Source organism: Thamnophis sirtalis, unplaced genomic scaffold (assembly GCF_051295495.1).
Source record: "Thamnophis sirtalis isolate CommonGarterSnake01/CBP01778 unplaced genomic scaffold, rThaSir2_p1.2 scaffold_10, whole genome shotgun sequence".
NCBI classification, from domain to species: domain Eukaryota; kingdom Metazoa; phylum Chordata; class Lepidosauria; order Squamata; family Natricidae; genus Thamnophis; species Thamnophis sirtalis.
In genome coordinates this window covers 5,466,294-5,537,481 of record NW_028261390.1, presented here as the reverse complement: position 1 = coordinate 5,537,481, position 71,188 = coordinate 5,466,294, and the positions used below count along the sequence as shown (strand labels likewise).

General features: G+C 45.0%; 1 protein-coding gene across 1 annotated transcript; it reads left to right on the top strand.

The window, feature by feature from the left end:
* The first annotated feature begins 31,108 nt into the window (after positions 1-31,108).
* Positions 31,109-54,811, top strand: SUCLG1 (succinate-CoA ligase GDP/ADP-forming subunit alpha). Its single transcript, XM_087723959.1, has 9 exons — positions 31,109-31,248; positions 35,534-35,637; positions 36,785-36,901; positions 39,262-39,474; positions 43,238-43,295; positions 44,827-44,910; positions 49,153-49,304; positions 51,938-52,126; positions 54,465-54,811. The coding sequence occupies exons 1-9, from the start codon at positions 31,197-31,199 to the stop codon at positions 54,489-54,491; spliced, it is 996 nt and encodes a 331-aa protein (XP_087580085.1). The 5' UTR covers positions 31,109-31,196; the 3' UTR covers positions 54,492-54,811.
* The last annotated feature ends 16,377 nt before the right edge of the window (positions 54,812-71,188 follow it).

Sequence of the window (71,188 nt, the reverse complement as noted above, 5' to 3'; positions counted from 1 at the left end):
TTGGCGAAGGAGGGAAAGAAGAAGCCCAGTCCAAAATTGGCACCGGCGCTTTGCACACTCGGCTGCCGGGCGCGCTGGCTGCCTTTCCCCGCCGGCTGGCTGGTTGGCGAAGAGGGAAGAGGGGCTGAGCCGAGCGGAGGGGCGGAGAAAGGCAGATCGCGGGAGGCAGGGAGGGAGGGGAGGAAGGAGACTGGGAGAGAGAAAGGGAGAGAGAAAGAGAGAGGCAGGGAGGTGAGGAAGGAGACGGGGAGAGAGGGGGAGAAAGAGGGAGGGAAGGAAGGAGACAGGGAGAGAGAAAGAGAGAAAGAGGGAGGGAAGGAGGGAAGGAAGGAGACAGGGAGAAAGAGAGAGAAAGAGGGAGGGAAGGAAGGAGACAGGGAGAGAGAGAGAAAGAGGAAGGGCAGGAGAAAGGGAGAGAGAGAAAGAGGGAGGGAAGGAAGGAGACAGGGATAAAGTGAGATAAAGAGGGATGGAAGGAAGGAGACAGGGAGAAAGAGAGAGAAAGAGGGAGGGAGGGAGACAGGGAGAAAGTGAGAGAAAGAGGGATGGAAGGAAGGAGACAGGGAGAGAGAGAGAAAGAGGAAGGGAAGGAGACAGGGAGAGAGATAAAGAGGGAGGGAAGGAAGGAGACAGAAAGAAAGAGAGAGAAAGAGGGATGGAAGGAAGGAGACAGGGAGAAAGAGAGAGAAAGAGGGATGGAAGGAAGGAGACAGGGGGAGAGAGACAGAAGGAGGGAAGGAGGGAAGGAGACAGGGAGAGAGAGAGAAAGAGGGAGGGAAGGAAGGAGACAGGGAGAACGAGAGAGAAAAGAGGTAGGGAGGGAGGGAAGGAAGGAGACAGGGAGAAAGTGAGAGAAAGAGGGATGGAAGGAAGGAGACGGGGAGAGAGAGAGAAAGAGGAAGGGAAGGAGACAGGGAGAGAGAGAGAAAGAGGAAGGGAAGGAGACAGGGAGAGAGAGAGAGAAAGGGGGATGGAAGGAAGGAGACAGGGGGAGAGAGACAGAAAGAGGGAAGGAGGGAAGGAGACAGGGAGAGAGAGAGAAAGAGGGATGGAAGGAAGGAGACAGGGAGAAAGAGAGAGAAAAGAGGTAGGGAGGGAAGGAAGGAAGGAAGGAGACAGGGAGAAAGTGAGAGAAAGAGGGATGGAAGGAAGGAGACAGGGAGAAAGAGAAAGAAAGAGGGAGGGAAGGAAGGAGACAGGGGGAGGGGGAGCGTCCTATAGGCTGGAGTTGCTGGGTGGGAAGGCAGCTCTCTCTTCCCTTGCTCTTCCCTCTCACCTTGTGGCCGTTCTCGAGCCTTGACCTGCCTCCCCTCCCCCCTAAAAAACCTCCCTCGGAGCCTCCCCCCCTCCACCTTCTCCAGACTGCAACTTCAAGAGCCCCCTTCTAAAGTCAGCCGAGAGGGGGAGGAAGAGAAATGATTAACCGGGACCGTGTGCCCATCTCGCCACCCTCCTCCACCCCCTCCCCCAGGAAAGTGGCAGTGGATCGGGTGGAATCGCACCCAAGATCCCTGCTCTTTCCGGGATGCTTCCTTGAGGATCGGGTCCTTCCGTGGTTTGCACCAATCCCGAGGCTTCCTTGGCCGCTTGGAGAAATGGCTTGGCTATCCGGATGTGCTGGTGATCAGTAGAATCTGATCAATCCATTTGATCGGATGGGATCGCACATGGGATCCCTGCTCCTTCGAGGATGCTTCCTTGAGGATCCAGTCCTTCCCCAGTTTGTATCTCTCTGGAGGCTTCCTTTGCTGCTGGGAGAAATAAATGGCTTTTGTAAACCTTTGGATAGCCAGATGCACTGAATCCAATCAATCTATTATTTCTATTAGTTGATTAAAGGCAGTCCTTGACTTACCACTACAATTGAGCGTAAACTTTACGGTGCTAAGCGAGACAGTTAAGTTGAGTTTTGACCCATTTTATATGAGCTTTCTAGTTGGGCAATGAAACATGTGTGGAATAACAACCAGGGTCAGAGACAACCGAGAAGGTCACAGTCCTCCTTCTTCCACAAGCATCCCTCTCCCTTCTAGCACTGATGATGTTACCTAGTTGGGTAATGAAACGTCTGCTAGAAAACCAAGTTCAGAGAGCACTAGTGACCCCCACAGTTGTCATTCTCCTCCTTCTCCTCCTTCTCCTCCTTCTCCTCCTTCTCCTCCTTCTCCTCCTTCTCCTCCTTCTCCTCCTCCTCCTCTTCCTCCTCCTCCTCCTCCTCTTCCGCCTCCTCCTCCTCCTCCTCCTCCAACCCCTAGCACTGATGGTATCACTTCATTGGGTAATGAAACATCTGCAAGAAAACACCCACATTCAAAGATCAGCAAAGACCGCACAGAAAGACATTCTGTATGGAAGGAAATTAGCCTTCATTTCCCCAAATCTTCCTCCTTTTCAAAATCTCCCACTGGGAGTTAATAATTGCAATCACTTTCCTAACGTGCAGGTTTTAAATTATATTTACTTCTCGCTCTCGGGGACAAAAAAAAAAGTATATGTTCCAGTAAATTAGGAAGCAATCTCCTTGCTAAAAATGTTCCAGTGCACTAGAAATCATTAGAAATTGCTTGATTCCAACCAACCTTAGCATTGTTTAAAAGTTGCCAAGACTTCCAAGAGGGTGTGAAGTTTAGCAGTTCAGTAATTATGAGGGACGCAGGGGCTCAGTGGCTGAGACGCTGAGCTTCTCGATCAGAAAGGTCGGCAGTTTGACGGTTCGAATCCCTAGCGCTGCGTCACGGAGTGAGCTCCCGTGACTTGTCCCAGCTTCTGCCAACCTAGCAGTTCGAAAGCAGGTAAAAATGCAAGTAGAAAAATAGGCACCACCTTTGGTGGGAAGGGAACAGTATTCCGTGCGCCTTTGGCGTTGAGTCATGCCGGCCACATGACCACGGAGACGTCTTCGGACAGCGCTGGCTCTTCGGCTTTGAAACAGAGATGAGCACCGCCCCCTAGAGTTGGGAACGACTAGCACATATGTACGAGGGGAACCTTTCCCTTTAACTGTATTATTTCCCAAAGCCAAAGCATTGAATTTATGGCTGAGATTCAATAGCAAAGAAAGGGGAACGTTCAAACATTTTCAAAATTTGGTTATAAATCAGTACATATACACCGCAAATTAATCGAAGAGTGGGTGATTGACAAACAGGATGTTATTAGGAAATGTCTTTCTCATTTAATACTGCAGAGCATTGAATGCAAAAGATTTACATGATATGGAGAGAAACGAGAGAGTTTCCGCACATATTGTTTTTTTGTTCTGAATGTACGTGTGCATTTTAGGATGAAAGTTGTGAGTCCTTGGTGCTCTCTGAACTTGGTTGTTTTCTTGCAGGCATTTCATTACCCAACCAAGTTACATCATCCGTGCCAGAAGGAAATGGAGGTTGCACTGATGGTATTATCTAGTTGGGTAATGAAATGTCTACAAGAAAACAACCAAGTTTAGAGAGCACCAAGGACCGCACAGTTCAATTCTGAGCTACAAATGTTCTCTTCTCCAAGATTAAAATTCAAATGTTTCCTTCCTTCTTTCCCTCCTTCTTTCCCTCCTTCCTTCCTTCCGCCTCCCTCCCTCCCCTCCCTTCCTCTCTCGCTTCCTCGCGGTCTCCCTCTCCCTCCCTCTTCCTCCTCCCTCCCTCCCTTCCTTCTTCCCTCCCTCCATCACTTCCTTCCTCTCCTCCTCCCTCCCTCCATCACTTCCTTCCTCTCCTGCTTCCTCTCTTTCTCCTTCTCCCCCCTCTTCCTCCTTCCTCCCTCCCTCCTTTCCTTCCTTCTTCCCTCCGTCCCTCCCTCTCTCGCTTCATCTCTTTCTCCCTCTCCTCCCTCTTCCTCTTCCCTTCCTTCCTTCTTCCCTCCCTTCCTTCCTCTCTTGCTACCTCGCTTTCTCCCTCTCCTCCCTCTTCCTCCTCCCTTCCTCCTTTCCTCCCTCCCTCCCTTCTTCCCTCCCTTCCTTCCTCTCTTGCTTCCTCGCTTTCTCCCTCTCCTCCCTCTTCCTCCTCCCTTCCTCCTTTCCTCCCTCCCTCCCTCCCTTCTTCCCTCCCTTCCTTCCTCTCTTGTTTCCTTGCTTTCTCCCTCTCCTCCCTCTTCCTCCTTCCTTCCTTCCTTCCTTTTTTCTCCTCAAAACCGCGACCAAAATTTCTGTGGCTAAGCAGGACCGTTGTTAAAGAAAGTTTTGCCCCACTTCACAACTTTTCTTGTTCAGAGTTGCTAAGTGAACCACTGCAGTGGACGTGGCCCCGGGACATTACAACCATCATAAAAAACATGAACCAGTGGCCAAGTGCCTGAATTTTGATCCCGTGACTATGGGGGATGCTGCAACGGTCGTTAAGTGTGAAAAATGATTGTAATTCGTTTTTTCACTGCCGTCGGAAGTTTGAATGGTCACTAAGAGAGTGGTTTTAAGTCAAGGATAATCTTTTTTAAAGTTTTTTTTATTTTTTTATAACAAATAATCACATGTATACTGTTACATAACCAACATTATTTTACATTATTAAATATTTACATCGATTCGGCTTATCATCAACCCCCAAGAACAATTCTTGGCTCTCCATACACCATATTTGTGCCCTATCCATCACTTTCTCCTCCCTCCCTCTCTCCTCCTCCTCCTCCCTACCTCCTTTCTTCCCTCTGTCATCCCTCCCTTCTCTACTTCCCCTTCCTCTCTCCTCCTCCTCTCTCCCCTTTCCACTCCTCCTTTCTCTCCTCCTCTTCCCCTCTCTCCTATCCCTCTCTTCTTCCCTTTACCTCTTCCACATTCTTCATCTTATTTACTTGGTGCATTTCAGCCTCTGAGCAAAGTCAAGGATAATCTTGACTTGCTTGGCAAATTTATCTTGTCGTGCTCAGCTCTTCCTATCTCTTTCCTCGGTATCGTGATGAAACGGAAGGTTAAAAATAACCGAAGCTCATCAGCGAAGATGACTTCGTAAGCATGTCTGGATGAGCCACCTACAAAGATAAAGTTGCACCCGCCAACCACTAATGGATCACAGGGCATTTCAAGCCAAGGCAGCTGAAGCAGTTTAGAAATTATTGGGTTATCAGCCGACGGATCTCGCTTTGATCAGGAAGGGGGAGGAAGATCTCTGGGGAGACGGAAGGCTATTTTGATCCGAATACCTTCACATTTGTGGAGACGCGCATCCAGGAAACATTTAGGCAAGCACTTAACGGTGAGAGGAGAAAGGCTATAAAGCGATATTGTATAAAGTCGTTTGCGGCGGGAAGAGGGGAAGAAAAAAGAGACGGGGAAAGAGAGAGAGAAACGGAGAGAGCGAAAGAGGGATAAAGAAAAGTCCTGTGTATATTTTACGTGACAGCCACAGTCTGTCTGACTGAATCTAAATCGAGTCGTCATCTTTAACAGGATTGACAGAGTTGGAAGGGACCTTGTAGGTCATCTAGTCCAACCCCCCAACCCAAACAGGAGACCCTACACCACGGAGGAGGAGGGCCTTCTCTGTGGCTGCTCCGGCCCTCTGGAATGAGCTCCCCGTGGAGATCCAGGCCCTCACCACCCTTCAGGCTTTCCGCAAAGCCGTTAAAACGTGGCTGTTCCGACAGGCCTGGGGCTGACGAGTTCCCGTCCCCACTCGAATTGTGCGGCTGTTGACTGTTTTTAAATTCTTTCTGTAGTTTGCTTGTTTGTTTTTTCCTCTTGTCTGTATTCCCTCCTCTTGGTTTGTTAGCCGCCCTGAATCCCTCCGGGAATAGGGCGGCATATAAGTGCAATCAAATCAAATCAAATCAAATTTCTGACAAGTGGCAGTTCAATCTCTTCTTGAAAGCCTCCAGTAATGAAGCTCCCACAACTTTTGAAGGCAACTTCTGTCCCATGGGTGGATTGTTCTCACAGAACAATCCCTCCTTATTTCCAGGTTGACTTTCTCCTTGATCAGTTTCCATCCATTATTCCTTGTCTGACCTTCATGGAAAACAGCTTGACCCCCTCCTCTTTATGGCAGTTCTAAGTTGCTTCTCTCCTTGATTAGTTTCCACCCATTGCTTCTTGTCCTGACCTCAGGTGCTTTGGAGAATAGCTTGACTCCCTCTTCTTTGTGGCAACCCCTGAGATATTGGGACACTGCTATCACGTTTCCCCTAGTCTTTCTTTTCATTAAACTAGACCTACCCAGTTCCTGCAACCGTTCCTCATATGTTTTAGTCTCCAGTCCCCTAATTCTCTTTGTTGCTCTTCTCTGCACTCTTTCTAGAGTCTCCACATCTTTTCTACATCGTGGCGACCAAAACTGGATGGCGTATTCCAAGTGTGGCCTTACCAAGGCATTAAAAAGTGGTCTTAACACTTCACCTGATCTTGATTCTCTCCCTCTGTTGATGCAGCCTAGAACTGTGTTGGCTTTTTTTAAAAAAAAGTATAAGTCTGCCTAATTTAGGTCTGGCTGACATTTTCAACTGAGAAGATAAAGTAGGGTCAGTGTATTATTTAGACAGGAAATCAGCAGGAAATCGCAGGGTTTTTTCGAGAATACAAGTTGGAATGAATTCGGAAATCTGTTGCACAAAATAAATGTTTCTCAACTTTACACGAAAGGAGAAGTTGTCCATAGTTCATGATTGCTGCGTACAGCTGGTCCTCGACTTTACGGCCCTTCAATGGAGCCCCAAATTTACGTTGCTAAGTGAGACATTCGTTCAGTGAGTTTTGCTCCCTTTTTGCGTACTTTCTCGCCTCAGTTGTCAAGTGGCTCGCTGCAGTGGTACGGTTGTTAAGTGAACACGGCTTCCTCATTGACTTTGCATGGGGCTGGATTTAGATGAAAAGAGGCCCTAGGCTATTCCACTTAGGAGGCCCTTTCACCTTCCATTTTTAAGTTTGTAAATTACATGACAGACAATAAAATACATCATCACTGTGATATATATCAATATATATCAATATATATAGCTGGCCTCCCGACGGAGGGCGGCTCTACTCTGCGGCAAAGGCAGCGAGGCCAGCCACCCCCACTGCTGCGCTCAGCTGACCGGCTCGGCCCCCTCACCCTCACCTGCCTGGCCGCTGGTGGGCTCCGCGTTGACAGGGCGGCTACTGGGAGCGGCCGCGCCTCTCGCCCAGCCGCCGGTGCCGGGAACGTGGGCGGGCTCCCCAACTGCTGCGGCGCTGGAACGATCTTAACCAATACATTTTTATGTTTGTTTATTAGTCATATGCGTAGAATTTCTCCTTATTTTCGGTTCAGTGTTTTAGTGTTCACTGTTTTTAGAATAGTGTAATTTTAATTTTGCTAACAATTTGAATGTAGGCCCCTCTTGAGCTTGAGTCCCTAGGGTGAAGCCTAGTTAGCCGATAGGAAAATCCGGCCCTGTTGGCAGGTCGCAAAAGGAGACTGCAACCGTCATCAATATGAATCCATGGCCTAGGGTCTGAATTTTGAACATGTGACCACGGGGATGCTGGAATGGTCGTAAGTGTGAAACATGGTCATTAAAAGTCACTCTTTTCAGGGATGTTGTGACTTTGGTCACTCGATGAACTGTTATTTCACAAACTGCAATATTTTAGATTTACATTTGCACGGCTAGTCAACGCATCATTATAGCGGCGTGTCTGACATTTCTATGCATTACTCAATCTTTGTTGTGCTACTGTTTTTTCTCATTTATTTGATTTTACTGCAGTATTGCAGTTTTTTTTCATATAAATTTTTATTTTTATCAGACAACACACACACACAATAAAAAAAGACCAAAAAAAAAAGCATCATCACATACAGCATGTCGTTTGGTTACAAGTGTTTTTACATCCATATTCTCGAATAACATTTACCATCACAGATTTTTCATCTAGTATAACTAAATACCTCACTTTCATTCTATAGTATATGTTCAATTACAATTATTATTATTTTTTTCCAATGAATCATAATCCCCTTACATTCTTGATTGTCTATTTGGTAACAGTATACCTTTATATAATCCCCATGTGAAAGAAAAGAAAAATTACCAACCATTTATATTTGTATATCACTATTTTCAATTATGCATAATTCCACCAATCAACTATCGGGTATGCTTATGTTCATTATTATCCTTGTACATCATACATTCAAACAGAAATCTTACTCCTTCATTTTTCAACAAAATATTCTAAATGGTCACTACATATATATACCAATTTTTAATTATTCCCTTATTAGAATTATTTATCAACAACAAGATATTATTGTAATATATTCTTAGGGTTATACATTATATCACCAATCCTCTATCAAGTATACATAAAATCATTGTTATCCTTATCCTTTTTAAAACAAAAAATTCTAAAGTATTCAATTCATAGATGTATTAGTTTTTCATTGTATGCAGTATTGCAGGTTTTTTTAATAAACCACACACACACACACACACACACACATCCTTTACAATCAATATCTTCTAAAATTAATATCCTTTATGAAGAATTCAAAATAAGTCAAACAGCTGTAGAGAAGGAAATGGAGTCTTAAGAACAGAGACGGAGAAAATTGGAGGCATGTAGCTTCAGGCTAAAGAGCGGGATCTGAAAATCTGAAATGATTGTGTACAAAAGATCAAGTTTGCTCCCTCTTCATTCCAGACTGGAGCAGAAAGCATCAGGGGCTTCAGTTACAGGAAGGCCTGTTCAATATTACGAAAGAAGAGGCGGAAGAGGGAGGAGGAGGAGGAGAGGGGAGGAGAAGAAGTGGAAGAGGGAGGAGGAGAAGGAAGAAGAAGAAGAGGAGGAGGAGGAGAGGAGGAGGAGGGGGGAGAAGAAGTGGAGGAGGAGAGGAGGAAGAAGAAGTGGAAGAGGGAGGAGGAGGAGGAGGAAGAAGAGGGAGGAGGAGGAGGAGAGGAGGAGGAGGGGGGAGGAGAAGAAGTGGAGGGGAGAGGAGGAAGAAGAAGTGGAAGAGGGAGGAGGAGGAGGAGGAAGAAGAAGAGGAGGAGGAGGAGAGGAGGAGGAGGGGGGAGGAGAAGAAGTGGAGGAGGAGAGGAGGAAGAAAAAGTGGAAGAGGGAGGAGGAGGAGGAAGAAGAAGAAGAGGAGGAGGAGAGGAGGAGGGAGGGGGGAGGAGAAGAAGTGGAGGGGGAGAGGAGGAAGAAGAAGTGGAAGAGGGAGGAGGAGAAGGAAGAAGAAGAGGAGGAGGAGGAGAGGAGGAGAGGAGGAGGAAGAAGAAGGGAGGAGGAGGATGGGAGGAGGAGGAGGAGGAGGAGGAAGAGGAGGAGGATGGGAGGAGGATGGGAGGAGGAGGAGGAGGAAGAGGAGGAGGGAGAGGAGGAAGAAGAGGAGGAGGGGAAGAGGAAGAGAAGAAGAGGAGGAGGAGAAGGAGGGGAGGAGGAGAAGGAAGAAGAAGAGGAGGAGGAGGAAGAGGAGGAGAGGAGGAGAAGAAAAAGAGGAGGGGGAGGAGAAGAGGAGGAGAAGGAAGAAGAAGAAGAGGGGGAGGAGGGGGAGGAGGAGGAGGACTTTAAGACTTGTGTGCTTCAAATGCCAGAGTCTCTGAGCCAACATTTTGGTTGCTAACCAAGAGCATTGTTAAGTGAGTTTCACCACATTTTACAAGCTGGCCATGCCCACCCAGTGACATGGCCGGCAAGCCACTCCCACAGAGCAGGCCACACCCACAGAAGAGGTTCTTAAAATTTTTTGAAACCCACCACTGGCTCAGGGGTAACCTCAGTTTCACACCATCCCAAACCTCCTCATCCTCTGGTTGACCCTTCCGCAAGGTGAGAATCCAAGGAATGCTTCGAGAGCAAGCATGTCCCTCATTCCAACATCATGTGCGAATAACACTTTTGGCAAGAAGGAAAAGTAAACGACAAGGACTCCTTTCATTCTTCAATTAGGATTGGAAGCAGGATGAATGAGAGAATCCAATTCTCACAACCATTTTTGTGTGTGTGTGTGTGTTTGTGTGTTTGTGTGTGTGTGTCTACAATTTGTTACCCAAGGAGGACCTCTCAGAACTTGTCTGAATGCCCTTCCTTGCAAAAGAGCTTGCTGCTTAAAAATAATTCTCTCCTGGGAAAGTTACTCTTACTCAGTCTGTCTGCATCAGCGGGGGTTCCACTTGCCAAAGCATTTGCAAAGGATGCTATTATCCTCACAGATTCCCCTTGGGGAGATCTCCCAAAATCAAGGGGAGCTTGCACTTAGTAGAGTCCTTTGTGGGTCCTCGTGAAGCTACCTTATCCTCATATCTGCTACGCCTTTCCTCTGGCTTATAGTAGCAACGGCAATAGCCCTTAGACTTATATACCACTTCACAGTGCTTTTACAGCCCTCTCTCTGAGCAGTTTACAGAGTCAGCCTCTTGCCCCCCCCAACAATCTGGGTCCTCATTTTACCCACCTCCGAAGGATGGAAGGCTGAGTCAACCTTGAGCCGGTCAGGATTGAACTGCTGGCAGTCGGCAGAATTAACTTGCAATACTGCATTCTAACCAGTGGTGGGTTCCTAACCAGTTTACTACCGGTCCGATAAGAGGGCGTTTTGCAGGGGAAAAAGGGAGAAGAAAGAAGGGAAGGAGAAAAGCAAAAAGAAGAGCGATAGGGAGAAGAAGAAGAAGAGGGAGAAGGGGAAGGAGAAAAGGAGAATGAGAAGGAAAAGGCGAAAAATAGAGAGAAGGAGAGGGAAAAGGACAAAGAGAAGTGGGAGAAGGGGAAGGAGAAAAGGAGAATGAGAAGGGAAAGGGGAAAAGATGGAGAGAAGGAGAGGAAAAAGAACAAAGAGAAGAAGAGGGAGAAGGGGAAGGAGAAAAGAAGAAGGTGAAAGGAGAAGGGGAAGGAAAAAAGATGGAGAGAAGGAGATAAAAAAAGGACAAAGAGAAGAAGGGGGAGAAGGGGAAGGAGAAAAGGAGAACAAGAAGGAAAAGGGGAAGGAGAAAAATGGAGAGGAAAAAGGAGAAAAAGAAGGAGGGGAAGGAGAAGTCTTTTAATACAATAAGGCACAGCTGTTTAATGTTTTTCACCGCCTACATTTGATCTTCAAGTGTTAACATTAGTGACCAGAATTTAAAAGGGCAGCCAAGGCCAATTTTTTGTGGGTTCAGTTAGAAACCTCCCCCCCTTTTAAATCTACAGTATTCCATTAAGTGAATGCAGCTCAGATAATTATGCCCCAGGCATTTAATGACAACATTCAACATTTTTTCCACTTCTCCCGCATTAAACCTTATAATTTGTTGGAATCTGTTGGAGAGGCTCTGAAGGGGCACATTCTAGACTATGGGGGATCACAAGAGATCCTTGGATAGCCTCGACCAACCCTGAGTCATTCTTAGAAGTCAAGCACCAAGAACTTTTATAGAACAGTAAGATACCGACATGCGCAGAGATGGACAGACTGACTCTTGAGCTCAAAGATGAGGGTGAGACATCATATCACGAAATCTGGGTTAGAAATTAAGAAGACGAAGAGGAGGAGGAGAAGGAGAAGAGGAGGAGGAGGAGGGGAGGAGGAAGAATTAAGAAATTAAGAACAAATCAAGGACCCATCACAAGGAAGCACTGGTGCAAAATTCGGAAATGGTTGGAAGGAATTACTGAGCGAAAAATAGAAACCAGAAGCATTCTTATTAGGACTACTAGATCAAAAAATGGATAAACAGTCTCAAGACATAATCATACACATACTCACTGTAGCCAGGATTGCTTTCGCACAAAACTGGGGGGAAAAAATCAATACACCCTCAGATGAAACTACAATCAGGAAAATACCCGAATGCACAGAAATGGATAAAATGACATTAGAGTTAAAAGAAAGAGAAGAATCGTGTTTCTATAAAGCATGGAATAAAATGTATGAGTGGCTACAAATCAGAAGCCAAAACAGAAAATAGATCTTCAGGCTGATGTTTTCGGCTTAAACCATAGTCAGAGCTGCCGTCTTTCTATAAATCTTGGTTTGTGTGTGTGTGGAGTGCTGGCTTTGTTTCAGTAAGTGGAGTGTTTGGTTGTGTGGTTGTATCATGATTGGAAGATTGGTGCTGATTGGTGCTGGCTGTGTGTCTGTTGTTGTTTCATGTTGTAATGGCCTGGATGGTGGGTGGGGCTTGTTTGTTGACTAGGGCTGGTTTCCAGATGTCACTGGAAACAGAAATGCACTAGGTCCAATGTTTTTAATGTTTAACTAATAAAAAAGTTTATAATAATAATAATAATTAAAAAAAGAACTGTTATAGAAGCTGGTGTGTAACCCTTTTGAGCAATTATTCGTAGTCCTCGACTTATGACCGCAAGCGAGCCCAACATTTACGTTGCTTAGGGAGGCATTTTCCACCATTTTACGACCTTTCTTGCCACAGTTGCTAAGTGAATCACTGAGGCTGTTATATTAGTAACATGGCCGTTAAGTGAATCTGGCTTCCCCCCTCGACTCTGCTTACCAGAAGGTCGCAAAAGGGGATCACGTGACTCTCGGGATACTGCAAAACCGTCATAAATATGAGTCAGGGGCCAAGCGTCTGAATTTTGATCATGTGACCTTGGGGTTGCTGCAAAGAGTCATAAGTGTGAAAGTTGGCCATTAGTCACTTTTTCCAGTGCTGCTATAACTTCAAACGGTCATTAAATGAAGTGTTATAAATCAAGGACTATCTGTATTATTATTCCATTAAATCCCGACTGGTTATAAGTCACTTTTTCCCAGCGCCATTTTAACTTCAAACCGTCACAAAACGAATAATACAGGTAGTCGTTTTTTCCCAGCCCCGTTTTCACTTCAAACTGTCACTACAATACAAGTAGTCCTCGATTTACAACTTGCAACGGTCACTAAACAAAGAGTCTCCAGTCGAGGGCTACCTGTGGTATCGTTCCGTTCGATCCCGACTGGATTTTTCCCCCCGTTAAGTTTTGCTTCTTTGCGGAACCTTAATACGCACAAATGCTCTTCAAATGCCACTCGGATATAGGTTCCCTTCCCATTATATGGAGAGCCGAGGTGGCGCAGTGGTTAAATGCAGCACTGCAGGCTACTTCAGCTGACTGCAGTTCTGCAGTTCGGCTGTTCAAATCTCACCGGCTCAGGGTTGACTCAGCCTTCCATCCTTCCGAGGTGGGTAAAATGAGGACCCAGATTGTTGGGGGCAATATGCTGACTCTGTAAACCGCTTAGAGAGGGCTGAAAGCCCTATGAAGCGGTATATAAGTCTAACTGCTATTGCTATTGCTATTGCTATATCTAAAGTGAAAAGGAATTATCCCGAAACGGGATATTTGTGTCATCAGGAGAAAAAAAAAAAATCTGTTTTTGTCTTCGGAAAAAGAGAAAAAAACCAAAAACCCTTTCAAACTTCTCTGCAAGAGAAACATATTTTTGGTGTGTTTTTCATTAAAAGCATCTCAGGGTCTCCAAGCCGAAGCATTTAATGATGATGCTCACTGCAAAAAGTCAGATTTTTTCAGCCAGAGAAATCGTCCTGAGGTCAAAACGGGGGAATCAATAAGGAAATAATTCTGTTTATTTAGTCCCTTTTTTGTTTTGTTTATCAGCAAAAGGTTGTGTGTGTGTGGGGGGGGCGTAGTTCCCACCCCCCCTTTCTCCTGCGACATTCGCTATGGGGATTTTTATTGAAGGCATCGCGGAATTCTTTGCTATTTTTTCATGTTGTTTGAATTAGGAAAGCTGGCAAAGAGGCAGATTATGAATTGCAAATGAAATAAAACGCCGCGTGAAGGGCAGACGGCTGTTCTCTGGCTTGTGTAAGATGCAGACCCTTTGTATCCGTTGAGTATGTAATACGTAGCTTAACAAAAAACCAAAACCCCCAAAACCAGACAGAGATTCCAATATAGTGTTGTGGCTGCCATCTTGACTTTTTTAGATACCCGGCCGAGCCCTCTGTTTTGAGTTTCACAGGGAGTCCTCGAGTTACGGCCACAATTCAGCCCCCCCCAATTTTCTGTTGGCTAACCACAATTCAGCTGTTAGACAGGAGTTTTGGCCCGTTTCACGTCCTTTTCTCGCCACCGTTGTTATGGGAATTGTTCACCGCGGTTATTAAATTAGTAATACGGTTCTTAAGTGAACCTGGTTTCTCCATTGACTTTGCTCGTTGGAAGGTCGTAAAAAAGGATCACAGGGCCCCCTGGGGCATTGCAACCGTCATAAATACTGTTGCCAAGCGTTCAAATTTTGATCCCGTGACCAGGAAATGCCTCATAAGTGTGGGAAATGTTCACGTCACATGTTTCAGTACTGTTGTAACTTCGATGGGTCGCTAAATGAACGGTTGTAAGGTGAGAACTACTGTTGTGGTCTGTCGGTCACCGGCCCTTCCAGTAGCTGAATCAGAAGAGGAAGAGGAGGAGGAGGCATGGGATTCAGGGTCAGCATCAAGGCAGCCTGAGAGCTCCGAGGTAGAAGAAGGAATAGAGATGGCAGAGAGAGAGGGGGGGAGGGAGGGAGGGAGGGAGGGAGAGAGGGAGGGAGAGAGAGAGAGAGAGGCGGAGTCTGAGCCATCCGTCAGCCCCCAGGTCTGGGTGTAGCTGATGAGGAAGAGGAGGAACAGTTGTCCAGTGCCTAATGTGCAGGTGTGCAGAAGGCAGAGGAGAGGAGAGCAGTGGAAATCCATGGGCCGGTCCTGGGGAAGAATGACCCACTGCTGCTAGCAAAGCAGCCCAAAATTTCTGCTGTGCAGAAGGCAGAGGAGAGGAGAGCAGTGGAAATCTATGGGCCAGTCCTTGGGACGAAAGCAAAGCCCCAACCTAGATCTGGGGATAAAAGGCTGGAGGTGGAGAGGAATAGATGTGGCAGACAATTATTCATCTTCCTGCCGGACCAATTTGTTAGCCTGCGGTGAGAGAGAAACTTTTTGCGCTCCTAATAAAGGAATAATTGATTTAACTACAGAGAATTGGTCGCGTCTGGGGAGCTGGGTCAGAACATCTACTCGTACATTTAAACAGCCGCCAAGCACTTGGACCATGGATTCAATCAATTTTGTTTTTAAATTGACAGGATAGTCCTCAACATATCACTGGCTACTTTAGTGACCGTGTAAAGTTCCAGCACATCCTTCCAAAGCTACCTGGTTATAACCTGGTTATAAGTAAAGAAACTAAAGTCGTGGCTCAGTGGCTTAGACGCTGAGCTTGTCAATCAGAAAGGTTGACAGTTGAGTGGTTTGAATCCCTAGCATAATGGAGTGAGCTCCCGTTACTTGTCCCAGCTTCTGCCAACCTAGCAGTTCGAAAGCACGTTGAAAATGCAGGTAGAAAAAATAGGAGCCACCTTTGGTGGGAAGGTAACAGCGTTCCGTGCACTTTCGGCGTTGAGTCATGCCGGCCACATGACCACGGAGATGTCTTCGGACAGCGCTGGCTCTTCAGCTTTGAAAGGGAGATGAGCACCGCCCCCTAGAGTCGGGAACGACTAGCACATATGTCTTTGCCTTAAGTAAAGAAACTTTACTGCTATCTTTGCTACTTTACTTCTACAAATAATTCTAGATTCAATGAAAGCCAAACACGCTGCATATTAAATAGTGTCCTTACCACCAGATCTCCAAGGTGGAGATAACCATCGTAAATATTTTTTTTTAATTATCGCTACCGCTGCTGGTGTTATTGTGGCAGGATGAATGCTAATGATGTATATATTCCTTTTGAGGGTTTAGAACCGGCTGCTCAGCAGGGAACCGATTTAGAAAACCCAATATTTGGGTAGCATTAGCGAAGCAGGCAATTTCCACCCTCCAGACCCGTGGAAAAGGGAATTGCCAGTCACATAATCCCATTAGACGAATGTTTGCTGTGACCACACTTGGAATACTATATATACTTCGAGTTTCCATGCCTGTGGAAAACAAGACTGTAACGCTGTAAAAAAAGGAGAAAAAAATAAGCAGAATATATGAGGTTCTCCCTTATCATTGCTACACAACCCACATATAGATAGATAGGTAGGTAGGTAGGTAGGTAGGTAGGTAGGTAGGTAGATAGATAGATAGATAGATAGATAGATAGATAGATAGATAGATAGATAGATAGATAGATAGATAGATAGATAGATAGATACATACATACATACATACATACATACATACATACATACATACCTTGTTTCCCCAAAAATAAAACTCACTTTTTGACTCATGCAGTGTACAGGTCCTCAGTAGAAGGCAAGTTGGTACCAATTATTTTTTTCCCCTGCAGTTCTAATTATCCGCTGAAGTCTGTGTCGGTCTTGTTGGGTTGCAGAACAGAACCAGACAGTTATGGAGGTGCAGATGACAGAAGGAGGTGGAGGAGGAAGGAGAGGAGGAGGAGGAGGAGGAGGAAGAGGAGGAGGAGGAAGACTGTAACACGCTCTACATGGGGCTGCCCTTGAAGAGTGTTCGAAGACTCCAGCTGGTCCAGAACGCAGCCACGCGAGCGATCGTGGGTGCACCCAGGTACACCCACGTCACACCTATCCTCCGCGAGCTGCACTGGTTACCCATTAGTCTCCGGATCCGCTTCAAGGCGCTGGTCGTTACCTATAAAGCCCTTCATGGCATCGGACCTGGGTACCTGAGAGACCGCCTCCTGCCGATCACCTCCCATAGACCGATTAGATCACACAGGTTAGGTCTCCTCTGGATCCCATCTGCCAGCCAATGTCGGCTGGCCACTCCCCGGGGGAGAGCCTTCTCTGTCGCAGCTCCAGCCCTCTGGAACGATCTCCCCGTGGAGATCCGGACCCTTACTACCCTCCCGGCCTTCCGCAAAGCCGTTAAGTCTTGGCTGCTCCAGCAGGCCAGGGGGGCTCTCGAAATATCCAGCCCCTCGGAAATTGTGACTGTTGTATATTTTAACATGTTTTGTGTATTATCCCCCTCCCTTGTTTTATTGTAAGCCGCCCGGAGTCCTTCAGGAGTGGGCGGCATACAAAATCAATAAACTAAACTAAAACTAAGAAGAGGAGGAGGAGGAGAAGAGGAGAAGGAGAAGGAGAGGGAGGAGGAGGAGAAGAGGAAGAGGAGGAGAAGGAAGAAGAGGAGGAGGAGGAGGAGGAGAAGGAGGAGGGGGGACGAGGGGGAGGAATAATCTAGAGTGTTCCAGATTGGTAGCCAAATGGCTAGAAACAAGATCATAAACAAATGGGGAAGGAGGCATGGATGTACATTTTTTTCAATTTCAACGTCAATATCTGTTGTTCCTGCTGTTGTTCCTCACCTCTTTCACAAAGTAGCATAACGATGACTTGAGCAAAGTCATGGAGGGCAAGATACATCATTATGGATTAGTCCTGGAGTCTCCCCTTGCTGGAGACGTTAACGGTGCTCAAGAAAGACTCAATTAACATCCCTAAGAGATGTTGCCCTCCCAATGAATGCGAGCAGAAAGCCCAATCAAAAGAAAGCCTATCGATTCCCAAAGTGCTCTAAGACAGCACAATATGTCATCATTATTACTCCAGCAAATCGGAGGAGGTCTTTTTTTTTTTAATAATGCACTTCCATGGGCACAAGGAAACGGAATATATTGGCGTTTTAAAGAAGTGGGATGGGAAACGAAGGGATGCTTTTCAACTTTCGGGTGGGGGAGAAAACTCTTGAGGAAACCATGGGTAGCCAACCAAACTAATGGATGGACAAAACCATGGATAGGAAAACTAACCATCAACCAATTAACTCAAAGTTCTCACTCAAGGCATTGCTTAAGGCATGACCAGGCTTAATAGCAATAGCAATAGCAGTTAGACTTATATACCGCTTCATAGGGCTTTCAGCCCTCTCTAAGTGGTTTACAGAGTCAGCATATGGCCCCCACAGTCTGGGTCCTCATTTTACCCACCTCAGAAGGATGGAAGGCTGAGTCAACCCTGAGCCGGTGAGATTTGAACCGCTGAACTGCTGATCTAGCAGTAGCCTGCAGTGCTGCATTTAACCTCTGCGCCACCTTGGCTCTTCGGGGGTACTCTCGTGAGGATGGACATAAACCATGTTATTGAAGAAATTTAGTACCTGTTGTGGCCTGCCAGTGGAGCTGACAGCAGATTCGGACAGTGAGGAGGTTGGGGAGGAACCTGGGCCAGTCCTGGAGTCTGGAGAAGGCTCGGATGAGGGGTCTGTGTCGGAGACAGAGAGAGGGGCCAGGGCCGTATGCCAGTTATCAGCTGTCTTCAGAGTCAGACATCAGTGAGGCAGACGAACAGCAGGAGCCTGTTCCCAATGTGCGCAAGGGGAGAGTTGCCAGACAAAGGGAACAGCTAAAGAACAGGGGTCACTGTGGAAGTAAGGCCACAGATGGATGATGAATGGCCCCTCCCAATGGAAATAAAAGAGGAGCGAAAGGGGAGTGGAGTTTGTAGGAGACAATTAGTTTGCTTCATTGGTTCCTGACTCTCCGAGACTCCTTGCCAAGTTCTGCAGATATCGGCCTGGCAGCTCTCCAAGGCAGATAAGGTCTGTGACTATAAATCCTCCCTTGAAAGACTTTATAGGTAGCTCTATTCATAAGCAAATTCCCTGAAGCAAGGTCTGAACAAGGGTAGGCTTAGCCCTCAGCCACAATAGGAATTGCCCAACAAGTTCCTTCATTGCACCAGTAGTCCAAACTTCAACCAAACGTAGCTCAGACAAACTTCTAGGATTTTTACATGGCCCCATAGGAGTCTGACAACAGCCAATAGAATACATGTTCTTGCACAGGAACAGGAAGCTCAAGTGCAAACATTTATGCCCAAGAGAAAGTATAAATACCCCCCACTCTCAACTCCATGTGGTCAGCTACCCAGGATCACACGTGCTTGGTGGTTCTGCTTCATAAATAACTGGAGTCTCTTTCCAATCAGCCTCCAGCCTCCATTGGATGGATATTTCTCCCTACATTACTTATGTGAAGACCCTGATCCCAACAAAACCCCTTTTATGAATGAATGTGAATTCCTCTCATTCCCATTCAGCAAAGGCCTGGCAAAAAAGTCTTTCAAAAGTGGATTTATGACCACAGACCTTATCTAGCTTAGAAAGCTGCCATGTAAATATTTTCCAAACACAGTGCGGTGCAAGGAAAAACTTGGCACAGAGTCTCTGTGCCACCACCTTTGGTGGGAAGGTAACAGCGTTCTGTGCGCCTTCGGCGTTGAGTCATGCCGGCCACATGACCACGGAGACGTCTTCGGACAGCGCCGGCTCTTCGGCTTTGAAACGGAGATGAGCACCGCCCCCTAGAATCAGGAACGACTAGCTCATAGGTTCGAGGGGAACCTTTACCTTTAAGCCGTCTTGAGTCACTGTGTGTGAATAGGGAGCAATATAAATTTCCCAAAATAAACAAATGAATAAATAATCTAAGAAGGGAAGGGGAAATTCCCAGAAAAGAAGAAGAAGGAGAAGGAGAAGGAGGAGGAGGAGGAGGAGGAGGAGGAGGAGGAGGAGGAGAAGGAGAAGGAGGAGAAGAAGAAGAAGAAGAAGAAGAAGAAGAAGAAGAAGAAGAAGAAGAAGAAGAAGAAGAAGAAGAAGAAGAAGAAGAAGAAGAAGAAGAAGAAGAAGAAGAAACTTTAAAAACAGGGAGCAAGTCAGACAATTTGTAGTACTGGGAAGAATGGCGTCTCAGACCATTGGCTCATCGACCACAAGCCTCGTGTTCCCATCTTCTCTTTAAATCTCCCACCCCACCCCATCCCTGCCTGTCTCTAATGCTTTGTTTGGCCATAACATTAAAACCCTGGGTAGTATTTTCAACTTCCACTTCAAGCGTTCAGAGTGGAACATTTTCCAAGGTGGAAGCTTCCACCAGAAGTCTGGAGCTGTGCAAGGACCGCGTGCTGTTCAATCATCAGTCTCCTCGCCTGGCGTTCCTTCACGCATCTCTGGCGTAAACTTCGCATTGTTCCCTGAATGTGTTTTCCCACCAGGTGGCTCGGATCAGGGACTCCCACTCCATCCCGGTGGTTTCTAGGCTCTTTCATCTGGCTCCTGCTTCAGCCGAAGATGACCTTGGCTGATTTCAGAAGCTAAGCCTGATCTCTGTTGCTTTTTAAGGGGAGACCCCTGGGAAGTCCTCCAGCTGGAAAACATCCCAGAAGAAAGGGAATTCTGGAATCTTTTGTGTGTTTGTTCTGACCGAGGCTTCCCGAGAGCCTGAAGCAAACTCCTTGGCCCGACAAAAAACCCTTTTATTAATTGACTGTGAATTCTGCTCATTCACACCGAGCAAAGTCTTTCAAGGGAGGATTTACAGTCACAGACCTTATCTGGCTTGGAGAGCTGCCAGGCCGATCTCTGCAAAACTTGGCAAGGAATCTCGGAGAGTCACGAACCAATGAAGCGAACTAATTGTCTCCTGCAAACTCCACTCCCCTTTCGCTCCTCTTTTATTTCCTCTGGGAGGGGCCATTCATCGTCCACCTGTGGCCTTACTCCCAAGTCAACCCCTGTTCTTTAGCTGCTCCTTTGTCTGGCCACTCTGCGCATGTGCACACTGGGAACAGGCTCCAGCTGTTCTTCTGCCTCACTGATGTCTGACTCCGAAGGCAACTGATAACTGGCATTTGGCCCTGGTCCCATCTCTGCCTCCAATGCAGAGCCCTCATCAGAGCCTTCCCCAGACTCCAGGACTGGCCCATGTTCCTCCCCAACCTCCTCACTGTCCGAATCTGCTGCCAGCTGTGCAGGTCGCTGGCAGGCCACAACAATACTGCTCATCGAGTCAAGACTCTAGGGCAATGGTAGCAGCAGGAGTTTGCAGAATCAGAATGACACAGGAGCCTTTCCGTATTCGGAATAGTTAGTTCCTTCTCGTGCGTGCAACCTCTCATTTAAAAGGTTCTGAAATTGTGGGAATCTAGGAAGGCAGCAAAATCCAGAAGAGATTATTATTGCTTGATCAACGGAGGGTTTGCTGATATGCACTCCTTCTTTTGAGAAGGGAGGGAGGGATTAACGGAAGGGGCCTTGTAGGTCATGATTTGGCCCAACTCCCCCCAACCCAAGCAGGAGACCTACACCATTTCTGACCAATGGCAGTCCAGTCACTTCTTGAAAGTTTCCAGGGATGAACCTTCCACAACTTCTGAAGGCAACTTCTCTTCCACTAGTTGATTGTTCTCATCGTCAGGAATTTCCTCCTTATTTCTAAGTTGAATCTCTCCTTGTTCAGTTTCCATCCAAGAGAGGAAGGGTCTAGAATTTAGAAGGGAGGGAGGGAGGAAAGGAAGGAAGGAAAGAAGGAAGGAAAAAAGGAAGGAAGGAAGGAAGGAAGGAGGAAGTAAAAAAGAGAAGAAAGGGTGGAAAGAAGGATGGGGAAAAGCAAGAAAGGAAGAGAGCGAGAGAGGAAAAAAGGGAGGGAGGAAAGAAGGAAAGAAAAGAGGGAGGGAGGGAAGGAAGGGTCTAGTTTCAGAGGAAGGGAGGGAGGGAGGAAAGGAGGGAGGGAGGGAAAAAGAGGAAGGAAGGAAGGAGTGGGAAGGAGGCAGACAAGGAAGGAAGGAAAGGAGGGAGAAAAGAAAGGGAGGGAGAATGAAGGGAGGAAACAAGAAAGAGGGGAAAGAAGGAATAGAAGAAAGAGAAGAAAGGTAGGAGGGAGAGCAGATGGAAGGAAGAAAAGAAAGAAAGAAAGAAAGAAACAGAAAAAGAAGGGAAATGTAATTTCTTTTGTCCATGAAAACTAAATGTGAACAGACAAAAGAATTGCAAGAGAAAAAAAAATCTGGCACAAGACTATGCCATATTGATCTATCAGATGTTGAAGAAAGTGGCACCAGGAAGAAACACCCGTCATCCATCTTTTCAGCAGATGGATGACCTCCCGCATTAAACATGTGAGTCACAGACGGTGCTGTAGAGATGCTTGGAGAATCAGCATCAGCCCGCTGATACCCTGTGGCATGCCAATCTTCCCTAGACTGGCATTTTACATACACCGTGATCTTTCTTTTTTTAAAAAATAGTGTCATTGGATAATTATTCAATATTTAATAATTTATGGATTCAGCAGGTTGGGGCTAATCCCACCACTGGCTGGCCCCGTCCCCACCCATTTTTCGGCCTATTTTTTGGATGTTGCTTTAGCTGTTTTCAGGTCATTTGGGGGCCATTTTCAGACCATTTTGGGCTCGAAAAATGGCCCCAAATGGGCTGGAAAACAGCTGGAAAACGGCCTGGAAAACAGGCCAAAAAACAAGAAGGGGCAGGGCCAGCCAGTGGTGGGATTTGCCAGTTTGCTGAACTGTGCAGAATCTTAACTACCAGTTCGTTTGAACCTATTTTTTGGATGTTGCTTTAGCTGTTTTCAGGTCATTTGGGGGCCATTTTCAGAACATTTTGGGCTCGAAAAATGGCCCCAAATGGGCTGGAAAACAGGCCAAAAAACAAGAAGGGGCAGGGCCAGCCAGTGGTGGGATTTGCCAGTTTGCTGAACTGTGCAGAATCTTAACTACCAGTTCGTTTGAACCGGTGCGAACTGGCAGGAACTCATCTCTTATTTTCTCCCCACTTGGAACTGATCCAGATGGGCATTTCTTCCAACATGCCCTATAGAACAGGTTATTTAAATTCTGATGCTGGTCCTTGGTGCTCTCTGAGCTTGCCTGTTTTCCTGCGAACGTTTCATTACCTAAACTAGGTAACATCATCAGGGTTAGGAAGCCAGAGAAATGCATAAATATTCTCCTTCATTGGTCTTTGCGATGCTCCTGACACGAATAAGCAAATCAGTGCAGGAACGAATTCAAGGGACGAAAGGGACACTTTTGCATGTAAGGCAGATAGAGAAACATGCTGCTCTATAATCACGGCAGAATCAAACGGATAATTTTAGGCTTTACGAAATACACGATTTGTTTTGATTCCGTGATTAATCAGCACACGGATAATAAGCCAGATCATACACAATTCTTGTTCCGAAACTGGGGGGGGGGGGGGAAATAAAATCTATCAAAAGTGTAGCGGGGCCATCTTGAAACCATTCCACATCAAAGGAAAGATGGTTTTTGGCAAAGAGGACTACAAAATAATCTGGAGGAAATCCAGCCCCATCATTTCCTTTTTATATGATAGAGCTAGTCTGGGCATTCGGCAGCTCTTTCAGAAACGTATCTGGAAATACTCAGGATCTGTCATAGAACGGTAGGACGGGAAGGGACCTTGGAGGTCTTCTAGTCCAACCCCCTGCTCAAGAAAAGGATCCTTATGTCATCCTGGACAAATGGTTGCCCAATCTTTGCTTGAAAACCTATGGGACAGAGGTTGGTATTCAGCCGGTTCTGACCAGTCCTGGAGAACCGGTAGCAGAAATTATGAGGAGTTGGGAGAACTGGTAAATACCACCTCTGGCTGGCCTCGCCCCCATCTATTCTCTGCCTCCTGAGTCCCAGCTGATCAGGAGGGAATGGAGGTTTTACAATATCTTTCCCCTGCCATGCCACCAAGCCATGCCCACCAAGCCACACCATGCCCACCAAGCCACGCCCACAGAAACCGGGAGTAATTTTTTAAAAAATATATATTTTTATTCTTTTTAAACAAAACAACACATACAAAACAAAGCAAGAGAACAAAAACGAACAACTTTCCTCCATTTCATCAAGCATGTCGTTTGGTTACAAGTTTTTGTGCATCAATTCTTAAGATTGCTCATTCATGAATTAGTGGCTCGATTTGGAATAGCTCATTCCGTCTTGGGAAAGCCTGACTCAGTTCAGAATATTGATCCGAATCAATTTGATCTTTCAGTGAAGCATCAGACGGGGTTGAATTGATTCTCTGAAATGTTTTGGGAGGGGAAAGATTTAGAAGATCTTCCGCTGTTGAATTGATTTGGAAGTACCCAAGGTAGCAATTCGATGCACTTTTCAATTTGATTCAAAGGGAAAGGTTCCCCTTGCACATGTGTCAGTCGTTCCCGACTCTAGGGGGGCGATGCTCATCTCGGTTTCAAAGCCGAAGAGCCAGCGCTGTCCGAAGACATCTCCGTGGTCATGTGGCCGGCATGACTCAACGCCGAAGGCACACGGAACGCTGTTATTTTCCCACCAAAGGTGGCTCCTATTTTTCTACTTGCATTTTTTACCTGCTTTCGAACTGCTAGGTTGGCAGAAGCTGGGACAAGTAACGGGAGCTCACGCCGTTATGCGGCGCTAGGGATTCGAACTGCCGACCTTCTGATTGACAAGCTCAGCATCTTACCCACTGAGCCACCATGTCCCATTCAATTTGATTGAGGTTCACCCAATTTTGCTAGCTATGGCAACTGGGTGCATTTCTATCTGTCTCCCCTTTATTTAGATTTAAAACTATCCTGCATTTTACCGAAGATAAAAACTCTAAAAGTGCATTCTAAATATCTTACCATACATCTAAATTCAGACCATTCAGGTAATCCTCGACTTACGACGGTTTGGAATTACAGTGGCATCGAAAAAGTGACTCATGACCGTTTTTCACACTTACAACTACTGCAGTATCTCCATGATCATGCCATCAAAATTCAGATGCTTGGCAACTGACTCATATTTACGACGGTTGCAGTGTCCTGGCCACACCTGATCCCTTTTGCGACCGTCTGACAAGCAAGGTCAATGGGGAAGCCAGATTCACTTAGCAACTGTGCTACTGACTGCTGTGATTCACTTAACAACAGTGGCAAGAAAGGTCATAAAACAGGACAGCATTCCCTTAACAACTGTCTCGCTCAGCAACACAAATTTCTGAGCTCAATTATGGTCATTGAGATCCTTCAATGTGTCTAGAATCACATCCAGACTTTCAGTTTAATTTACCTTCTTTAAACAACTCAATTAAACAATTGAATTGTTTAATTTACTGCAGAAAAGGACAAATCTACTTTCCTTGGAATGATTAAACTGTATAAAGTTGCAGAAATGATCAAACGGCTAACAAAGTTGGATTCCACCAGCATATGGAGACAATTTGAGAAACAGAAATTATACATTTGACTTCCAGGAAGTAAAACATTTAACTGTTTCTTAAAGCTTTTCTTTTTTTTCTTCTTCTCCTTTTGTGCATATTTGGTCTGTCTGATTACGGGCCAGAAATCCGAGCTGGGGAAAAGAGATGTAATTCAAACAAATCAAAATATGATTCATTCTTAAAGACGACACCGAGGGCAGATAAGGGGAAATGTGTTTTTCTTGACAAGCATCATTTTAAGGGCAAACTCCAGAGAGCACAGATTTTCTCAAAACTTCGGGCATCAAGCTGTAGGAAGTTAAAAACCCACCCCCTCTCCTAGGAAAATGAAATATCCTGGGAAATATTGAAAAAGCAGAATATTATATTTCCCTGGATAAGAAATGGAGAAACATGTTTTTTTAGGCAGGAAGCAGACTCACTCTTAATAGCCCCCCACCTTTGTCAATGAGTCATTAAAATGCCAGAGCTAGTCTACTCTACATAACAAAGTTAGGATTAACCCTCTACAGAAACTCACCACACGGCATCAACCAAACTTGGGACTCAAAATGCACACAACCTACAAAGTTAGCTAAGATCAGTGTCTTTCGCCCCACTTGGAGCTGAACCCAGATGCACATTTCTTCCGACAATTATTCACCTGCCTTCATCACTGGTCCATTTTATTTATGGGCTTATTAGTCATTATTATTGGAGCGGTGTGGTGGTGGCCTACAGGTGAAACTCTCATCTCACAATCCCGAGGCTGTGAGTTCAGTGCTAGGTAGAGGCAGATATTTTTCTCTCTGGGCACAGTGAGAATTTATCTGCGGAACAAAATGTCCAAAATGTTCAAGAAAGGGCTATTTTTTAGCTTCTGGCCAACCTCCTCTCTAAATTAAAAGGAAGTCTGAGAAATTGAAGTTGCGTCAACTTCTCGGAGTTTGATGAAGAGGGTTCCACCACGGTGGACTAAATCGCGCTCGACGAAAGCGCGTACGTGACGTCATCACAGCGCGACGAAAACAGCACGCTGTGAGCGGTAAACTTAAAATTAATGCGTAAATCTAAACCTAACCCCCCCAAACCTAACCCTAAACCTAACCCTAAGCCTAACCCTTAACCTAACCCTAAACCTAACGCTAACCCTTAACCTAACCCTAAACCTAACCCTAACGCTTAACGTAACCCTAAACCTAACCCTAACCCTTAACCTAACCCTAACCCTAACCCTAACCCTAACCCTTACCTTTACGTGAATCGGCTTGCTTTAAAAGCGCTTTTTAAAGCGCCCTTTTTTCTCCGCGGTCGTATTTGTCACGCTGCTGATGACGTCAGGTACGCGCTTTAATCGGGCGCGCTTTAGTGGACCGCGGTTTTGTCGTGCCATGCAATAAACCTTCTTTCCCAGCAACTCCCATGAATCCAGTGTCTTTTCCCCCCACTTGGAACTGAACCCAGAAGGACATGTCTTCTTCCAACACTGAAAGTTCTTACCTCTAGATGGTTGCGCTTTTGTAAACCTGGCATAGAACTCTAATCTGTGATGCTGGCCGAAAGGTCAAGCCTGCTTTTGTGAAGTGTAACTCTTTGTGGAGGACGTCTCTCTCTCTCCACCCTTCGGTTGTTCTGATACCGCCAAGGGCAAATGGAATGAGTTCTTTTATCCAGCCTGCTTCAGATAACAACTCCAGCCGTCAAATCTTTAAGCCATGCAGTAAGAGTGACATCTGGTGGACTTTCCATGAAGGTATGGAGACAGGATTGCCCGTTGAAGGCTCCTGGGGAGGAAAGCTATGAAAAATCTATACTAAAAAGCAGAGACATCACCCTGCCAACAAAAGTGCGTATAGTCAAGGCTGTGGTTTTCCCAGTTGCAACGGATGGCTGTGAAGGTTGGACCATAAGGAAGGCTGAGCGCCAAAGAATGGAGGCCTTTGAACTCTGGTGCTGGAGAAGACTCCTGCATTGAGTCCCTTGGACTGCAAGGAGATCCAACTGGTCAGTCCTAGAGGAGATCAACCCTGACTGCTCTTTAGAAGGCCAGATCCTGAAGAGGAAACTCAAAGACTTTGGCCACCTAAGGAGAAGGAAGGACTCCCTGGAGAAGAGCCTCATGCTGGGAACGATGGAAGGCAAAAGAAGAAGAAGGGGACGACAGAGAAGGAGGGGGCTGGATGGAGTCACCGAAGCAGTCAGCGTGAGCATACTCAATGCATCTTCTTCCCATTTTCCCTACAATAACCCTGTGAGGTGAGTTGGCCCAGAGAGAGAATGAGTGGCCCAAAGTCACCCAGCTGGCTTTCATGCCTAAGGCGGGACTAGAACTCACTGTCTCCTGGTGATTGGCCCAAAGTCACTCAGCCTCTTTTCATGCCGAAGGTGGGACTAGAACTCATGATCTCCTAGTGATTGACCCAACGTCGACCAACCGGCTTTCATTTATAAAGCAGGACTAGAACTCACAGTGTTCTGGTGATTGGCCCAAGTCACCCAGTCACTTTTCATGCCTAAGGCGAGGCTAGAACTCATCATCTCCTGGTGATTGGTCTAAAGTCACCCAGTTGGCTTTTATGCCTAAGGCGGGAATAGTGATTGGCCCAATGTTCCACCAACTGTCTTTCATGCCTAAGGCGGGACTAGAACTCACTATCTCCTGGTGATTGGCCTAAAGTCACCCAGTTGGCTTTCATGCCTAAGGCAGGAGTAGAATTCACAATCTCCTAGTGATTGGCCCAATGTTCCACCAACTGTCTTTCATGCCTAAGGCGGGACTAGAACTCACCATCTCCTAGTGATTGGCCCAATGTTCCACCAACTGTCTTTCATGCCTAAGGCGGGACTAGAACTCACCATCTCCTGGTGATTGGCCTAAAGTCACCCAGTTGGCTTTTATGCCTAAGGCGGGAGTAGAATTCACAATCTCCTAGTGATTGGCCCAATGTTCCACCAACTGTCTTTCATGCCTAAGGCGGGACTAGAACTCATCATCTCCTTGTGATTGGCCTAAAGTCACCCAGCTAGCTTTCATAGATAAAGAAGGATTTGAACACACAGCCTTCTGCTTTCTAGCCCAGTGCTTTGACCACTGATCCAAACAGCCTCTCTCTCTATGGCTCTTGCAACCAAACAGCCGAGAAATCCAACTAGTTGGATTTCTGCAAAATACTCCCTACAGGGACGCAGTGGCTCAGTGGCTAAGATGCTAAGCTTGTCGATCAGAAAGGTTGGCAGTTCGACGGTTCGAATCCCCAGCGCCGCTTAACGGAGTGAGCTCCCGTTACTTGTCCCAGCTTCTGCCAACCTAGGAGTTCGAAAGCACGTAAAAAATGCAAGTAGAAAAATTGGGACCACCTTTGTTGAGAAGGTAACAACGTTCCGTGAGCCTTCGGTGTTTAATTATGCCGGCCACATGACCACAGAGACATCTTCGAACAGCGCTGGCTCTTCGGCTTTGAAAGGGAGATGAGCACCGCCCCCTAGAGTCAGGAACGACTAGCACACAAGTGCTAGGGGAACCTTTAACTTTGAGTACTCCCTAATCCCCATTTTTGAAGGACATCCTAGAAATGCAATCCTTATGGGTTGTTTTTTTTTAATTAGCAAATAATTTAACCCTGAACAGAGGAGTAGAGAATGTCAAGGGGCTCACATTTCTTTTTATCTGCCCCTGGGCCACTCCAGAGCCACTCAAACGTCAAGATAACCTTTAGCAGATAACGGTGGGGAAGGGGCGTTGTTGGGTGATCCCAGCAGAATACATACCAAAGAATCAAAGACAGCCGCTTTTGAAAAGGCCCGACAGGCCATGAAAGCATCCGTCTCTATGATAAGATGGTGAACAGAGAGAAAAATCAAGGAAACGCAGCAGCTACAGAACTCAAACAAGCCCACAATGGGCTTGTTCACAATGTGAACAAAATAAAGGAATCCGTTCAATTTGTAGGTCAGTTTTCTCTAACCTGATGAACGCTCTGATATATATAGTCAGGTCTTTTGAAATCGTTGTAAGGTAGCTGCAATCACAAAAGGCACACTGATCAGATGGAAATTAGCAGGATGCCACAACACCAATCGGGTTATTTTTATCTTGTTTTTCTAAGCAAGGACAACAGTGTCCCAATGGATTATTCTGTTATCTGCCGGGATGGTTCAGCTGAAATGTTTCCTTTATCTCTTGTTAAAAAGTCAAGAATTGACTGCCAAGAACGAATCTCAGCTTCTTATTTCGGTGGTGTCAAATTGCCTGGGCCAATACAATAGGAATAGGAGTAGAACAGAACAGAGAAAATGAATGGAAGAGAAGAGAAGAGAGAATAGAAGAGAGAATAAAGTAGAATAAAGCAGAGAAAAAAGTGCAGCATACAGAATAGAAGAAAGTAGAGTAGAATAGAGGAGAGAATAGAATAGAGAATAGAGTAGAATAGAATAGGGAAAAGAGTAGAATAGAATAGAAAATAGAAGAGAATGGGAGAAGAGAAATAGAAGAGAAGAGAAGAAGGCAAGGTAGAATAGAATAGAGAATAGAGTAGAATAGAATAGAGAAAAAGAGTGGAATAGAATAGAAAAGAAGAGAATGGGAGAATAGAAAGAGAAGTGAAGAGAAGGCAAGGTAGAATAGAATAGAGTAGAATAGAATAGAGAAAAAGAGTAGAATAGAAGAGAATAGAAAATAGAAGAGAATGGGAGAATAGAAAGAGAAGAGAAGAAAAGAAGGCAAGGTAGAAGAGAATAGAGAAGAGAGTAGAATAGAATAGAGAAAAAGAATAGAATAGAAAATAGAAGAGAATAGGAGAATAGAAATAGAAGAGGAGAGAAGAAAGCAAGGTAGAAAAGAGAATAGAGAATAGAATAGAATAGAATAGAATAGAGAAAAAGAGTGGAATAGAAGAGAATAGAAAATAGAAGAGAATAGGAGAATAGAAAGGAGAATAGAATAGGAGAATAGGAGAATAGGCAAGGTATAAGAGAATAGAGAAGAGAGTAGAATAAAAAGAGTAGAATAGAAGAGAATAGAAAATAGAAGAGAATAGGAGAAGAGAAATAGAAGAGAAAAGAAGAAGGCAAGGTAGAATAGAATAGAGAAAAAGAGTAGAATAGAAATAGAAGAAAGTAGAGTAGAATAGAAAATAGATAATGGAGTAGGAGAGAGAATAGAATAGAATAGAATAGAATTCAATTCTACTGTTACTGTGTTTCTCAACTTTGGCAAACTTTAAAATACGTGGACTTCAACTCACAGCATTCCCTAGCCAGCATGGCTTTTGCTAAGGAATTCTGGGAGTTGAAATCCATATCTATTAAAGTTATCTAAAGTTTCAAAATCCTGATCCACGTAGTTCTGTAGGACTTTCTTCTGAGGTCCAATTTTTATGCTCAGCCACGGTTTGCTTTGCGTCAAACCCTAAATCATGGTTTACAAAGCATGAGAGGCGCTGCGTTAGCACCACATCAACCATGGTTTCACCCTGATTTAAGCTTGCAGCAAATACAGCCAGTCCTAGACTTACAACTGTCTGCTTAGTGACCATTTCCCGTTACAACGGCACTGGGAAAAGCGACTTACGACCATGTTTCACACTTACGACCATTGGAGTGTCCTCGTGGTCACGTGATTTCCATTTGGATGCTTGGGAACTGACTCACATTTATGACAGTCGCAGTGTCCCCTGGGTCATCCGATCCCCTTTTGCGACCTTCTGACGAGCAAAGTCAATGGGGAAAAAGAGATTCACTTAACAACCGTGTTACTCATTTAACAACGGCGGGGATTCACTTAACAAAGGTGGCAAGGAAAGTCGTAAAATGGAGCAAAATTCGCTAATTTCTCACTTAGCAACATAAATTTTGGGTTCAATTGTGGTCGTAAGTTGAGGACTACTTGTACACGCAGCGAATGGCACCCTCCACTCGATGCTTAACTCCCGTGCAAAGCGGCTTGAGCTATTTCCGTGCCTGAACTACCTCTCCCACAATCCCTCGCGGCAAGGCTGTGGAGAAGGAGGGGTCCTCTTTCCTAGGCTTAGACACCTAAATGCCTGATTGATTTTCCTCCCCAAGCTCCCACGCCCGGACAAGAAAACGGCCTTCCTCGACAACACACGACTATCCCTATTGTTCTGGATGGCGTTTGGGGAAGGGGAAAAAAAGGACCGAGAGGCTGCTCCTTTCAGGCGCAAAGGAAGCTACCCTCCGCGCGCTCTAAGACGCATGCGCGACGCGGTCGGAGGAGGAGGAGGAGGAGGAGGAAGAAGGAGAAAAAAACCCCGAGGACCCGACCGGAAGAGGCGGACCTTAGCGCCATCCCGCTCCCCCCCCCGCCCCTTGTCATTGGCGGCCCTGCTGGAGGCACCGCAGGGACGGCGGCGATGTCTTGCTGCGGAAGCGGCGCCGGAGGCCTCGGCCGCCTCCTTCTGCTCCGTAAGTGTCTGTCTCTCTCTGTGTGTGTGTTTGTGTGCGTGTGACCGGCCGAACGGGGGGAGGGGAGAGAGACGGCGGGGTCACGTGACATGCCTACATGGCGCCGGCGGGGGATGGGCGGGTCTTCTGAGAGGGACTACAAAGCCCATCATCCCCCCCACGCGGCCATTTCAGGGCGAGGCCGTCTGGGGATGATGGGGGTGGGTGGGAGGGAGGTAGTCAAAAAAAAAAGGCGAGGGAAGGCTAGGCAGAACTTGGCGAGAAAGGGACTACCTCCCCCATCATCCCCAGCCGGCCTCATCCTGGCCGTGGGTCCAGTTAACGTTGGACGACAGCCCTCCAGTCTCCTGCCAGCCTGGCTCCCCCCCTCCTTTTGTCCTGGACTACAACTCCCATTATCCCCAGCTGTCAGGGCTTCTTCTGTGACCCCCTCCTCCTTTTTTCTACTTCCCATCGTTCCCTGCGGCCCAGGGTGAGGGTCGTTTTGGTGGGTAGGATCAAGGTGTCCCATCCAGGAATCTTCTAAAACCAGACCTAAAATCAGAATAAATAAAAATGGAATAAATGAAAGTGGAATAAACAAAAAAAAGGAATCCATAAAAACGGAATAAACGAAAAAGGAATAAATGAAAATGGAATAAACGAAAAAGGAATAAACAAAAATGAAATAAATAAAAACAATCAATAAAAACGTAGTAAATAAACATTGAATAAACGAAAATGGAATAAATGAAAATGAAATAAACAAAAAAGGAATAATCAAAAATGAAATAAATAAAAATGGAATCAATAAAAACGTAGTAAATAAACACAGAATAAATGAAAACGGAATAAATGAAAATGAAATAAATAAAAGTGAGGTCAGTGTAAATCTCTTGTAGGGAACTCCCTGAGCTGTATTTCTGCTAAGAGTTTAGGCAGCTTGTGGGCTACAAGACGGGTGTGGCCTCCTGGCTTTCTTATTGTTACTACGTGGTTATTCTTCTGGAAAGGAACAGACTCTCTCCATTCAGATTAGATCTATCCAGAAGAGTTAAAATTTGGTCCGAGGATTGAAGGCACCTCGTTAAAAAAACAGGTGATGAGTGAGTTCTAGTCCTGCCTTGGCTATGAAAGCTGACTGGGTGACTTTGAGCCAATCACCAGGAGATTGTGAGTTCTAGTCCTGCCTTAACTATGAAAACCGGCTGTTACTTGAGCAAATCACCAGGAGACAGGGAGTTCTAGTCCCGCTTTAGGCACGAATGATGCCACCGTGACTTGAGCCAATTACCAGGAGACAGTGAGTTGTAGTCCTGCCTTAGCTATGAAAGCTGATGGGGTGACTTTGAGCCAATCACCAGGAGATTGTGAGTTCTAGTTCTGCTTCAGCTATGAAAACCGGTTGTTACTTGAGCCAATCACCAGGAGCCAGGGAGTTGTAGTCCTGCCTTAGCTATGAAAGCTGACTGGGTGACTTTGAGCCAATCACCAGGAGACTGTGAGTTCTAGTCCCGCCTTAACTATGAAAGCCAGCTGTTACTTCAGCCAATCACTGGGAGACAATGAGTTCTAGCCTTAGCTATGAAAGCCAGCTGTGAGTTGAACCAATCACCAGGAGACAGTGAGTTCTAGTCCCGCTTTACGCATAAATGATGCAGTGTGACTTGAGCCAATCACCAGGAGTCAGTGAGTTTTAGTCCCACCTTATGCACAAAAGCCACCTGACTTGATTTTGGACCAAACACCAGGGGACTGAATTACACTTCCGCCTTAGCCATGAAAGTTGGTGGGTGACTTTGGGGCAATCACCAGGAGTTGGTGAGTTCTAGTACCGCCTTAGCCTTGAAACCCATTTGGGTAACTGAGCCAGTCATTCACTCAATCTCTCTCAGCCCAACCCACCTCACAGGATTGTTGTTGTGGGGGAAAGAGGAAGTGGAAGGTGTGTGGTTCACAGGCTATTTGTAAAAATAATAAAAGATGGGATATAAATAAATGTTTTTCATTGAGTAAAAGAGTGGATATAGGGGAAGCAGTGGCTGAGACACCGAGCTTGTCGATCAGAAAGGTGGTCAGTTTGGCGGTTCGAATCCCCAGCTCCGCATAACGGAGTGAGCTCCCATGACTTATCCCAGCTTCTGTCAACCTAGCAGTTCGAAAGCACATAAAAATGCAAGTAGAAAAATAGGCACCATCTTTGGTGGGAAGGGAACAGCGTTCCGTGCGCCTTCGGCGTTTAGTCTTTTTTGGGAAAACAGCGGGGATGTTCGTTTGAATCCTGGCAGATCTGTTGTAACCCAAATATCTGCAGAGAACCAGAATTGGATACTTTCACTGCTAGAATTGTGATGAGTTGATATCTGCCCTGTGTGGTCAGCTAGTGTCTGCACGATCCTCACAAAAGTGTGGATTTTTTTGTAGACAGGGCCGGGTACTTGGTAAAAGTAGCAACCTGTAGTAAGATAATTCTGCTTGCAAAGTTCAGCGTGGGCGTTCTTCTGTGCAAACTAGTCGCACTACCCTGGCTCCTTCAAAACATTTTAACTCCTCACCTAATAACTGCAGCAAGACTGTTGGTGGCGCAATACTGGAAGAAGGAAGACTTGCCTACAATCCAAGAATGGACATTGAAAGTCACAAACTTAGCCGAGATGGCTAAAATATCGGCACATCTTAAAGATCACTCAAATGAGAGACATAAACGAGACTGGAAAAAATGGATTGACTATATACAAAATAAATACGGGACCAAGAAATTCCAGTTAGCCTATGCTTAAGATCAGAAATGATTTAAACTGTTCAAAGTTAGTTCAGTAAGAAGAAGCTAAGGTCAATGTAGAATGTCATTAATTTCTTTATTTCTTTTTTCTCAATAGATTTTAGACTGTGTTAGTTAAAAATCCATACCGTGTACGGGTTCTGGGAAGTTGGGGGGTGGGGGTGGAGGGAGGGAGGGGCATACAAAAAAAATTGTACTTCAATGTTTTAATGATTGACGAATGATGAAATATTTGTGTTTTTTAAAAGAAATAAAACCTTTTTCTTAAAAAAAAAACATTTTAACTCCTATTTGTTTGCACATGAAATGCAAGTAGAATTGTCAATCCGTGCAGGAGAATCTCAAGAGTTACATTTGCTCACTTCGCTCTTATCCTGTTCGACCTGCATTCCTCCTCCTCTTCCATAAACAGCAAATGTAATAATAATGCAATATGAAGTTTCAGTTCCTAAGTACTAAGTAGGGCAAAGGTACGAGTCTTAATTGCTCTGTAATCCATTAAAGGAGAGATAACGACTTGCAACAATCATAAGCTTTGGGTGACACCCCAGCATAGCAGAGGTGCCCAGCCTTGGTAACTTTTTAAGACTTGTGGACTTCAACTCCCAGAATTCCCCACCCAGGAAGTCCGCAAGTCTTAAAAGTGGCTAAGGTTAGACATCCTGCAGAATTCTGGGAGTTGAACCAACCTAGAACTAAGGAGGAATTTCCTGACAGTTAGAACAATTAACCAGTGGAGCAACTTGCCTCCGGAAGTTGTGGATGTTCCCATCACTGGAGGTTTTTAAGAAGATGTTGGATAGCCATTTGTCTGAAGTGGCGTAGGGTTTCCTGCCTGCATGGGGTTGGACTAGAAGGTACCTTCCAGCCCTGGTACCTTCCAGCCCTGTTATTCTATTCTGCTTTTTAAAATATATATATATATATATATTAGATTTTTACAACCCCTGGTAAGCCCCAATTATGGGAGGAAGCTAAATGCTTCCATCATCTGTCAATCGGCTCGTCACAAGAGTCCATCACGACAGAAACCCAATATTTTTACTGTTGCCTTTGTTATATTTGTGTTTTTTTTATTTGTGCTGATAAATAAATAAAGGGAGACTAGTATAGATCTATTTCAAGCTATTTAGCTCTCATCAGCTAGCCACACCCTTACTGGGATTTGAACAGACACTGTCTGGTGTGTCTGTTCAACAACACACACTGCCTGGTGTGCCTAGTATGCCATATAGCCCAGGTTCAAATCCCAGTAAGGGTGTGGCTAGCTGATGAGAGCTAAATAGCTTGAAATAGATCTATACTAGTCTCCCTTTATTTATTTATCAGCACAAATAAACACACACACACACACACACACACACACACACACACATATACACACACACACACATACACATAGCAGGGTGTCTTTCCTATAATTTTGAAGGAAGCAGTACAACGCCTCTTAAGCTGCTGAAAATTTGCAGATGCTGTAAATGTTAATAATTTTATCGGTTTTCCCTTTTTTGTTGTTGTTTACAGTGCAGAAGAATGGGGTACGGCACTGTTCCTATTCAGCCACCCGGAAAAACCTGTACATCACTAAAGATACAAAGGTTATTTGTCAAGGTTTCACTGGCAAACAGGTGCGTGCCTGGAATGACCAATTTCTCATACCTTTGCTCATGTTGTAGTCCGGGAGCTTTTGCCCTGCCTTTGCGAGAAGCGTAGAATTCTTTACCAGGGCTTCTTCCTTATTGCAGAGATCAGAAGTACAAGTAGGCCTCTACTGAGAATCAGTTGATTAGCAACAGTTTACAATAGACTCCAAAAAAAGGGGGATTTACGACCCAAATCTGAAGTACTGATGGTCTCTCTGACTCTCTCTTAGACAGACAGACAGACACACACACACACACACACGTCACATAACTGCACTTCATACACATGCTATACACATACACACACGTCTGTCTGTCTATCTATCTCTATCCTCTCTCTCTCCATCCATCCATCCTATCTATCCATCCATTCTCTCTCTCGCTCTCTCTCGCTCTCTCTCCATCCACATTGATCTATCCTATCTCTAACCATTACTTCTCTCTCTATTTATCTCTCTCTCTCTCTCTCTATCCATCCATCCTATCCATCCATTACTTCTCTATTTATCTCTCTCTCTCCAAATCCATCCATCCATCTATCCTATCTCTATCCATCCATTATCTCTATTTATCTCTCTATTTATCTCTCTCTCTCCAAATCCATCCATCCATCTATCCTATCTATATCCATCCATTATCTCTCTCTATTTATCTCTCTATTTATCTCTCTCTCTCCAAATCCATCCATCCATCTATCCTATCTATATCCATCCAGTATGTATGTATGTATGTACCTACCTACCTACCTACCTACCCACCCACCCACCCACCCATCCATCCATCCATCCATCTATTTTTCCATCTTTCTATCCTATCACGTCTACCCTGATTTCTGAGTTGTACTTTTGACAGCTCTGCACACGCACGCACTGAAAACAGGGTCCAGCTGTTCCTCTGCCTCACTGCTGTCTAGCGCTCTCTCTGCCCCCCGATGCAGAGACATCGTCTGAGCTTTCCTCAGCCCCCAGGACTGGACCCTGTTCCTCCCCAACCTCCTCACTGTCCCACTCTCCTGCCAGCTCTGCTGGCGGGCCACAACAGTATGCCGATTAGTGTACACTCAAGGTGACAGTAAAGTTATTCTTAAGTCCATTGAATCGATTGTGGTTTTTGATTGTACCTCCCCACACAGGGCACTTTCCACAGCCAGCAGGCCTTGGAGTACGGCACCAGTTTAGTAGGAGGGATTTCGCCAGGCAAAGGGGGCAAAACCCACTTGGGACTTCCAGTTTTTAATTCCGTCGAGGAGGTAAGAGCCCTGAGCCACCTTATGCCGCGCGCTGTTGGGTCATTTCAATTCCGTTTTGTCACCGTGATGTTTTCCTATGTGGCTGCTTTAAAAAAAAAAAATAGTTGTAAACTTTATCAAGACAGAATGATCAGGCGTTTGAACCCCATCCTGCAAACTCTGTCCAGCTAAGAATGGTTGTGGTAGAAGAGAATATTTGCAGCGCAGGATTGAACTATGGGGTCCTTGATGCTCTCTGAGCTTGGTGGTTTTCTTGCAGACATTTTATTATTACCAAATTAGGTAACACCATCAGGGCTAGAAGAGAGGGGTGGGGTTGCAGAATGGAGAAGAGGAGGAGGAGGAAGAGGACTGTGAGGTCCTCGGTGTTCTCTGAGCTTGGCAGTTTTCTTGCAGATATCTCATGACCATCCTAGGTAACATCAACAGAATGGATGGTTATATTTTTCGTCTGAGTTGATCGGCCATCAACAGGCACATAGAGATAAACAACATCTACATGGCATTCAAAAGAGACAACCATCAATCTAAAAGACAACCTCATCAGCAATCAACTGCCAGATAAGCAATAAAAGGCAAAGGTTCCCCTCGCACATATGTGCTAGTCGTTCCTAACTCTAGGGGGCAGTGCTCATCTCCATTTCAAAGCCGAAGAGCCAGCGCTGTCCGAAGACGTCTCCATGGTCATGTGGCTTGCATGACTCAATGCCGAAGGCACACATGGAACGCTGTTACCTTCCCACCAAAGGTGGTTCCTATTTTTCCACTTGCGTTTTTACATGCTTTCGGACTGCTAGGTTGGCAGAAGCTGGGACAAGTAACGGGAGCTCACTCCGTTATGTGACGCTAGGGCTTCGAAATGCTGAACTTTCTGATCAACAAGCTCAGCATCTTAGCTACTGAGCCATTGTGTCCCTTTAATACTAGACAAACAATCAAATAGTAAACAAGACCCCAATTAAGGAACTACCAACTCAAGCAACCAAGCTAACATTAAACAACAACATAATCAAGGAACCACTTAAAAAAAATCCCCACCAACACTGACAGGGTAAGCCACTAGTGGATAAAAAGACCCTTCTGTCACTGTTGATGTTACCTAGATTGGTAATGAAACGTCTGCAAGAAATGAACTAAGATTGGCGGCCTGTGCATTTGGTGGCTGAAGGTAAAATGCTGTTTTTTTAAAATCTTTAAAGTCCTGAATTTTTTGAAACCAGGTCCTTGGAAAGATAGCTTTCGTCTGCCTAGGCCCTAACTTTTAAATTTCTGAAGTTTTGTTCTCTTTCTTTGATCCCGCACAAACCCCCAGATTGGTGGGAAACAAGGACAGTAGCTCTTTTTTTTGACATGACTTAACTCATCTTCAGATTTTCCTGTCATTTGTAATCTTCAAGCAGATTTTATAAAAATCCATTCCTTTTTTTTTTTGTCTTGGTTTCATTTACTGTGTGTTTCCATTGCAGCTGATTCATTTGTTAATTTGTTCATGGACCTTTTTAAAAAGATAATTGTATGTTTGATACGCTCTGTTAACAACAATAACTTGCATTTTACTTTTTTAAAATAACTAGCCGGTTAGGAATAAAATGGGGAAGAGATGGTGGGAGGGAGTTAAACTGAAATGTAAAGTTTTAAAGGTGTGTGCCAAGAAGGATTTCCAAACAGAGCAAGGAGTGTGTTGTTCAGTCGAAAGTTGTTAGTTTCTCAGGGTGAAAATTCTTGTGGAACCAGTTCCAAAGCAAAAAAGTGGGCAGGGCATCTAATTGTATAATTACATCCTAACTTGGAATTAATGGGATGCGGCGGCTCAGTGGCTAAGACGCTGAGTTTGTCAGTCAGAAAAGTCAGCAGTTTGGCGGTTCGAATCCCTGTAGTGGAGTGAGCTCCCGTGACTCCTCCCAGCTTCTGCCAACCTAGCCGTTCGAAAGCACGTTAAAAAATGCAAGTAGTAAAATAGGAACCACCTTTGGTGGGAAGGGAACAGCGTCCTGTGCGCCTTCGGCGTTGAGTCATGCCGGCCACATGACCACGGAGACGTCTTCGGACAGCACTGGCTCTTCGGCTTTGAAACGGAGATGAGCACCGCCCTCTAGAGTCAGGAACGACTAGCACATATGTGCGAGGTTTTAAACCGACAGTCCCATGAATGTGTGCGTCATTGATCAGCTATTTGCTGGTGGGTCGGTGGCCGAATCTCGCCCAGGGGTCCTTAAGGAAGGTGAGCGAAGGTTGAGCCTTGGGGAAGCCAGGGGTGGAAGAAGGGGAATGCCTAACCACAGCCGTGTTCTTACAGCCTGCCGGATGCCTCCGCTTCAGAGTGATTCTTTTTTTGTAAAAGAAGTGTATTTGGATCTTAGGCTAAAGTAAAAACGGGTGCTACCGCCTCAGCCATATACGTGCCGCCACCCTTCGCTGCCGCTGCCATCAATGAAGCCATTGACGCAGGCATCTCCCTTGTTGTGTGCATTACAGAAGGTATTCCCCAGCAGGACATGGTGCGCGTCAAGCACCGGTTGCTTCGCCAGAACAAGACTCGACTGGTCGGCCCCAATTGCCCGGGAGTCATCAACGTAAGGGCGGGGGGGACTTGGGACGGAGAAGTTGATGGGCTCTTCTTCTTCTCCTTCTCCTTCTCCTCCTCCTCCTTCTTCTTCTTTTTCTTTTTCTTTTTCTTCTGCTTCTTCTGCTTCTTCTGCTTCTTCTCCTCCTTCTCCTCCACCACATCCTCCTCCTCCTGCTTCTTCTCCTTCTCCTTCTTCCCTTTCTTCTTCTTCCTCCTCCTCTTCTTCCTCCTCCTCCTCCTGCTTCTTCTCCTCCTCCTCCTTCTTCTTCTTCTCCTTCTTCTTTTTCTTCTGCTTCTTCTTCTCCTTCTCCTCCTTCTCCACCACCTCCTCCTCCTCCTCCTGCTTCTTCTCCTTCTCCTTCTTCCCTTTCTTCTTCTTCTTCCTCCTCCTCTTCTTCCTCCTCCTCCTCCTGCTTCTTCTCCTCCTCCTCCTCCTTCTTCTCCTTCTTCTTCTCCTTCTTCTTTTTCTTCTGCTTCTTCTTCTCCTTCTCCTCCTTCTCCACCACCTCCTCCTCCTCCTCCTGCTTCTTCTCCTTCTTCCCTTTCTTCTTCTTCCTCCTCCTCCTCTTCTTCTTCCTCCTCCTCCTCCTGCTTCTTCTCCTCCTTCTTCTTCGCCTTCTTCTTCTTCCTCTTCCTCCTCCTCCTCCTTCTTCTCCTTCTTCTTCTTCCTCTTCCTCTTCCTCCTCCTTCTCCTCCTTCTCCTCCTTCTCCTTCTTCTTCTTCTTCTTCTGCTTCTTCCTCCTCCTCCTCCTCCTCCTCCTCCTCCTCCTCCTCCTCCTCCTCCTCCTCCTCCTCCTCCTCCTCCTCCTCCTCCTCCTCCTCCTCCTCCCTCTTCTTCTTCACCCAAAGGGTTCTGTGCCATGAGATGGGTAGCCTAAGGCCAGTTTAAGGGAGGTAGTAAAAGCGTTGGGAGTAAGTAGTCCGTTCTCAGTAGTGGGATCGTGAAGGTTGACTTCATATCTCCCTCTCTTCTCTCCACCCTTTTCCTGCACTTATTCCCTCTTCTCCCTCTGCTTCTCCCTCCTTACCTCCTCTCACAGTGTCCTCACCTCCCCTGGCCTTTCCCTGCTCTCCTCTCCACCCTGTTCTCCTCTCTCCTTCTCCGTCTCCTTTCCTGTCTCCTCCCCACCTCTACTGCCCTCCTTTCCCCTTCCCACTTTCCTCCACTCTTTTCCCCTTCTCCTTTGCTTCCCCTTCTCGCCCTTCTTCCCTCTCCTTTACCATCTCCACCTCTCCTCACCTTGTTCTGTCCTGCCCTTTCCCTGCCCTCCTCTCCCCTTCTCCCTCTCCCCTCCCCATCTCGCCCTGCCTTCTCCTCCTTTCCCGAGTTTTTTCCCTTCCTCCTTTCGTTCCCCTTCTGTCCTCTCCCTCCCCTCCTCTGTCTCCCTCCTCTCCTCGCCTTGTCTTGCCCTCTCCTCCTCTCCCCTCCTCTCCCCTTCCCATTTTCCTCCCCTCTCCTTCGCCTTCTCTCCCTCCCTCCCCTCTTCTCCTTCCTCTCCTCCTCCCTCCCCACCTCTCCTCGCCTTGTCCTCCCCTGGCCTTCTCTCCCCTTCCCACTTTCCTCTCCCCTCCCTCTCTGTTTCCTGTCTCCTCCCCTCCTCTGTCCTCCCCTCCTGTCCTCCCCTCCTCCCTCCTTCTCTCTCCTGTCTCTCCCCCCCACATGCTCCCGCTATCTTGCTGCAGTCAAATGCGTCCCCATGCCTCAGATCATTCAGCCCCTTATACCTTTTCATGTAGGGTTGAGGCTATGAGGCTAAAAAGAAGGGTATCCCATGGAAGCTGTCTTGAACTGGAGGGAAAAAATATATAATATAAATCTTTGGATAATAAAAACTCTAACCGGATCTTTGCCATTATCCTTAGTGACTGAATTGATTCCACCTCTTACCTTCAGCTAGTTTAGCGTTGGCGTCAGTGGTGGGATTCCAAATCTTTTCCTAATGGTTGTATGACTGTGTGTGCCCGCCCGCCTAACGCACTTTGCGCCCACACGCAGCACTCAAAGGCTGTCCTCGGTGTCAGCACGGGTGAGCTGAGCTGTTTTTTTAGCTCAGCTGTGGCGCGGCAATCCACTCTGCCACACGAATCAGCTGAGCTAAAAAAAACCTAGATAGTATAGGACAGGGAACAGCGGGGTGGGAGGGCGGGGCCAACCAGAGGTGACATTTGCTGCTTCTCCGAACTACTCAAAATTTCCGCTAACAGTTTGCCCGAACCGGCTGAATCCCACCTCTGATTTGGGTAAGGCATGGAGAAACATACCATATTTTTCAGAGTATAAGACGCTCCAAAGTATAAGACGCACCTAGCTTTTGGGGAGGAAAACAAGGGGAAAAAATCTGCTTCTGCCTCCCAGCACTTTGCCTCCTTCCAACAAACAGCAAACAGCACAGACGATATACACTGTTTGTAGTGTTACATTTTAGACTATACTTGAACAGATGCTGTTAAAAATTGATGTGACTTTCTGGAAGTATACGTTATTCTCTGCTTTTTAAAAGAAGATACAATCGCACTAGGTCTTCTTCAGATCATTTATTTTAAAAAGCTTCTTCATTTTGTCAAGTTGTCTAGAACAATAATAAAGCAGTCTTTAAAAAATAAGTCTAACAATTTGGGTTCCACCACAAAACCGCGTTCGACTAAACGGCGCTCGACGAAACCGCGTAGCTGACGTCATCAGGAGGGCGACAACAGCGCGGAGACAGAAGCACGCTGTAAATGCTAAACCTAAAATTAACACCTAAACCTAAACCTAATCCTAAACCTAACCCTAAACCTAATCCTAACCCTTAACCTAACCCTAACCCTTAACCTAACCCTAAACTTAACCCTAACCCTAACCCTAAACCTAACCCTTACCTTAACTTGAATCGGCTTGCTTTCAAAGCGCTATTTAAAGCGCCCTTCTTTCTCCGCGCTCGCTGTTGTCGCCCTGTTGATGACGTCAGCGACGCGGTTTAATCGGGCGCGGCTTACTCGAGCGCGGTTTTGACGGGTCACGAATAATTTGAACATTCTATAGGCATTTATAGTTATTGACTTACCTCCTTGCAGCAAACAGCCTGATTAGCACAAGAATGAAAAATCTGCTTCTGCCTCCCAGCAATTTGCCTCGTGGAGCAAACAGCAAGTTTCACTTTCAGTTTAAGCCGGCCTCCCGATCATCAGCTGTTTCAGGCAGCAGGGATTGCCATAGCCTATTGCAACCTCCGCAAGCCCCATTTTCCCCGTTTGCTGCAAGGAGGTAAATTGTTGGGAGGCAGAGGCCAAAGGGTGATGCACGGGGTGGGGGTACATTCAGTTTATTAGATGCACCCAAATTTTCACCCTCTTTTAGGGGGGAAAGGTGAGTCTTATACTCCGAAAAATACAGTAAATTCAAAAATCCACTTCGCTCACAGATTCTCATTTGTTTCTCCTGAGGCAACGAAGATGGAGGATGTTTAGAAGCCATCGTATTCCCCAAGCTGTGCTTTGGGACCTCCTTCCTCGTTTTATAGTGAGGACGTTCATGAAAATAAACCTTTTTTTAAAAAAAAAGCAAGCTTGATTAGCGCCACTTACTGACAGTCCGCGACAAACCAGTTTGGAAGTCAAGTTTTGTAGCAAATGCCTAGGAAACCCTGTCCATTCTGAATCCTTACAGAAAGAGGCTTTGCATTTCTAGAACACGCCTAGATACTTTTCATAGGTTAACTTTCGCAACAGGTTTAAAAAGACACCTAAATCCGATCTGATCATGTTTTGGGGCTCTGTTTTGTTTTTAGCCTGGAGAATGTAAAATTGGTATCATGCCTGGCCACATTCACAAGAAGGGAAGAATCGGTAAGTTCTGGGGGAAAAAAAATTAATATGATACTTTTCTTAAAAGTGTCCTTGCTCTGTTGCACAACCTTGTACTTTTGAATTAATGTCCGTATCTTTAAAAGTGCATGTGGATAAGGTCTATGTAAATGAAACTCTAGATCACTCTATAAAGCCTTAGTAAGGCCACACCTAGAGGACTGCATCCAGTTTTGGTCACCACACTATAAAAAAAGATGTGGAGACTCTAGAACAGTGGTTCTCAACCTTCCTATAGAGCCGAAGTGGCGCAGTGGGTAGGGTGCAGTACTGCAGGCCACTTCAGCTGACTGCTAGTTCAGCAGTTCAGCGGTTCAAATCTCATCGGTTCAGGATTGACTCAGCCTTCCATCCTTCCGAGGTGGGTAAAATGAGGACCCAGATTGTGGGGGCGATATGCTGACTCTGTAAACCGCTTAGAGAGGGCTGAAAGCCCTATGAAGCAGTATATAAGTCTAACTGCTATTGCTATTGCTATTCCTAATGCCGCGACTCTTTAATACAGTTCCACATGTTGTGGTGACCCCCAACCATAAAATTGCTGTCTCGGTTCCTAAGACCATCGAAAATATGTGTTTTCCGATGGTCTTAGGCGACCCCTGTGAAAGGGTGGTTCGACCCCCACAGGGGGTCCCGACCACAGGTTGAGAACCACTGCTCTAGAAAGAGTGCAGAGAAGAGCAACCAAAATAATTAGGGGACTGGAGGCTTAAACATACGATGAACGGTTGCAGGAACTGGACATGGCTAGTCTAGTGAAGAGAAGAACCAGGGGAGACAGGATAGCAGTCTTCCAATATCTGAGGGGCTGCCATAGAGAGGAAAGGGTCAAGGTATTCTCCAAAGCACCTTAAGGCCAGAGAAGGAATAATGGATGGAAACTCAACAAAGAGAGATTCAACCTGGGAGTAAGGAGGAATTTCTTGACAGTGAGAACAATCAACCCATGGAACAGAAATTGCCCTCGGAAGTTGTGGGAGCTTCATCACTGGAGGCTTTCAGAGACCGGATTTCCATTGGTCAGAAATGGTGTAGGCTCTCCTGCTAGGGTGGGGGGTTGGACTAGATGACCTACAAGGCCCCTTCCAACTCTCCTATTCCCCTTGCATTTTCATTGCAATCCTTAAAATCCACGATACAGCAGTTTTATGCCGCGCAGACAGATATTCCTCAACTTAGGGCCGGTCGCTTAACTCTGAAATAGGCAAAAAAAATTACTTACCACCTGTCCTCAGAGTTACGACTGCCACGCCATCCCTACGGTCGCATGATCTCATTTCAGGTGCTTGGCACTCTTGTTCGCGCTTACGGCCGTTTGCCCAAATGTTCTGCCCTTATGGGATCACCTTTGATAATCTCCGCTGGTGTCCCCAGAAATTGTATACACGAGGAAATTGCGCAAGAATAGTTCTGAAATTGTTCAGCTCATCCTTTGCATCGTAGGGACAGTGAAAGCAACCATCGTACTCGATAACTTCATTCTCCCGTCTTTTTTTTTTTTTTACTTTTACAGGTATTGTATCCAGATCTGGCACTTTGACTTATGAAGCCGTCCATCAAACAACTCAAGTCGGATTGGGGCAGTCCTTCTGTGTTGGTGGGTTTGAAAAAAGGCTCAGTTCATGCGTAAGACCACACACATATGATTGTAGAAACTACATAGACACGCTTCCCCTCTCCCCTTCTCTCTCTCTTCTCTTATAAAGAATTTTTTTTTATTTTTGAATAAACACAAACAGACAAAACACACAGAAAAACCTCCCACAAAACCATCTTCCATTACAAATTGTAGAGAGAGTGTCGATTGGTTACAAAAACTTCCGTGCATCCCTTCCATAGTCATCACCTACAATTCATATCAAATCATATCAGCCGAGGTGGCGCAGTGGTTAAATGCAGCACTGCAGGCTACTTCAGCTGACTGCAGTTCAGCAGTTGGGCGGTTCAAATCTCACCGGCTCAGGGTTGACTCAGCCTTCCATCCTTCCGAGGTGGGTGAAATGAGGACCCGGATTGTTGTTGGGGGTAATATGCTGACTCTGTAAACCGCTTAGAGAGGGCTGAAAGCTCTATGAAGCAGTATATAAGTCTAACTGCTATTGCTATATATTTTAAATCAAATATATTTATATATATATTACTATCATCATACCTCAACCTTCATTTGACTATAATTGCTTTTACGTCCTTTTATATAAAATATTCCAGATTTAAAGCAAAACCACTTAATGGCATTCCATTAGCTCTTCCCAATATCATCCAGTAACGTTACATCTTTATAACATGTTCTAAATAAAAATTGGTTATATTCAATAACAAGAGTTTCTAAACCTGCTTTCGTAGTCACCATTTGCAATTTATATCAAATTTCCTCTTATCAAACTAATACATATATATAGAGCCGAGGTGGCACAGTGGTTAAATGCAGCACTGCAGGCTACTTCAGCTGACTGCAGTTCGGAGGTTCAAATCTCACCGGCTCAGGGTTGACTCAGCCTTCCATCCTTTTGAGGTGGGTAAAATGAGAACCTGGATTGTTGTTGGGGGCTATATGCTGACTCTGTAAACCACTTAGAGGGGGCTGAAAGCCCTATGAAGCAGTATATAAGTCTAACTGCTATTGCTATGCATTATTATAATTATCAATTATTTAACTGAAACCATTATCACTTCATTTTATACGTAATGCTCTAAATTTAACTAAATTTGACTTAATTTTTTATTATAAGCTTTCATTACATCAACCTGTGTCTTTCCAGTAATAGTGCAGTCTTATGTCTCTTGCCATTTGTGGCATTAGTATTCTGGTTATTTCCTTACTAAGTTTTGTATGGACTTCTCTTCGCAACTTGTTGCCTATCTTGTATAAGCTCGGAACCCTCCATCTGCTTCTTCGATCAGCTTATCTTTGGTTATCACTAGTGCTTCTGACAAAATGTTATAGGGATTTAACAGAAGAAGAGAGTCGCAAGGGACCCTGGAGGTCTTCTAGTCCAACCCTCTGCTCAGGCAGGAAACCCTATACCATTTCAGACAAATGATTATCCACTCTCTTCTTAAAAATCCACCAGTGTTGGAGCATTCACAACTTGTGGAGGGAAGCTGTTCCACTGATTAATTGTTCTAATCAGAAGTGGTATTCAGCCGGTTCGGTCCACCCACCCATCCTGGCTCCAAAACCTCCTATGTAGCCTTGTTTTCGACGTTGTGTGCATGCCTCGTGTGAGAGCAAAGCGCGTGCGTGGAAGGCCGCACACATGCGTGGAAGGCACACCCTCCCATTCGCGAACCAGTTGTAAACCTAGGTGAATCCCACCGCTGGTTCTCACGGCCAGGAAATTTCTCCTTAGTTCCATGTTGCTTTTCTCCTTGATTAGATTCCACCCATTGCTTCATATTCTGCCTTCCTGTGCTGAAACGTGAACTTTGCAATTCCTCTGTGTGTAACCTGCTACTCTGCAAAATAGCCCATGGGGGAAAGAGATGATATTATAGCTGCCTTCTATTTATAGGACAGCAAAGGCAGCCCTTTTACCATATGAAACATACTCCCTGACATTCCTCAGGGTGGTGGTAAGACAGAGAATAGGCTCTCAAATGTCCACGTAAGGCAGTCAGTAAAAGGTTTAGCAAAGCCCCCAGTTATATTGTAATGAGTTTTGCAATTCCAGGCAGAGTCTTCCAGATCCCCCCTTGGTCGAGGTGTGAAGTTAATCTATGCATGGTTACTGTATTTTTCGGAGTATAAGGCACACCGAGGTTTTGAAGAGGCAAATTTTTAAAAAAGTGTTTGCATTTTTTGGGAAAACGGGTCCTTTATTATTATTATTATTATTATTATTATTATTATTATTATTATTATTATTATATTATTATTATTATTATTATTATTATTATTATTATTATTATTATTATTATTATTATTAAAGGGCATGAATTGCCTTTAGGAGGCTTGTAGAGAGCTGCTGGGGAGTGGGGTGGGGGCAAAATTGAGCAAAAAATGGCCCATTTTTTCACTCATTTCTGCCCTCCCCAGCCCCATGGAGCTCTCTGGAAGCCTCCTGAAGGCTCTGCACAGCTGTTTTATTGAAGGGGGTGGGGTTTTGGGAAGAAAAATATGCTGTATTCAGTGTATAAGACGCACCCAGATTTTCAGCCTCTTTTTTGAGGGAAAAAGGTGCGTCTTATACTCTGAAAAATACGGTACGTTCTCTAAGTAAATTGTCAGCCGGGGAACCTTTTGAGTACTTCATTACTAATTACTAATCCAATATTCATTGGGCTGTGAAAAGAGTGAAATCTTTATTCTATACCAGGGGTGGGTTCCGGCTGCCGCTACTGCCAGTTCGCTCAGACGCGCCCCGCGCGCACATGCGCAGTGCCACAAAAATTGCTCTGCGCATGCGCAGAAGTCAAAAACAAGATGGCGCTGCCGATGGCGCTGCCGAGAGAACCAGTTCAGTAGCGTGGCAGGTCTGGGTCACTGATGGTTCCAGTGACCCAGGCCACCAAGTTATTGCTGGTTCAGCCGAACCGGTCCAAACTGATAAGAGCCCACCTCTGTTCTATATTTCTTCTGTTTTCCTTTTGAGTCCCATTCTGTTTCAATTCTGGCCAGATTTTAAAATTGGGCCATGTTCCTATACACAGAAATTAACAAATTAACAAGAGTTGGAAGGGATCTTGAAGGTCGTCTAGTCCATCCCCCTTCCCCCCTCCCCAAAGCAGGAGACCTTACAGCATTTCTGACAGTGGCAGTCCAGTCTCTTGAAAGCTTCCAGGAATGAAGCTCCCACAACTTCTGAAGGCTCTGGTTGTACAGCCTTGTTGTAGCCCTATTGTAGATGTTTTCTCCTTGCTACAAAGAGCTGTGGAACAACAATTACCACGGCTATTAAGTGAATCTGCAGTTGTTCAGTTAGTAACATGGTTGTGAAGTGAACCCGGCTTTTGTTGTGACCCGCCAGTGGCAGCAGCAACAAATTTGACAGTGGGGAAGTTGGGGAGGAAGATGGGCCAGTCCTGGAGTCTCGGGAAGGCTCTGATGAGGGCTCTGTGTCAGAGGCAGAGAGGTGGACAGAGCCGTATGCCAGTTATCAGCTGCCTTCGGAGTCAGACATCAGTGAGGCAGAAGAACAGCTGGAGCCTGTTCCCAGTGTGCGGATGCGCAGAGTTGCCAGAGGAAGGGAACAGCTAAAGAACAGGGGTCAACTTGGAAGTAAGGCCACAGGTGAACGATGAACGTCCCCTCCCAGAGGAAATAAAAGAGGAGCGAAAGGGGAGTGGAGTTTGCAGGAGACCATTAGTTTAATTAATTGGCCTGTAACTCTCTGAGACTCCTTGCCAAGTTTTGCAGACATCAACCTGGCAGCTCTCCAAGCCAGATAAGGTCTGTGACTGTAAATCCTCCCTTGAAAGACTTGGCTGGATGTGGATGAGCAGAATTCACAGTATGTTAATAAAAGGGTTTTTTGTTGGGACAAGGAGTTTGTTTCAGGCTCTTGGGAAGACTCGGTCAGAACAGTCTATGTTGGTTTTCAGTCAAAATGATTGTAAGTGTGGAAAACAGAAGTCCCTTTTTCCAATCCCGTCGTAATTTCAAACAGTCACTTAACGAACTTGTAAACCGAGGCCTATCCATGTTTATATTTTGCCCAAACCAGATGGATTGGTAATTTCTTGCAAAAACAGCAATTGAAAAATCAACGGTTATTTAACGCTAAATCCTTTTTAGCACCTTTACAAGAGTTGATCTTTAACAGAAAGGAAACTTCAGCGGCTGCCGAATGCATAATGTCGCCCCTTCGTGGGTTTTTAATTCAGTTTTGTTTTCTTACAGGGATTGGAGGAGATCCCTTTAACGGGACAAATTTTATTGACTGCCTGGATGTCTTCCTGAAGGACCCCCACACTAGCGGGATCATATTGATAGGGGAGATTGGTGGGAATGCCGAGGAAGATGCCGCCGACTTCCTGAAGCAAAATAACACTGTAAGTGGGAATGTTCCAGGAAATGTTCTGACTTGAGGTGGAAACTTTCTGGTTTTGGAAAAGGAGGCAGGGGGGGGGGGGAATTGCTCGTTTAAAAGCTCTCTAGAGCCATTGGATTGCCTCCAAATATGTCTTTTTCCATTCAGGGAGATTTTTATACACTTCTATAGAAGGATTTCTGAAAAAGATGAAATTCAAACTGAAAATCTGCTTTCTTGGACCTAGTTTTCCAGAGAATAAGAAGGCAGTCTTTCCTTATCTCCTCCTTTAGTGAGGTTGATTTCCTTCCCTCTCCTCGCCTCGTCTCTCCTTTCTTCTTTCCTTTTCTCTCCTCTCCTTTCCCCTTTCCTTTCCTTTCCTCTTTCCTTTCCTCTCCTTCCCTTTTTCCTTTCCTTTCCTCTTTCCTTTCCTCTCCTTCCCTTCCCTTTTTCCTTTCCTTTCCTCTTTCCTTTCCTCTCCTTCCCTTCCCTTTTTCCTTTCCTTTCCTCTTTCCTTTCCCCTCCTTCCCTTCCCTTTTTCCTTTCCTCTTTCCTTTCCTCTCCTTCCCCTTTTCCTTTCCTTTCCTCTTTCCTTTCCTCTCCTTCCCTTTTTCCTTTCCTCTCCTTCCCTTTTTCCTTTCCTTTCCTCTTTCCTTTCCTCTCCTTCCCTTTTTCCTTTCCTTTCCTCTTTCCTTTCCTCTCCTTCCCTTCCCTTTTTCCTTTCCTTTACCCCATCTGATTTTATTTTCCCTGCCAACTCTGCTTTTCGTTGTGTGTCATTTTTGCATTTTAAGTGTTTTTAACAAGTTATTAAAACCATTCAGAGTTGCCGCAGATCAGATACCATATACGCTTAATCTATTGTTATTACGCAGTCAGCCAGAAAACTTTCCTTTTAGTTCTGTCGTTAAGGTTTTAACATTATCTCTCTATCTCTAGCTTGCCTATTTGTTTGTTTGTTTATTAAGAAAATTTATATGGCCGCCCAACTCCGCCAATTCCAGGTGACGTACAAAGATAAAACCCCAGTTAAAAAAAAAAAACCCAAAACCAACAAACTCCAGGTCCTCTGGTGACAAAAATCAGACAATCCCTTTGATGGCCTCTAGATCCCTCTAGAGTTCCCAGGCTCATTGGCAGAACCATGAACTCAGGGCCTTGTGAAAGAGTGTCAAAGTTGGGGCCCATCTTATCTCCTCAGGGATGACGTTCCATCAGAAGGGAGCCACCACAGAGAAGGCCCTGCTTCTTGGCCCCTCTGGACGGGCTTCCTTAAGAGAAGATATCCGTAGCATTCCCTTCAATGGTGGGATTTTACCGGTTTAACAACTGGTTCGGTGATTGCGTGTGTGCACAGTTTTGAGAAAACGTACCTTGCGCATTACTGCTGGGGAGGAAAACAGCTGAGGCGCGGCAATCCACTCTGCCGCACAACTCAGCTAAGAGGATATAGTGCATTTTTCGGAGTATAAGACGCATCTTTTTCCCTCAAAAATGAGGCTGAAAATCTGGGTGCGTCTTATACACCGAATACAGCATTTTTGGCCTCCTGAAACCCCACCCCTTCACCAAAATGGCTGTGCAGAGCCTTTGGGAGGCTTTCAGAGAGCTCCTGGGGGCTGGGGAGGGCAGAAATGAGTGAAAAAATGGGCTATTTTTTGCTCATTTTGCTCCTCAGCCCTCAGGAGTACTCTACAAGCCTCCTAAAGGCTATTCATGCCCTTTTTTGGACAAAAAATGAGCCCGTTTTTGCAAAAGACGGGCCTTTTTTTGCTCGTTTTTGCCCTACCCCCCCAGGAGCACTCTACAATCCTCCTAAAGGCTATTCATTCACTTTTTTGGGGGGGGGGGGAAACGGGCCGTTTTTGGGAGGTCTGTAGAGTGCAAAAACTTTTTTTTTTTAATTTGCCTCTTCAAAATCTTGGTGCGTCTTATACCCTGGTGTGTCTTATACTCTGAAAAATCCAGTAGGTCAGTAAAACAGCAAGGGCCGGTGGGTGGTGATCGTTAGAACCACCGATTTGCCTGAGCAGGTCTGAAACGGTAGAATCCCACCCCTGATCTCCTGCCTCCCTGCTCTGGTGCGCCAGGTAGATAAAGACTGGGAAAAGACAGCCCTTCAAATCACCTGAACTCCAAGCCACGTTAGAGCATCAGCTTAAATTAAATGCTCCTTCAGCTATTCTCTCCTGCAGGTTTTATCATGGCTCGGCTGCTCCATCTTTGCTGTCCCCTGTCTTACCTTTAAAAAGACAGAGGGAATCGTTAGCTAAAACAGTCCAAAATTCTGCATATGGCGCGTGTATATTTGGGGAGCTGTTGTTCTATCAACAGCACTACTTTGGGGCTCAGTTGGAACTCGGCACCGTTTAGGGGGCTACCCAATGCCTGGTTCTGCCTTCGAATAAGTCCAGCAAAAGCTTTTTTCTGTCTTCGCAGCTTAACTTTTATGGAGTTTTCACAACCGGCTTGTGCTCAGCACGGCAGTTCTGCTCCAGTTTTCTTGGTCTCCCAAACTCCCAAGTTCCTTCTCTGAGAGCTTAGATGCATCCTTTATTCTCTGACCGCGCTGTTAAATTAATCTCCCCAGGCCCATTGTATTTCTGCTTGGCTTTCTGAAATGTGCCTCTCTCTCTTTTTTTTTTTCCTTCGCAGGGTCCGAACGCCAAACCTGTGGTCTCATTTATAGCCGGAGTCACTGCTCCTCCAGGCAGGAGAATGGGCCACGCAGGAGCCATCATTGCCGGTGGGAAAGGTGGGGCCAAAGAGAAGATTGCAGCCCTGCAGAATGCCGGGGTCGTTGTCAGTATGTCTCCCGCCCAGCTGGGGTCCACGATGTACAAGGTGAGCCAGTCGGTCCTTGGAAAATTTGGGTAAAGAAGGGTGCTTTATTTGAGGGGGTCCGGACAGAACCCGAATCTTGGCCACTGTGGAGTCTGCTCTACTTCTTTCTTAGGTGGTGGTGGTGGGGGGAATGGAGAGATTTGGAAGTGTGTATTCCAGCCCTTATTCAATCCTGCAGTGTGGCTTCTCTGACCTAGCTCACATTTCAGGTTTCTCGCGAGGTTAAAGTGAGGCAATTGTTACTTGCCAGGCTGAGACGGACCTATGAATGGAGAGACGGATCGATGATAAGTAGATAGATGATAGGGAGGGAGAGAATAAATAGGTAGATGGTAGGTAGGTAGGTAGGTAGGTAGGTAGGTAGGTAGGTAGGTAGGTAGGTAGATAGATAGATAGATAGATAGATAGATAGATAGATAGATAGATAGATAGAGTGGATGAGAAAAAGGAGAGAGAGAGTCAGATGAGAGAGAGAGAATAGATGGATGAGAGAGAGGAGAGAGAGAGATGATAGAAGATAGATAGATAGATGATAGATAGATAGATAGATAGATAGATACATACATACATACATACATACATACATACATACATACATACATTAGGTGGATGAGAGAAAGAGGAGAGAGTCAGATGAGAGAGAATAGATGGATATGAGAGAGAGATGATAGATAGATGATAGATAAATAGGTGGATGAGAGAGGAGAGAGAGAGAGTCAGATGAGAGAGAATAGATGGATGAGAGAGAGAGGACAAAGAGTAGATAGATAGATAGATAGATAGATAGATAGATAGATAGATAGATAGATAGATAGATAAGGTGGGTGAGAGAAAGAGGAGAGAGATGAGAGAGAATAGATGGATGAGAGAGAGAGGATAGAGAGAGATGATGGATGGATAGATAGATAGATAATAAATAGGTGGATGAGGAAGAGAGGAGAGAGAGTCAGCTGAGAGAGAGAGAATAGATGGATGAGAGAGAGAGGAGAGATAGAGAGAAAGAGATGAGATAGGCAATAAATAGATGGGTGAGAGAGAGGATAGCAAGAGAGATGATAGATAATTAGGTGGATGAGAGAGAGAGGATAGATAGATAGATAGATAGATAGATAGATAGATAGATAGATAGATAGATAGATAGATAGATGATAAGATAAGACAAGACAGACAGACATGTTACCCATTTATGTTATTTTATTGTTAGCTGCCCTTAGAGCAGACAATAAAGGGAAATTTTACAGAATTACATTAACCAGGCTGTGCAGCTTATGGAAAGTCGCTGTAGCCCTCTGGATCAGTTAACGATCCACATTTGCCAGCCTCTGTCTCCCGCAGTTATACTCACCTGCCTTCTTATGGGGTCAGAGCATTTTAACAAGGTGCTGTTTGCACGCCAGGCCAGGCAGAGGCAGTCTGGGACAAAGAAGAGAAATGGGAACGGAAGACGATTGGGAGGAATTTGTTGCAGCTTCGGCTGCTGTACCTGTGTCAGAAGCGCTGAGGCGCTTCCAGTGTTGTGATCTGAGAGCAGAGCTGGTGGCAGACTCGGACGATGAGGAGGTTGGGGAGGAGCTTGGGCCAGTCCTGGAGTCTGGCGAAGGCTCTGATGGATATTCTGTGTCGGATGCAAAGATAGAGCCGGTACCATCCGACATTTCCCAGCCACCTTTGGAGGCTGATATGAGTGAGGAGGAAGAACAGCTGTGGCCTGATCCAGATGCACATATGTGCAAAGCAGTTAGGACAGGTGAACAACCGAGGACAAGGAGTTGACTTGGGAAGCAAAGCACAAGTGGACGTTGAATAGTCCCTCCTTGGCTGGGGAATAAATAGAAGGAAAGGGGAGTAGTGGTCGTAGGAGACAACAGTTGGTATTTCTGAAAACTTTGCTCATTGTAGTTTGTGCCACAAAGACTGCTTAATTTGCAGCCTTTCGGCTGGGAGCTCACGGCCTGGCAATTATTGCAAGGAACTGATAAGGTTTGTACTGCAGTTAACTCCTTGAAGGACTCTTGGCCGGACTTTTCGGTGGGTGAATGCAATTAATTCACAAGAGGGGTTTTTCGCGAGAAGAAGTCTGTTTCTTGCTTCTGCCTAAGGCTGGTTCAAAACATCCGGGTTGAAAGGATTAGCCAGTGAAATCACCGTTGCTCGGGGGATGCCCAGCTCCGTTCATGCTCCTGGCAGGAGAATGGAGCAAAGGGTGGGAGCTCACCCCACCTGTTGACAACACTCAGGTCTCGAACGCGAGCTTGCAAACCTGAACCCAGCAGCCTAACCCCTGTTTACCCCTTGGTTAAAAACTTCCCTTTTCTCTTTTTTTCCCTTAACCCTCCAGGAGTTTGAGAAGAGGAAAATGCTATGAGAAAAGAATCTTTAAAACGGTCGGGATGCCAATGCAAATAAAATAAAAATAAAATAAATCACACACTCTTCACTTCCCTCCAGCACGCCCTGTATTCTCCGCGTACTCCTGTTCATTTGTCGGAATACAGCAGCGCTCCGTCTTCACAAAGTCAAAATTTTAACGCCGCCAGGGTTGATTTTGGTGGGTTCTTTGATTTCATACGTGATTGTGCATCTATCGTCAATAAATCAATCTACTACTACGGAAATCCAATTCTTTGAACCATGGATGCCCGGTACCCGTTTTCCTTGCATTACCTAAACGGGGGATTTAGGGGGGGGGGGGGAAATCTGGTACCTAAACTGTTCAGAAGTTTTACCAACTGCTAAAGTTTATACGCTAATGTTGCTTTTTTTTGTTAGTGTTTGGGGTTTTTTTATGCTTTGCGTTCGGCTGGCGGTTGCGCCTGATACAGAGAGCTTTGCTTCCTGTTGTTTGCTTCACCTATTAGTCCTCAAAACAATTTTTTGGAAGTATACATTTTCCTTCGCTAATTTTCTTTTTCAAAGTTGGTGTTAAAATTCCGGGCCAGAGTGAAAATTGTGGACTCGATTGTAAGAAGAGGTGAAACTGCAGCTGCAGTTCGTATTTTGAATTGAGGCGTTATATTCAAAATCCAAATTTTTGCAAAAGCACCTTTAAAAAAATAAAATTAATCTATATACAGCAATGCTTAATCTTACAAAATAAACTTTTAACGCCACCAGAGTTGATTTGGGTGGTTCTTAGGTAGGTAGGTGAAATTTTCCTAAATGAATGAGGGGGAAAAGAAATATGAAAAGGCTATTTTTTTATATTCGTGGACTTGAAAACGTTTAAATAAAGGAAATCTGATCCTTTCGTTCCTTTCTCTGTTGAGCCAAGCCGTACTTCTATGGGATGTTTACATGTCCTTAAATATTACGTAACAGTTTGTTCGGTTCAAATTTTGCATGTCGAATTCCCAGTGTTGATTTCAGGATGCAGATTAATCTCCGCGTACCCGTGTCATCCTTCTACTGATAGCATCTTCCATAATAAACATTTTCCCGTCAACTTCTCTGAATTCCAACTTCCTCCTTTGTTTCTGCCTAAGAAAAATCTCTGCCAATAGCAGGGCCAAAAAATCGAAACTTTACATCGTGTTCAGTGTTAAAATGATTGACCTACAGTTCCACCATACCTTTGCCAAATGCTCTACAGCAGGGGTATCAAACTCTTTTTTTTAAAATAGTTTTTATGAAACAGTTTTACCATTCAAAACAGAAAGAAAAACACAACAAAAACAAAATAAAAAAACAAGACATACATAACAATATAGAGCAGTGGTTCTCAGCCTATGGATCGGGACCCCTTTGGGAGGTGGGGGGTGTCAAACGGCCCTTTCACAGGGGTCGCCTAAGGCCATCGGAAAACACATTTTTGAAAAAAACACGGAAAAGATAAAATAATTTTATGTTTGGCGGGGTCACCACAACATGCGGAACTATTTAAAGGGTCGCGGCATTAGGAAGGTTGAGACCCACTGATATAGAGGAATTGTACAGCCTTCTCTATTGGCATTCATGTTTAGCCTTTATAATTCTCCATTCTCCGTTGCCTTCCTGTTGATTTTATCCTCTCTAATAATATAGTAACAGTAGTACTAACACTTGCAATAATCATATCACCATTACATTTACATTATAGACAATGCTTTAAGTTTGATAGTGATTGTAAGGGTTAGGGTGTCAAACTCAATTTCATTTGACCGGGGGGGGGGTAGTATCCGAGTGGGTGAATGAGGCCAACTGGGTGGGCGCGGCCAGCTTGACACCAGTCCCTAAACTGCTGGCATGTTTCCTCTGCATTGGATAGACCGGGCTGAAGCGACACGGGTTGGCCCCTTACAATTTCTAGGACGGCCCTGCGGCCTGGATCCGACCACATCGCGGGGCCAGATTCAACCCGCAGGCCTAGTGTTTGATACGGCCCGCTCTACAGGTAAACTCCTGTTAACAACTGTAATGGAGTCTTCCCATTGCGATCGTTAAGTCTAAGAAGCCTCAAAAAGATTCTACAATCTCTGGTAATTTTTTAAGCAAATACCTACGTCATAAAGTTTGCCGTGATTCAGTTTTTCCTGACCCCTGGAGGTAAATGCCAGTTTTCAGCAAAACCATCATAAAATATGATCATGGGACCCTGCAGACCATGCGAAATGGGTGCAATCATGACTCTCCAGATTTTAAGACTCATAAGAGCCGCGGGGCGGCGCAGTGGTTAGAATGCAATATTGCAGGCTAATTCTGCTGAGTTTGATCTTCAACAGGGCTCAAGGTTGACTCAGTCTTCCGTCCTTCCAAGGTCCATAAAATGAGGATCCAGATTGTCCTTGGTGCTCCCTGAGCTTGGTTGTTTTCTGGCGCAAATGTTTTGTTGGCCAACGGTGCCAGAAAAGCCGCCGTGTGTGTCTGTGTGTTGCGGAGAGGAGTAAGGAGAAGGAGGAGGACTGGGATCCTTGGTACTCTTGAGGCTTGGTTGCTTTCCAGCAGACCTTTTATTACCCAACTAGGTAACATCATCAGGACTAATAAAGGAGGATATTTGTAGCTTAGTGGTGACGTGAGGGGTCCTTGTTGCCCTCTGAGCTTGTTTCCTTGCAGATGTTTCCTTACCCAGCTAGGTAACATCCTCAGTGCTAGAAGGGAGTTGGGTTAGTGGGAAGAGGAGAAGGAGGATTGTGTGTGGTCCTTGGTGCCCTCTGACCTTGCTTGTTTCCTTGCAGATGTTTCATTACCCACCTAGGTAACATCCTCAGTGCTAGAAGGGGAGTGGGGTAAGTGGGAAGAGGAGGAGGATTGTGTATCCTTGGTGTTCTCTGAACTTGCTGGTTTCCTAGCAGATGTTTCATTACCTAAACTAGGTAACATCACCAGACCATCACTGTTGCTGTTAAGCTAATGAAACATCTGCAAGAAAACAAGCTCAGAGAGCAATAAAGACCCCTCCTAACATCATCAAGAAGGGAGTGGGGTTTGCTCTCTTTTTTTACAAGTGGCTTTCCCTTTTAGGGCTGGTGGGGGTCCTTTGCTTGGGGTATTGCTTGCATAGATGATACATACAGTGGGGGGAATGCAAATCTTTTCCTACTAGTTCTCTATGAGAGTGTGTTTTGCGCGCGCGTGCTCAGTGCTTGGTGCCGCGCAGCCCTCAAAGACCGCCCTCGGTGTCAGCGGATTGCCACGCAAATCAGCTGAGGTAAAAAAAAAAAACACGGGACTATAGGAAAGGGAACAACGGGCAGGAGGGAGGGCCCAACCAGAGGTGGCATTTGCCGGTTCTCCGAATTACTCAAAATTTCTGCTACCGGTTCGCTTGAACCAGTCCGAACCGGCTGAATACCACCGATATGTACTGTCAGGGTTCCAAATAGCATTCAAAAGTAAATCAGAGTCCAAGGCAAAGGATTCATCAAAGTTCCAATTTATTAAAGAGAGCCCTGTTGGCACATCTGGGGAAACCCGAATCTGAAAGCTTCCCAGTTTTCCCCACCCTGTTGAAAGTTCAAGATCTTGCCCCCACACCCACAAGCCCATCCCATGGTCCAATCTTCCACTGCCATGCTGGCAGCTTCCACCCATCCAATTCCAGTCAGGTGCAGAGGCCCAAAGACAAAGGATGACCTTGGCTTTCTAAAAAGAATGTTGTTATGGCTACATAGCATCTAACCCAGTACAATCCCCCCTCCCATTTTCCCACAATAGAAAATGCAAAGCAGAATAATAGAAAGTGTGGCAGGCCAAAGATCCGAAAGAAAAGATGGCTGCAGGCCTGACACGTATCATTGTATGCACATTGTATGGTACATCTACATACCAAATCAATAGTATACCACATCATCATTCAAAAGAGATAGTTAGGAAGCAAAAAGATTCAAACACCTCCTTACTAGCAAACAGTTGGTATTTCTGAAAACTTTGCTCATTGTAGTTTGTGCCACAAAGACTGCTTAATTTGCAGCCTTTCGGCTGGGAGCTCACGGCTTGGCAATTATCACAAGGCACTGATAAGGTCTGTACTGCAGTTAACTCCTTGAAGGACTCTTGGCCGGACTTTTCGGTGGGTGAATGCAATTAATTCACAAGAGGGGTTTTTCGCGAGAAGAAGTCTGTTTCTTGCTTCTGCCTAAGGCTGGTTCAAAACATCCGGGTTGAAAGGATTAGCCAGTGAAATCACCGTTGCGTGGGGGATGCCCAGCTCCATTCATGCTCCTGGCAGGAGAATGGAGCAAAGGATGGGAGCTCACCCCACCTGTTGACAACACTCAGGTCTCGAACGCGAGCTTGCAAACCTGAACCCAGCAGCCTAACCCCTGTTTACCCCTTGGTTAAAAACTTTTTCTCTTTTTTTTTTCTTCTTAACCCTCCAGGAGTTTGAGAAGAGGAAAATGCTATGAGAAAAGAATCTTTAAAACGGTCGGGATGCCAATGCAAATAAAATAAAATAAAAATAAATCACACACTCTTCACTTCCCTCCAGCACGCCCTGTATTCTCCGCGTACTCCTGTTCATTTGTCGGAATACAGCAGCGCTCCGTCTTCACATAGTCAAAATTTTAACACCGCCAGGGTTGATTTTGGTGGGTTCTTTGATTTCATACGTGATTGTGCATCTATCGTCAATAAATCAAATCTACTACTACGGAAATCCAATTCTTTGAACCATGGATGCCCGGTACCCGTTTTCCTTGCATTACCTAAACGGGGGATTTAGGGGGGGGGGGGGGGAAATCCGATACCTAAACTGTTCAGAAGTTTTACCAACTGCTAAAATTAATACGCTAATGTTGCTTTTTTTGTTAGCGTTTGGGGTTTTTTTATGCTTTGCGTTCGGCTGGCGGTTGCGCCTGATACAGAGAGCTTTGCTTCGTGTTGTTTGCTTCACCTATTAGTCCTCAAAACAATTTTTTGGAAGTATACATTTTCCTCCGCGAATTTTCTTTTTCCAAGTTGGTGTTAAAATTCCGGGCCAGAGTGAAAATTGTGGACTCGATTGTAATAAGAGGTGAAACTACAAGTGCAGTTCATATTTTGAATTGAAGCGTTATATTCAAAATCCAAATTTTTGCAAAAGCACCTTTAAAAAAAAATTAATCTATATACAGCAATGCTTAATCTTACAAAATAAACTTTTAATGCCACCAGAGTTGATTTGGGTGGTTCTTAGGTAGGTAGGTGAAATTTTCCTAAATGAATGAGGGGGAAAAGAAATATGAAAAGGCTATTTTTTTATATTCGTGGACTTGAAAAAGTTTAAATAAAGGAAATCTGATCCTTTCGTTCCTTTCTCTGTTGAGCCAAGCCGTACTTCTATGGGATGTTTACATGTCCTTAAATATTATGTAACAGTTTGTTCGGTTCAAATTTTGCATGTCGAATTCCCAGTGTTGATTTCAGGATGCAGATTAATCTCCACGTACCCGTGTCATCCTTCTACTGATAGCATCTTCCATAATAAACATTTTCCCGTTAACTTCTCTGAATTCCAACTTCCTCCTTTGTTTCTGCCTAAGAAAAATCTCTGCCAATAGCAGGGCCCAAAAATCGAAACTTTACATCGTGTTCAGTGTTAAAATGATTGACCTACAGTTCCACCATACCTTTGCCAAATGCTCTACAGCAGGGGTGTCAAACTCTTTTTTAATAGTTTTTATGAAACAGTTTTACCATTAAAAACAGAAAGAAAAACACAACAAAAACAAAATAAAAAAAACAAGACATACATAACAATATAGAGCAGTGGTTCTCAGCCTATGGATCGGGACCCCTTTGGGGGGGGCGAATGACCCTTTCACAGGGGTCGCCTAAGGCAGTGGTGGGTTTCAAAAATTGTTCGAACCTACTCTGTGGGTGTGGCCTCCTTTGTGGGAGTGGCTTGCCACCCATGTGACCGGATGGGAGTGGCTTGCCGCCCATGTGACCGGATATGAAGATGCCGACGACACTTGTCAGAACCACCTTAAATTACCTCTCACACAGCATTGGCATGCATAAGAATATGATGTAAACTTGTTTTTTAAAAGGCATCTTTGGTTTGCGTTCAAACAACTTCAACACACGCAATGTTCTGATTGCACCACAAACGCAGTAGTCATCCTTACCTTTCACAGAGGCACTGAGTTTTATAAATATGAGCATGATAGTGTAGAATAATCATATCCAAGGACCAGTGGTGGGTTTCAAACAATCTTTGGAACCTCTTCTGTAGGTGTGGCCTGCTTTCCGGGTCCACTGGTGGAACCTCTTCTAACCGGTTCGGTAGATTTGACGAACTGGTTCTACCGAATAGGTGCGAACTGGTAGGAACCCACCTCTGGCCTAAGGCCATCGGAAAACACATTTTTTGAAAAAAACACGGAAAAGATAAAATAATTTTATGTTTGGCGGGGTCACCACAACACGTGGAACTGTATTAAAGGGTCGCGGCATTAGGAAGGTTGAGACCCACTGATATAGAGGAATTGTACAGTCTTCTCTATCGGCATTCATGTTTAGCCTTTATAATTCTCCATTCTCCGTTGCCTTCCTGTTGATTTTATCCTCTCTAATAATATAGTAACAGTAGTACTAACACTTGCAATAATCATATCACCATTACATTTACGTTATAGACAATGCTTTAAGTTTGATAGTGATTGTAAGGGTTAGGGTTAGGGTGTCAAACTCAATTTCATTTGACCGGGGGGGGGGTAGTATCTGAGTGGGTGAATGAGGCCAACTGGATGGGCGCGGCCAGCTTGACACCAGTCCCTAAACTGCTGGCATGTTTCCTCTGCATTGGATAGACCGGGCTGAAGCGACACGGGTTGGCCCCTTACAATTTCTAGAACGGCCCTGCGGCCTGGATCCGACCACATCGCGGGGCCAGATTTGACCCGCAGGCCTAGTGTTTGATACGGCCCGCTCTACAGGTAAACTCCGCCCGTTAACGACTGTAATGGAGTCTTCCCATTGCGATGGTTAAGTCTAAGAAGCCTCAAAAAGATTCTACAATCTCTGGTAATTTTTTAAGCAAATACCTCCGTCATAAAGTTTGCCGTGATTCAGTTTTTCCTGACCCCTGGAGGTAAATGCCAGTTTTCAGCAAAACCATCATAAAATATGATCATGGGACCCTGCAGACCGTGTGAAATGGGTGCAATTGTGACTCTCCGGATTTTAAGACTCATAAGAGCCGCGGCGGCGCAGTGGTTAGAATGCAATATTGCAGGCTAATTCTGCTGAGTTTGATCTTCAACAGGGTTCAAGGTTGACTCAGTCTTCCGTCCTTCCAAGGTCCATAAAATGAGGATCCAGATTGTCCTTGGTGCTCCCTGAGCTTGGTTGTTTTCTGGTGCAAATGTTTTGTTGGCCAACGGTGCCAGAAAAGCCGCTGTGTGTGTGTGTGTGTGTTGTGGAGAGGAATAAGGAGAAGGAGGAGGACTTCGTACTCTTGGGGCTTGGTTGTTTTCCAGCAGACCTTTTATTACCCAACTAGGTAACATCATCAGGACTAATAAAGGAGGATATTTGTAGCTTAGTGGTGACGTGAGGGGTCCTTGGTGCCCTCTGAGCTTGTTTCCTTGCAGATGTTTCCTTACCCAGCTAGGTAACACCATCAGTGCTAGAAGGGAGTTGGGTTAGTGGGAAGAGGAGAATGAGGATTGTGTGTGGTCCTTGGTGCCCTCTGAGTTTGCTTTTTTCCGTGCAGACATTTCGTTACCCAACTAGGTAACATCCTCAGTGCTAGAAGGGGAGTGGGGTAAGTGGGAAGAGGAGGAGGATGGTGTAGTCCTTGGTGTTCTCTGAGCTTGCTGGTTTCCTAGCAGACGTTTCATTACCTAAACTAGGTAACATCACCAGACCATCACTGATGCTGTTAACCTGGTTTGGGTAATGAAACATCTGCAAGAGAACAAGCTCAGAGAGCAATAAAGACCCCTCCTAACATCATCAAGAAGGGAGTGGGGTTTGCTCTCTATTTACAAGTGGCTTTCCCTTTTAGGGCTGGTGGGGGTCCTCTGCTTGGGGTATTGCTTGCATAGATGATATGTACAGTGGTGGGAATACAAATCTTTTCCTACTAGTTCTCTATGAGAGTGTGTTTTGCGCGCGCGTGCTCGGTGCTTGGTGCCGCGCAGCCCTCAAAGACCGCCCTCGGTGTCAGCGGATTGCCACGCAAATCAGCTGAGGTAAAAAAAACAAACACGGGACTATAGGAAAGGGAACAACGGGCAGGAGGGAGGGCCCAACCAGAGGTGGCATTTGCCGGTTCTCCGAATTACTCAAAATTTCTGCTACCGGTTCGCTTGAACCAGTCCGAACCGGCTGAATACCACCGATATGTCCAAATCGTATCCAAAAGTAAATCAAAGTCCAAGGCAAAGGATTCATCAAAGTTCCAATTGATTAAAGAGAGCCCTGTTGGCACATCTGGGGAAACCCGAATCTGAAAGCTTCCCAGTTTTCCCCACCCAGTTGAAAGTTCAAGATCTTGCCCCCCACACCCACAAGCCCATCCCATGGTCCAATCTTCCACTGCCATGCTGGCAGCTTCCACCCATCCAGTTCCAGTCAGGTGCAGAGGTGCAAAGACAAAGGATGACCTTGGCTTTCTAAAAAGAATGTTGTTATGGCTACATAGCATCTAACCCAGTACAATCCCCCCTCCCATTTTCCCACAATAGAAAATGCAAAGCAGAATAATAGAAAGTGTGGCAGGCCAAAGATTTGAAAGAAATGATGGCTGCAGGCCTGACACGTATCATTGTATGCACATTGTATGGTACATCTACATACCGAATCAATAGTATACCATATCATTCAAAAGAGACAGTTAGGAAGCAAAAAGACTCAAACACCACCTTACTAGCAAACCACACCCAGTTAAGTAGAGATTAACACCAAAATTAATACTAGACCAACAATCAAGCAGTAAATAATATTCAATGAAGGAATTACCAACTCGGACAAACAAATCAACAGTAAACAAGAGCCTCATCAAGGGACCGAGGAAAGCCCAACTACAAACCAGAATAATTCTAGAATTCACACACAAACACATTTCATCTAGATTAGGTAAAGGTTCCTCTCGCACATATGTGCTAGTCGTTCCCGACTCTAGGGGGCGGTGCTCATCTCTGTTTCAAAGCCGAAGAGCCAGCGCTGTCCGAAGATGTCTCCGTGGTCATGTGGCCGGCATGACTAAACGCCAAAGGCGCACGGAACGCTGTTCCCTTCCCACCAAAGGTGGTTCCTATTTTTCTACTTGCATTTTTTACCTGCTTTCGAACTGCTAGGATGGCAGAAGCTGGGACAAGTCACGGGAGCTCACTCCGTTACGCAGCGCTAGGGATTCGAACCGCCAAACTGCCGACGTTTCTGATTGACAAGCTCAGCGTCTTTAGCAGTGCGCTTTCATCTAGATTCGCGGAACCCAATAAAATATAAACGTTAAACAGATTTGTGTGCAAGCGCCGATGTCTAACCCACCTAACCACGGAATGGCGGCATCGTCGGTATTAACAAAATCAGATATTTGACTGTTACACGCCCTTCAGCTTACAGTCGGTTGCGATGTGATCTACAGTTGGACACTGGATTCTGCAGTCACACTGAGGGATCATCAGGCAATCACCCCACTAGAGATCCAGAATGTCAAAAATCTGATCTGATCTTTTGGGTACAAAAACGGCTGCAATGGGTTTTTGCACTAGAGGGCAGCATATACTATGGAGAAAACAAAGCCTGCATCGAAATGTTTTATATTTCAATAAAAGGACTGTAATATTTGAGATCCAGAAAGAGCAACCTTTTGTGGCAGAAAGGTGGCAAATGTAACATCCCGGAGAATACGAGGACCAAGAATGCAAGGGATCAATCCGTTTTTCTGCTTTCTCCATAGAAAGAGGGTAGTTTGGCGTGCTGGTAGGTAATACATACAATGTACGGAACCTCCTTCTCCAGCTTCATGGTGGTTCTAACTCAAGAACTAGGAACCCGTGTTCAGGATTTGAAATCCCACTCCAGTGAATGTTTGGGGTGCAACGGCCCGGTTTTTGAACAATGCGTAGGGAAAAGACCTTCATTGGCTTAAGAAATGGCACGGATTTCTGAAAATCACCCCCACGAAGCCACTTTAAACTGTCGGAAGAAATGTCCTTCTGGGTTCAGTTCCAAGTGAGGGAAAAAGACACTGGAAACATGGAGGCAGCTTGGAAAGATGGTTTAATGGTGGACAGGACCGCATGGCTTGAGCTCCTGAACAGAAAAGGGGGAACACGTGCTTCCAGATGTTGGGTGAAGAGGAAGAGAGAGAGAGAGAGAGAGAGAGAGAGAGAGAAAGAAAGAAAGAAAGAAAGAAGGAAGGAAAGAAAGAAAGAAAGAAAGAAAGAAAGAAAGAAAGAAAGAAAGAAAGAAAGAAAGAAAGAAAGAGAAGGGGCTTGCTGGGGTTTTTTTATACCTTGTTCGGCCCCACCTCTCTGTTTCCTGTTCCTGTGTAAGAAATGTATTCTGATTGGTTGTCAGACTCCCATGCAGGGGCAACTCTCTAGGCTGTGATTTGAGTCCCAAGTTTGATTGAGTTTCCAGGTGTCATGTGGTGAGTTTCTGTGGAGGACTAATCCTACCTTTATTATGTAAACTAGACTAGCTCAGGCTTTAATGGCTCTTTGACAAACTAGGGGTGGGGAGGCGGGGGCAGGAAGCTGCAGGGAGCTACTCGGTCTTCAAAAGCACATTTCTCCCTTTTCACATCCAGGGAAATCCAATATCCTGCCTTCTTAATATTTCCCCAGGATATTTCAGTTTTCTAGCAGAGGGGGTGGGTTTTAACCTCCTACACAACAAAGCAAGCACTTGACACATGTGGGCTTTAGCAAAAAATGGGAATAAAATTATATATGCGGGGAGTCATACCAGCACCAATGTGTAACAGATGTTTAAAAATCAGAAATGGGGGGGAAAAATGTGGTTTAAAATGAGAGCTCAGAATGAGTTGAGGTATCTACCCCCAGTGTTTTTCAACCTTGGCAACTTTAAGAGGGATAGACTTCAACTCCCAGAATCTCCCAAGCCAGCAAGGGTGGGAGAAACCACAAGCACAACAGTTTACCCATCTCAGCAATTCCATTCATTTCACCGTCTATTCAACACTGCAGGAGTCACAATTCATACGTTCTCTGCATATCAGAGGCCTTGTTCAAGCTTTTGTCACACGTAGAAACGGACAGTCCCATATTTTCTTTCGATCCATTTATCGATCCAACTTGGGAGGAAAACTTCGGATTTCAGTTATTATATCTACCTTGAGGGTTTTCTGCATTCAGATACATATCTGGTTCCAGGGTTCCTTACCTTAGCTGACCCCAGATTTCCATAAAATATATATCCCCAGATGCTTCGAGTAGTTTTGCCAAATCGCATCTTACCGAAAAACTCACACTGAATAATGATGCTTGCGAGATTCTAGGCAAGTGGAGTCAAAATTGGCAGGTTGAAGCAGCCTCAAGCTATCCTCAGGCTGGAAAAAAGCAAGAGTACCATTCAAATATTTATGTTGTGGCCCGCTAGTGGCCAGCCAGCGGAACTGGCAGCAGATTCAGACAGTGAGGAAGTTGGGGAGGAACATGGGCCAGTCCTGGAGTCTGGGGAAAGCTCTAATGAGGGCTGCGTGTCGGAGGCAGAGAGGGGGCCAGGGCCGTATGCCAGTTATCAGCCGTGACCCGACAAATGCGCGCACGACAAAAGCGCGCCGACAAAAACATGGCGCAAAAACCACGACGTCATCAACGCGCCCACAACAGTGCACCGACAGAAGCGCGATTTAAGTTAAGGTAAGGGTTAGGTTCAGGGTTAGGTTTAGGGTTAGGTTTAGGGTTGGGGTTAGGTTTAGAGCGCGCTTCTGTCGGCGCGCTGTTGTCGGCGCGCTTCTGTGCTCATTCATTGGCGCAGTTTAGAACTCGCGGTTTTCTCACTGTGGTTTTGTCGGGCGCGCTTTTGTCGGTGAACCGTTATCAGCTGCCTTCGGAGTCGGACTTCAGTGGGGCAGAAGAACAGCTGGAGCCTGTTCCCAGTGTGCGCATGCGCAGAGCTGCCAGGAGAAGGGAACAGCTAAGGAACAAGGATCGACTTGGGAGTAAAGCCACAGGTGGATGGCGAATGGCCCCTCCCATAGGGAATAAATAGGAGGAAAAAGGGGGAGTGGAGTTTGCAGGAGGCAATGAGTTCCATTCATCAGGGTGAAGATCTGTTCCTGACTTCTTGCCAAGTATTGCCTGCTACAGAGTGGCGTTCAGAAGATATCGGCCTGGCAGCTCTCCAAGCCTGATAAAGGTCTGTAGTTGTGGAATCTCTTGAAAGACTGTTTGCCGGGACTTTGCTGGAGAGGAATTCACTTTAACCTAAATAAAAGGGGTTTCATCGGGACGAGGAGCCGGCTTCATGCTTTTGGGAAGCCTCGGTCTGAACACACACCTTGAGTGGTACGAAGCAAATGGACTGCTTACACATTCATTTTCAGTTAAATCACCGAGCAGACAGGAATGGGAGAGAAAACACGTCATAAAGTGACCCAGGAGTCTTTCAGCTTTTGTACAGTTGTTAGCGGTAAATACTCGCTGGAGTGCATGTATTTAAAACTGATTCCTTCATTGGTTTCTGGTTTTGATCTTGTCTTTGAGGCTCTGCGAACGTTGATCCATTTTAATCACAGCACTTTGATGCTCTTGAGCCCTGGGATCTGCCGCCAGCCGCCCGTTGATGATGGAAAAATCCCCCCCTCCAAAGAAAAAAAATAATGGTGTTGCAATCTTTTTCGAGCTAGCAATTCTGGCGATTTATAGCCTAGCTTGAGGACGCGGTGGCTCCGTAGCTAAGACGCTGAGCTTCTCGATCAGAAAGGTCGGCAGTTCGGCAGTTCGAATCCCTAGCTCCGCGTAACGGAGTGGGCTCCCGGACAATGCCTGCTGTCGGCTCCCCGGGGGAGGGCCTTCTCTGTTGCTGCGCCGGCCCTGTGGAACGATCTACCCGCAGAGATCCGGACCCTTACCACTCTCCCGGCCTTCCGTAAAGCCATCAAGACGTGGCTGTTCCAGCAGGCCTGGGGCTGTTGATTGATATCCAGCCCTGCTTAGACTGAATGGATGATGTTGAATTTTAATATTGTATTTTCTATTTTTAATTTTAAATGTTTTGTCTTGTTGTGAGCCGCCCAGAGTCCCTATGGGAGTAGGCGGCATACAAATTTTATTAAACTTGGAAACTTGTCCCAGCTTCTGCCAACCTAGCAGTTCGAAAGCATGTAAAAATGCAAGTAGAAAAATAGGAACCACCTTTGGTGGGAAGGGAACAGCTAATATCTTCTTTCTTTCTTTCTTTCTTTCTTTCTTTCTTTCTATCTATCTATCTATCTATCTATCTATCTATCTATCTATCTATCTATCTATCTATCTATCTATCTATCTATCTATCTATCTATCTATCATCTATCTATCTATCCTATATAAAAGGCAAATGCCACTCATCATGAATTTTCCAGAACAATAAAGCCTACTTACTTGAAATTTGGCACATATGTTCCTCTTGGCTTCTAGGTGCTTGCTAAGAAAGCATTTTTCAAAATTACGACCAGATCATTAGTATTTTCTTATACAATAATTAACACGCTCTGATGCTAAGGAGTTAGATATTCTACTGCCACTCCCCACCTGAAAAGGACTCTGTTCCAACTGCCAGTTTCCTCACATTCCGTTTCCTCAGTTCAAACTGGCAGATGTTCCACTCCTTTACTGGGGCTCCTTACAGTACTTAAACGTTGGTACCTCACCAAAATGTCTACGCCTTCCACCTATGGAACTGCTTCTGGATTCAAAGCGGCGGGAGCGATATTCCCTTATGTGTTTCAATCACCGACCACCACTGAGCCAACGGAGTGAACCGGATTTCTCTTGCATTGCCTGATCACATAGTTTCGTCGCGAAGCACAGGTACTCAGCTAGTTTCAAAGAAAACATCTAATGAGACAAGATGTTTGGCAACCCTTAAGGAAAATGTCATTTGTTAAGTCTGGTGGCTACAGGGCCCAAGTTGGGCTCTCCAAAATTAGCATCTGCAAATCACCTTCCTGTCATTTAGAGCGTGCAGATGTATTTGAACAGTTTTTCCAAATTTGTGTGCTAGGTGTAGATGTTGACGTGTTTGTCTCTTAGAGCGATAATGCTGTATTTTGACAGTAAAATTAAGCACACGATCAGAAGATGATGTTTGTCTGGTATATTTTTAGCTGAAAGGACACAAGATGCTCTTGTTTTGCTTTTCCCTTGACAAGGAAAGGAGTAAACTGGATGCTTTCTCATTTATTGAAATAGCAGAAGTTCTGTTTTCTCCCCATCTCTCCCAGGTGTTCCTAAATGTGTCTATCTTATAATAACTATAGCCATAAAGTTCACCATGATCTTACACCATAAATATTTCTTTTGGTGGTTTTTAATGTGAGGTATTATCATGAATTTAACTTAACACCTGGTTAAGAACCCAATGAGGCATTTCATTTACATGGATCTGTTTACTGGATTTATTTAATTCACCCAAGAAGTTTCCAGAATGATCAGTAAGAAGAAAAAGAACAGAACAGAAAATATGGAATGGAATCCGGAGTGGGATTCAGCCAGTTTGGACCGGTTCGGGTGAACCGGATGCTAATTTTGCATCGGGTTCACCGAACCAGTAGTTGGAAGGATTGGCTAGCCACGCCCACCCTCTCCCTTCCCTCCCAGGTGTCTTCACATAGCCATCATACCAGGTAAATACAAGGCCCGCAAGGAGGCACTGGAAGGGAGAAGGGGAACGGCCTCCCGGAAGTTCCGGGAGTCAGAAAATGGGCCTGTTTCTGGCCTGTGCCCTCTCGGAGGCTCGAGAAGAACCTCCAGAGCTCGGGGAAGGCAAAAACAACCCACCCTGCTGTGGTGCAGGAGGCTAAATAGGCCACACACCCGATCTCCACACCCACCCAGCAACCGGGAAAAGAAGGGGTTGCTAAAAATATTGAATCCCATTCCGGAATGGAATGAGAATAGAATAGGGTAGGGTAGGGTTGAATAGAATAGAATAGAATAGAATAGAATAGAATAGAAATAAATAGAAATAGAAATAATAGAAATAGGAATAGAAATAGGAATAGAAATAGGAATAGAAATAGGAATAGAAATAGGAATAGGAATATGAATATGAATATGAATATGAATATGAATAGAAATAGAAATAGAAATAATAGAAATAGAAACAGGAATAGGAATAGAAATCGGAATAGAAATAGGAATAGAAATAGGAATAGAAATAGGAATAGAAATAGGAATAAAATAGAAATAGAAATAGGAATAGAAATAGGAATAGAAATAGGAATAGAAATAGGAATAGAAATAGGAATAAAATAGGAATAGAAATCGGAATAGAAATCGGAATAGAAATAGGAATAAAATAGAAATAGAAATAGGAATAGAAATAGGAATAGAAATAGGAATAGAAATAGGAATAGAAATAGAAATAGAAATAGAAATAGGAATAGAAATAATAGAAATAGAAATAATAGAAATAGAAATAATAAAAATAATAGAAATAATAGAAAAAGGAATAGAAATAGAAATAATAGAAAAAGGAATAGAAATAGAACTAATAGAAACCGAAATAGAAATAATAGAAATAGAAATAATAGAATTAGAAATAGAAATAGAAATAATAGAAAGAGGAATAGAAATAGAATAGAAATAGAAATAGGAATAGAAATAGGAATAGAAATAGGAATAGAAATAGGAATAGAAATAGGAATAAAATAGGAATAGAAATCGGAATAGAAATAGGAATAGAAATAGGAATAAAATAGAAATAGAAATAGGAATAGAAATAGGAATAGAAATAGGAATAGAAATAGAAATAGGAATAGAAATAGGAATAGAAATAATAGAAATAGAAATAATAGAAATAGAAATAATAAAAATAATAGAAATAATAGAAAAAGGAATAGAAATAGAACTAATAGAAACCGAAATAGAAATAATAGAAATAGAAATAATAGAATTAGAAATAGAAATAGAAATAATAGAAAGAGGAATAGAAATAGAATAGAAATAGAAGAGAAAATATGGAATGGAACAGAATTCTATTCTATTCTGTCCTATCCTGTCCCATCCCGTCCCATCCCACAACCGATAAAGATACAAGCTAACAAAAAAAGAAAGAAAAGGAAATGAGACATTTTTCAAAGGATGAAGATGCCACAGGTACATTCTTTGAAGGTAAGGAAGAAGCTTTGATGTCGGAGAAATGCCAAGTCTCTAATTGTTATTCTAACAAGCCGGCTCCAGTACTTTGCTGTGGACAGAGATAAGAGAGTAACACCAGGTAACCTTGAATCTGCCGTTTTTGCTAAAGGCATAAATTCTAAAAGCATTTCGGTCACTGAACCCGTTCGATAGCCCATGATGATGCCACCGCTAAACTTTCCCAGGGGAACGTGCCTAAAGGTTGAATCATGGCAACAACTGGACCCAGAGTTTGCTAATCTGAGATATTTCATTGCTCCTCCAAACAACTTCATCGGTCAGAGCACAATTAGGCACAAAGAGAGAGTCGTTGGAATGAATCAACTCTCGTCAAGCCAAC

Coding starts and splice junctions, on each gene's coding strand:
- SUCLG1 (XM_087723959.1), top strand. CDS start 31,197: ATGTCTTGCTGCGGAAGCGGCGCCGGAGGCCTCGGCCGCCTCCTTCTG. Junction 31,249..35,533: donor CGGCCGCCTCCTTCTGCTCC/GTAAGTGTCTGT, acceptor TGTTGTTTACAG/TGCAGAAGAATGGGGTACGG. Junction 44,911..49,152: donor GGGGCAGTCCTTCTGTGTTG/GTGGGTTTGAAA, acceptor GTTTTCTTACAG/GGATTGGAGGAGATCCCTTT.